At 44.2% G+C, this 72089-nt stretch overlaps 2 protein-coding genes across 9 annotated transcripts; one reads left to right on the top strand and one right to left on the bottom strand.

Annotated features, from left to right (window-relative positions):
- Positions 1-16176: 16176 nt before the first annotated feature.
- On the bottom strand, positions 16177-66245 carry setbp1 (SET binding protein 1). 5 transcript variants are annotated; one of them, XM_061768093.1, is made up of 7 exons: positions 66140-66245; positions 47815-48395; positions 27388-27809; positions 24992-26965; positions 24709-24913; positions 23530-24583; positions 16177-20515 (listed from the first exon to the last, which is right to left on the bottom strand). In XM_061768093.1, the coding sequence occupies exons 2-7, from the start codon at positions 48235-48237 to the stop codon at positions 20031-20033; spliced, it is 4563 nt and encodes a 1520-aa protein (XP_061624077.1). In that variant the 5' UTR covers positions 48238-48395; positions 66140-66245; the 3' UTR covers positions 16177-20030. The 5 variants fall into 5 exon arrangements, with proteins under 5 accessions (XP_061624077.1, XP_061624078.1, XP_061624074.1 ...); XM_061768094.1 differs by lacking the exon at positions 66140-66245 and adding an exon at positions 60756-60771; XM_061768090.1 differs by lacking the exon at positions 66140-66245 and adding an exon at positions 56276-56962.
- A 100-nt stretch (positions 66246-66345) lies between these two features.
- cdk7 (cyclin-dependent kinase 7) lies at positions 66346-71425 on the top strand. 4 transcript variants are annotated; one of them, XM_061768086.1, is made up of 12 exons: positions 66346-66484; positions 67091-67150; positions 67236-67269; positions 67357-67442; positions 67516-67584; positions 68335-68445; positions 68688-68806; positions 69471-69570; positions 69659-69745; positions 69824-69973; positions 70080-70218; positions 70814-71425. In XM_061768086.1, the coding sequence occupies exons 1-12, from the start codon at positions 66419-66421 to the stop codon at positions 70837-70839; spliced, it is 1047 nt and encodes a 348-aa protein (XP_061624070.1). In that variant the 5' UTR covers positions 66346-66418; the 3' UTR covers positions 70840-71425. The 4 variants fall into 4 exon arrangements, with proteins under 4 accessions (XP_061624070.1, XP_061624072.1, XP_061624071.1 ...); XM_061768087.1 differs by having other exon boundaries at positions 66368-66484; positions 67357-67424; XM_061768088.1 differs by lacking the exon at positions 68335-68445 and having other exon boundaries at positions 66367-66484.
- Positions 71426-72089: the final 664 nt, after the last annotated feature.

Raw genomic sequence — 72089 nt, 5'->3', positions numbered from 1 at the left:
AAAAAGTTCTATCTTGGTCTCATCAGACCAGAGAATCTTATTTCACACCATCTTAGAGTCCAATAAATGATGTATTAGCAAACTCTATGCGGGCTTTCATGTGTCTTGCACTGAGGAGAGGCTTCCTTCCGTCGGGCGACTCTGCCATAAAACCTCGACTGGTGGAGGGCTGCAGTGATGGTTGACTTTCTAGAACTTTCTCCCATCTCCCGACTGCATCTCTGGAGCTCAGCCACAGTGATCTTTACCTCTCTCGCCAAGGCTCTTCTCCCCCGATTGCTCAGTTTGGCCGGACGGCCAGCTCGAGGAAGGGTCCTGGTCGTCCCAAACGTCTTCCATGTAAGGATTATGGAGGCCACTGTGTTTTTTTTTTTTGTAACCTTGGCCAGATCTTTGCCTTGCCACATTTCTGTCTCTGAGCTCTTCAGGCAGTTCCTTTGACCTCACGATTCTCATTTGCTCTGACGTGCACTGTGAGCTGTAAGGCCTTCTGTAGACAGGGGTGTGGCTTTCCTAATCAAGTCCAATCAGTATCATCAAACACAGCTGGACTCCAATGGAGGTCTAGAACCATCTCAAGGATGATCCGAAGAAATGGACAGCACCCGAGTTAAATATATGACACATGTCACAGCAAAGGGTCTGAATACTTATGGCTGTGTGATATTTCAGTTTTTATTTTTGGAATAAATCAGCAGAAATGTAAACAATTCCGTTTATTTTCTGTCACTATTGGGTGCTGCGTGTACATTAATGAGGAAAAAAATGAACTGAAATGATTTTAACAAATGGCTGCAATATCAAAAATTGAAGGGGTTCTGAAAACTTTCCGTAGCCACTGTATCTGCGCCGCACACATTTTCTCACGCTGTTTTATGCAAATCACCTTTGGCTGTTCATACATACGAGACCCGTCTTACATTAGCGAGCGCCAATACACGACGACAAGGACATTATTGGAACGCACGCCAACCCGAATGCCGTTGCCGAGGCACATTCCGAGCGCTAGACCGACGTGGCCCCCCGGGTTCCGAAAGTAGCTCACCAGTCAGTGATGGGACATTGTGATTTCCTAGGAATGTTGTAAAAGTGAGCGTTTGAAAATGTCAATTCTTACAGAGATTTACAGAGATAAAGTGTTGTGTGTTGATATTTAAATGACTGTTGATAATGATTGTGAGACATGATCAGTCAGTCTTCACATAGCTAGATATTATTATTTTTTAATGACATATAATTAAAAGTAATTCGAGCAAATCTGAGACGTGTGTATCAAACTGGTAAAACCGTTTCCAAAGCAAAAAAACAAAACAAAAACCAGTTTGGTGGAATTGTGTTCTCTCGAAACCTAAATAAAAGCCAAATCATGATAATAGGAAAAGATCGGAACAGATCCAGATCCAGATCCAGATAGAAGGTGTCAATGAGAACACATTTCGAGGGGTAATTATTGATGATCAAATTAGCTGCAAAGCTCAGGTAAAACATTTCAGTCCTTGCCAAAGTCAAGTACTTCCTGAATCAGAAATCACTTTAGACACATTGATCATTGTATTTATAGCGATTTCTATCATATATCATATATTGACGCGACAGTATATATATTTATAAATGTATATAAAGCAATATCATTCGTTTTTTGTAGTATATATGCGGTGCCTTGTTTATAATACCTACTGTGCATACTGTGTAGTCATTTATATATCGTCAATTGCAGAGAATTCTAGTTTGGTTTTGTTTGGTTTGTTCTTGATTTATTTGTGTTTTTTGTTTTGTTTTCTCCTTCTTTTACATTGTTGTTAAAGACGATCAATGAAATTTCCAAAAGGTTGGTGACCCCTGGTCTCGACTTCACTCGGAAGAAAACCCCGTGTCCTGTATTGACCTTCACCTTCAAGTCACTGACTGAGCTAGCGGACCTCCCTGGAAAATGGTAGCACTTCCCGTAACATGGCAGCAATCTTCCCTCTTATGACGACCCCCGAGTCTGAGGTCCATCGGCGCCTGAGCTGCGCCAGTGGGGTAGCTACCAGACCCACACTTAACTCTTCACCCCCTTCTTTAAAATTTTTATAGTATTTTTAACTTGCCTTTCTTGAATTATTAGTTGGGTGAATCCAGTCTACTGCCTTCTAGGCAGTGGGTTATGCAAAGCTACTGCCCACAATGTTTTACCTTATCAAACACTGAAATCAATAACAAAACAGGAAGGTTAGTGTTTCCATAATCCCCGGCCTTTACATAACCAACGTGACATCATGGTCCCGAGAGGAATTTAGGACATTTCAGAACCAAAATCACCTGCAGCAAGAGTGCAAGCTGATGCTGACATCTGCTGAAAAAAAAAAAAAACCCCAGCAAGCGTCATGTTCATTATTCCACTCTCATCTCTTCACCTCCATTTACTCAACCAAACTAACACATTCCTATGGGTTCGCTCCTCACTCACGCAAATAAAACCAGTCTGACAAAGCCGTGCAAATACCAGACACTCCGAAAAAGATCTGACAAGATTAGTGGACTGGAGGCACTGGTGTTTTCCTGCAGGCAGCTAGCTCACTTTGAAGGGGCCACAAATATGTGTGCCCCTCCGTGTTCTTTTCAGTGGTTGTGTGTGTGTGTGTGTGTGTGTGTGTGCGTGTGTGTGCATGTGTGGTGGGGGGCTCCAGCTTCAGTCAGACTCTATGGAACCTGATACTGGATGACTCCCCATCCCAAGAATGTGAGTTTCCTTCTCTCAGAGCATCTGGCTAGACGCCCAGCCACAATTCCATCTGTGTGTGTTTGCGTGCAACTTGTTACTATTTGCCCCTTTTTCGGAGCCTCACTTCAGAACACTAAGACATTCTTTGTGCCTTTCTTTGTCTACTGGCTTTGTGGACCTTTGCTAACGTAACCTCAGTTTTGTTTCCAACCTTTATGCTTGTTTAACAGTCAACAGGGGCGGAGTAAGGGGTGACCAGGGGGTTGGCTGCCCCCCCCCCCCCCCCCCCCCCTCGTGCGTGGACAATTAGCCGTGAACAAATTCTGGTCAAATTCCCTTCAGCAACGCCACTCCCGTCAACCATCAGCTTTCAAGTTCGATCAGCAGATCAGCCCCCACGTAATAATATGAATATAGATTTGATTTCAAAGGATGTCTGGCCACTTAACAGTGCCCAGACATCTGTTTACGGCTAAACTTTCGATTTGTGGGGTTGGTGGTGGTTCATTTGAATCAAACTTTATATATTAAATACATTCCTGTATTCCATAAATGTATCCAGATCCTCGCCAAAATTGGCCTATGCAGCACTTTTTTTTTTTTTTTTTTAACTAATTGCATGTGTCCTACTGGTAAAATAATAAGTGGTCTAGAAAGTGGATGCATGAACTGCTATTCCTGCGCTGTATTTGTTAACAAATCTGTCACTATTCCTCTCTCTGAAAGTGATTTCCAAATGGTGTGGGGTGTGTTTCCAGGTGCGAGGGCACAGTCTGACCACAGAGGGCAGTAGTGCTCCACTTACCAGCCTGGTGAGCAGCTCGCTCCTGGAAGCAGAGAACAAAATCACTCTTTCAAGTAGCAAAACACAATATTGTAACTTCGATTGGAACACATTATAACCTCATTGACCCAAGGGTGTGTTTTTTTTTTCTGTAGTGAAAAGACATTTAGTTCACTTGAAGTTGTGGTTTAGATTACAAAGGAACAACATTCAGTCCTAAAGATGAGAGGCCTGTTTGAGGTTTTACGGTATTCCATTTTTTGTTTTGAATGAAGACTGAAGAGTCTGACAAACGTTTAGTTGTTTGGAATCAATATGAAATGAATGTTTTGTCTGTTTCAATGTGTCAGCTCGTTACTGACTGCTGCTCAGTTCAGCATCCTCAGTTGGGATGGAAAAACAAAATTCATACATGACATGATGGACAGCATAAATTACATCTGCACATGCGTCTTATTCATTCTTTTAGTCCATGTCCACACAAACACAGATGTGTTTAATTTCATTTATTTGATTTTTTTTTCCCCCTTTCACCTGCAAAGCTGTTCAATGAAAATCATTGCTCAGTCCCTTGAAAAGTTCCATTTTTGTTGTTTGTCTGTTATTTATATTATTCCTCCATCCATTTTCTATATCAAATGTCGTCATTGGGGTCACTGGGGAGCTGGAGCCTATCCCAGCGGACTTTGGGCGTGAGGCGGGGAACGCCCTGGAAAGCAAGGGCAAACAACCGTTCCCTTCGAGTAATATTGCACTGATATATCATTTTTATGAAATGTAGTGCAGAAGTGGTTGTTTTCAGGACTTTTGTCACTATTTTGGTAGATAGTGTATCTGCGGCGGGGAGCAAATGCTAGCGGATTCCGAGTTTCGTGCGAGCGCGAGGCTCGCTACGCGTGTTTGCCAATTTGGCGCCCAGCTAACCCAAAAAGTAGTTTCTTTCTTTAATATCGATGAAGTTATGACATTTATGGGCCATAGATTAAAATGTCGATGAACAGTTTCAATTGAGCTGTGCTTGTTTTTGTTTTGTTGAGCAAACGTTGTCGTGCGTTTGCATTGGGAGACTGGAGTGGTGGAATTGTGTGACCGTAATGTTAAACACATACTGTACATGACCGATGATCAGAATTATAATACATTTGCATTGAATCGCGTTCATCCTTTAGCGCCAGTTTGAGTGGTGAACTTCTCCTGGCATCATGATTGGTTTTCCTCATTAAAATGTAAACAATGCAAAGTACATCAATCAGATTTAGACTTACCCTTCTTCTGTTGTTCGTAAAATAAATGTCTCTACATTCTGTTCTGCTATTAGTTTTGCAAAGACATGGATTGGCAGAGAAAACTGAACTTTGGCAAGACCGGACATAAAAAAAAAAAAAAAACATCACGAGAAGTCTCGCTCTCCTTAAATTAACTGCTGTTTGTGTCTTTCTCCTCTTTAACTTCCAATAAACTTACACTGCTCCCACTTACCCAAACGCATTAGAGCAGATTATGTACGTGTGCGTGTGCGTGTGTGTGTGTGTGTGTGTGTACAAGGACAAAGGCTGAATTGTTCTCAGTCTCAGTTTCTTCCTCATTTGCACTTTTCACTCATTTATGTTGTTTAACTCTCACTTCCTCACCTCTCTCACTTTCTGGTGATATTTTCATTCAGTGCACAGTATGTAATCAATGTTTACACGCTTGCCATCCATCACTTATGACGTCCGCCGAGGCCCCAACAAGATGAGGAGAACTTCAGAGGCTAAGTAAACATATATTATAGCAGCATGCTGATTAGGGCGAAGCAGTCTGGATGAAAGACAAGACTGGATGATTGAGCTCCATCTTTGAACTGCAAAGAGCGAGAGAGACGACGTGAACGGCGGCGAAACAAAGAAGAGGCCGCTGAAGCCAACGCTTAGCTCCGGCGGAAAAGTGCAGGAGAATGAAAATCAGACAGAGAAATTGAGAGCAGACATTAGAGATTAAGAGAACGAGAAATGAGAAGGAGGGAGAGAAGAAGACAGAAAGTGGTTGGCTGATGGCTTCCAGCTGCATGGCGCGCCTCCAACGCCACGCACACACATACGCACACACGTACGCGCACGCTCACATATGCTTGAAGTCGGTCGAGGCGCATCAGATAATGGAAGTCTCTGACAGTCTATGTTAGCAACTGTAACATGGCTGGTTGCACAAGACGACAAACAACCTTTTTGGACCGTAAAATGTTGTTGTCTGTTCAAACTCGGCTTTGCTCGCTGGAGAGAAAGCGCTTGCTTTGCTCACGTAGACGTTGCTTCCCCAAAGAAATAATACAAATACAGTGTTCCCTCGCCATATCGCGGTTCACTTCATGCGGATTATCGCGGGATTTTGAGTGTGTGCTGTCGTTTTTTGGGAAAACATTCAAACTCCCCGAAAAAACATAAAGTTCATTAAAACATTCCAAGAATAAAATATACATAGTGTACAGTAGTACTGTAAGTTACCATGTTTAAGATGTTCAAAATGTGTTTAGAAAGGGTTTATAAGCGTAGTGTAGATGTTAAGAAGCGTGTGGGGGGGGATTAATAAAAGCCTGGGGAGGTTAATAGAGCATTAAAATGTGTATAAATAATAATTTAAAAAATGGGGTGGGACTTTAATGCATTCATTATGATTAGTTACGAACAAATGAATTAGTTAAAACAATCATGCATTTTGATGGCATTTTGTGTTCCAAACAATACAGAACCTTTGTCAGCGCACGATTTCCTGATACACCGACGCACACGTCGGTGGAAATGGATGAAACCGCATTGCGAGGACTGAAATGGGGGCAAATTGCAGATCACTTTTACAAGATAAAGGCTTAAAGATGTGCTACATATAGGCAGCGACGTGATCCGAATTGTTGAACTGTCTTGTAGAAGCCATTTGAAGCACTGGTGTCAAACTCAAGGCCTGGGGGCCAGATCCAGCCCGCCACATCATTTTATGTGGCCCGCGAAAGCAAATCAGGTGTAAACTTCCATGGTTCTTGGTCAAACCTGTATTAAAAGGGAACATTTTCATCAGGCCATCCATTCATTTTCTGTGGCGCTTTTCCTCACTGGGTCACGGTCGTGCTGGAGCCTATCCCAGCTATCGTCGGGCGAGAGGCGGGGTACACCCCTGAACTGGTCACCAGCCAATCGCAAGGCACATATAAACAAACAACAACGTTGGCATTCACATTCACACCTATGGGCAATTTAGAGTCTTCAATCAACCTACCACGCATGTTTTTGGGATGTGGGAGGAAACCGGAGTACCCGGAGAAAAGCCACGCAGGCACAGGGAGAACATGCAAAATCCACACAGGCAGGGTCGGGATTTGAACCCCGGTCCTCAGAACTGTGAGGCAGATGTGCTAACCAGTCCCTCCACCGTGCTGCCCTCAAATTTTTATTTATATACAACCTCAATTCCAATGAAGTTGGGACGTGTTAAACATAAGTAAAAACATCCATCCATCCATCCATCCATTTTCTGACTCACTAGGGTCACGGGCGTGTCATGGTCTGTGTTTTGGGTTTGGGTTGTGTTTAGTTTTGTTCCATGTTTTTCTGTGTTCCATGTTTGTCGTGTGCTCATTAGGTTGTTGTGTCCACCTGTTCTCGTCTATTTTGTGTCGACCAATCAGCTCTCTCCAGCCACTCGCGTCTTGTCCAGGTGTTCCTCGTTGTCTCGTCAATTTGTTTGTATTTAGTTCCCTGGGTTCTTTCAGTCTTTGTCGGTTCATTGTCGTTGTCACATGTCTTGCCATGTCATAGTCGCCAGTTGTTTTTGTCATAGTCGCCAGTTGTTTTATCATTGTGATTAAATATTATTATTTTGAGATTCCCGCACTCCTGCCTTGCCTCCCTGCTTCCCTGCAATTGGGTCCACCATGTTCTTGCCTTGCGTTCCTCGCCGTCGCCCTAACCATGTTCATGACAGGGCGTGCATGGATGCAACACGTTCCAAAAAAGCTGGGACAGGTGGCAAAAAAGACTGAGAAAGTTGAGGAATGCTCATCAAACACCTGTCTGGAACATCCCACAGGTGAACAGGCTAATTGGGAAGAAAGAAAACGATGGGGTGAGGTTCACCTCTTTGTGAACAAGTGCGTGAGAAAAGAGTTGACTAGTTTAAGGACAATGTTCCTCAACGTACAATTGCAAGGAATTTCTGGATTTCATCATCTACGGTCCGTAATATCATCAAAAGCTTCAGAGAATCTGGAGAAATCACCGCATGTAAGCATGCATGGCCGAAAAGCAACATTGAATGCCCGTGACCTTCGATCCCTCAGGCGGCGCTGCATCAAAAAGCGACATCGATGTGTAAAGGATATCACCGCATGGGCTCAGGAACACTTCAGAAAACCAATGTCAGCTACATACAGTAAATATAGCTACATCCGTAAGTGCAACTTAAAACTCTACTATGCAATGCAAAAGCCATTTATCAACAACACCCAATTAAGTATAGTTGAACATGCTTTGCAAATCATTGTATTCTGTTTTTATTTATGTTTAACACAACGTCCCAACTTCATTGGAATTGGGGTTGTGTATATATATATAAAATGATTTGATACCCAACCCTTATTTAATTAACTTCGACAAAAATGGGTTTGACACCCCTGATTTAAAGGCAATACCTATACTGTTCTGAAAACAAAAACTTCTAAATTGGCAATTGAACTGTTTAACTGTTTATTTTGGCCAGGTATTTTCTACAGCATTTTTCTACTGTTTTGTATTGAAATGTAATTAAATGCATTTTTCCAGAGTTAACAATATTCCTGTGTGTGACAATTATTTGACACATTCGTTTACTAAAATACATTTGAAACAAAGTGTCTTTTTAGGACAAATATTGCCATATGATTAAAATGTGATTAATTGGCATTAATTCATTGCAAAGCCTCTAATTAATAAAAACATTTTTTAACCAAGTACCACCCCTAAAGAAATATGATTATTTTCTATTAATGCTCAAAAGGTGTTTTTCATGCAAATATTGACTGCAATTCTGACTTTACTGCTGCGTTAGCGATAAGCTAAGGCACGTTCCGATTTATGTAAACATTTTTGTTATGTCGCCACTTGTTGCTTTTATATCCAAAAGCGCATTATTATCTTTGCAAAGGCCAAATATTGGCGACAGCTCTTGCATTGATATACATCGCCTTCCCTTTGATCCCAAACAGGATAAGCGGAATAGGAAATTTGCTGCACGGTTAAACCTCCCTTTTAAAAGATTCACACACAAAACAAATATATGGAATTTAAACAACTTCAGAAATGCAAACCGGCTGAGACTCATTGGCAAACTATTTGGGTCCGTACGATGTGGATCTGACATCTGTTTGAAAAGATAGTAAATTAGCAGGTTTCCCGAGCTGCGCTCGGAAATCAACTGCTCACCCACGCTGAAACATAACCACACAGCCATCGCGCAAGCTGACATGAACATTAAATAGTCCAACTCGGCGTAAATTACTCTGAGCCGAGTCCCGGCGTGTGTAGCACATGACAGATTAATGCCGGTGTTCGAATTTTTTACTGCATCCAAACACTAACAACAAATAAAACATGGAGACAAATGGTAGGAATACTATATCTGTCAGGGATATTTTTATCGCATAGATGAATGGATCACTTGTCACTGTCTTGTTTTCAAAAATGTCCTGACATCGTACATAGTAAAATGCAATCATTAGGAATGGTCCAAATTGAAAGAATCCACACAAAGCCAGTTTCGTGCGCCGACGTTAGATTCACTTCGAATTCAAGCGCTGAATCACATGAATGGATGATCACATTCACAGAGGGATTCATTGAACCGTATCTGTTTAGGACTGTAGTTGCACTGCTTCATACTTACAACTGTTGCTATACGTCACTATGATGCAACGCAGTTTCACAGCCACGATAAAACACTGTACCTCTCTTCAAGGGGGCTGCCCTTGCTTTTGGATCATTAATAACAATGTTATAAACTAGTTACGACTCACTGCTAACCAAATGTATTTTCCGCAGCGCTTATCCTCACTTGGCTTGCAAGTGAGTTCGAGGCAACGAGCCGACTGCGGGCGAGAGGCAGCGTGTACCCTAAACGGGTTGCCATGCGATCACAGGGCACATAAAGGTAGCTTAAGTTATCTTGGCACACTTAAAAAGAGTTTCTCTTCATTTTTTTTTTTTTTAAGCCCCCCTGGCGCACACCCCCCCCCCCTGGGAAGCCATTAGAAAAAAAGATATTCATGTCACATAACTCCCACTTTCGACTTTACCTACGCGGTTACATTTCTGGTTTTGCCGTAAGCCTGAACTGCTGCTATTAATTACTGGCAAAAGGGAGCCTTTTTGCAAAGTCTTAGCAAGATCATTTTAATTATGAGATGCTACCGTACATAAATAATACAGGAGCAAAGCGATGGAGTAAAATATAGGTTCATTACTTGGCAAGAAGTAGGTCCCGCTCACTTTTCATATTGAATTCATCATAGTAGTTTATTAAGATTTTATAAAGTCTTGGTAACCTAACCACGACAACATGATTTCTAACTGTAAAGTGCACGTGTGTAGTAGTGTGCGTGTTCCGAGATCTTTGGTCTCTTTTGTCATGAAACGATGATATTTGTAAAGGCATCATTTTGGATAGCGCTCTAATGTTCGATCTCATGAGATGCAGTTTGCTGGCAGTGTGCTTCCACATCTCAAAAGCCTTCCAACGCTTGCTGTCTCCTCCGCGCTCCCAAAAACATGCAACCGCCATGCAAAAAGTGGAAGTCATCGATCCTCTCCGGTTGTCGCATTTATCAGAAATGCGAAACTTGGACCCGTCAAAAGAATTGTGTCACTTTCACTTTCTACCGTCTGGCTAATTGATATGGCGCTAACACTTGGAGTTGCAGTGCAGGTCACTCCCCGGCAGTTGGGTAATTCCTCAACAGCTCCAACAAGGTCGGAGATGCTTAATCCCTGTCATGAGTCGGTAAAGCCGACTGATGTTTGACATTCTCACAGCGTCCTGCTCTCGCTCCCTCCAAGCCTCCTTCTCGCCTTGAGGCTTTGTCCACTAAGTCAAAACATTGGCAGCGCCCATGTTTTAATTCCTTTCTCAAAACTGTTGTTTTTTTTTTTTTTAAGGCTCTCGAGCTCATCTGTTTTCCTTGTGACCGTAACGAGAGAATAATGTTATTAGGAGCGGAGTAAAGTCAAAAAAAAAGAAAAAACATGGATTCAGATGAAGCTTGAGATTGTGGGACCAAGAGAAGCCCCCCGCCCCGCCCCGCCCCGGCCCGGCCCGCCCCGCTCATAGACAAGCAGCGTTTTGCTGTGAGGCAGGTGGCCCGTGGAGGCCTCTGCAGCGCCATCTTCACAAGTGAGCAAATGATTATCTGTGACATTTCAATACAGCCTTTAGTCCGAGCTTCCGCAAAAGCTTCCCGCTCCATTCAATCGAAAGGAGAGCCCCCTTCACAGGGCTTATTCTCTGCACTCATAAGACCCCCACCCCCACCCCCACCCCCTGGATCACCGCTCGTCAAAATCAACTCAAACAATGTACACTGTCGAAAAGACACCAGCGTGTAATGACATTTAAGCCCTCCGACGCGCACTTGAAGTGACTGCATCCTTTTTCCGAGTGTGCTTTGCTCACAGCGGGAGACGGGCCAAATCCCCCGAGCGCGGCGCACTAAATTAACATCGTACGAGTCGACTGTGACCGTCAGACTGAGTCTAGTCAGCCGGGATGGTTCGCTTAATTAATGAGTGATCTCTACCTTCACCTCCTGATGGCTCCTTATCGGGCCCAGACTGCGTGGGTGTGTCCTTGTGGAACGTACCATTTGATCAGTGAATTAATCAATCAGAGATGAGGCATGATACTTTAGTCCTCCCTCAATCTTCACTTACAAAACAACGCAACAATATTTACAGACCAATTGCGTGTGGTCTGGTGTGAGCGATGCCAAAGATGAGCTTGGCTAAGAAAATAAAACCTTTTCCCCCAATTGCAGTTCAAAGTCCACTTTAGAAAATGAATGCCGTAACTATCAGTACAGCACACGAATGAACAAAAACTGGCACCGCAAACACTCGCCCACCAGAAGTGTCCCATTTTCTCCCGTTATCGCTCCCCGTTGAGGCCGCGGCCGTGTGTCCCAATACTTGTGTCCACAGGAGCGGCGAAACGCCGATTAAGCTTTCGGATGGCGCTGCGGATTAGATGGGCCTCCTGCGGAGTTCTCGGGGCCCCGGTAGGTGAGCAGACTCCATTCCCTCTCAGTCCGGGCCTTCCCTGAGCTCAGCCATAACATGAGCGTCGACGAAACCAAAGCATGTTGAGCTCGCTCGCATTAGAGCAGACGCTCGACTGGCGACACTTGAGAGATTTTAGCCTCGACTCAAGAAACAAGCGGTGCGTTGTAAGATAAGGTGAGTGTTAAATAACGTTAGCGCCGGTAGATTTTGTATTTTGTTTTTCCTCATTCGCACACACACACACACAGACGCACACACGCACACGCACACTCAAGCATCTGCTACCACTTAAGAAGAAATAAATGAGATCCGATTCAAATTCCACTCAGCTCTGACGGGTTTTGCGATTCTAACGTCTCCACATGACAACAACCTGCATGTCCTGTTTAAAATAAATAACTTACCCGCTATAAAAAAAAAGCAAACAATGTATACATTTGACTTCACCGATTGGGTAATATGTAACGTTTTCTTATCCAGTGAGGCTACATGCAAATCTCGCTAGCGCTTTGAAAAGGGTATGCTTTAGCTTGAATTGAAGTTAATCTTGTGAGTTAGGGGGCAAAAATACTCGAGATCATCTTGAAGATAAAAAAACCCAAGGCCTACGATGTGTCACACTGGGTACTCCCCAAAGTAGAAAGCTATCCAAATTCGACCTTTTGAATGATCTTTTTCTCTTTTGGGACGGATTCAACCTGAAGTGACTATTTGCAGTTTGTAACTTGTCTCTGTGCTTCTTCTAATGGCAGTCTGGACTCACGAAGGAATATAGCTCCAATTATTACCACCGTGGCGGCACGGTGGCCGACTGGTTAGAGTGTCAGCCTCACAGTTCTGAGGTGCGGGGTTCAATCCCCGTCCCCGCCTGTGTGGAGTTTGCATGTTCTCCCCGTGCCTGCGTGGGTTTTCTCCGGGCACTCCGGTTTCCTCCCACATCCCAAAAACATGCATGAATTGGAGACTCTAAATTGCCCGTAGGCATGACTGTGAGTGCGAATGGTTGTTTGTTCCTATGTGCCCTGCGATTGGCTGGCAACCAGTTCAGGGTGTACCCCGCCTCCTGCCCGATGACAGCTGGGATAGGCTCCAGCACGCCCGCGACCCTAGTGAGGAGAAGCGGCTCAGAAAATGGATGGATGGATATTACCACCGTACCTGTGATTGATCTCAGCAAATCTGTTCTTGATTCACACGCACGCACGCACGCACACACATGCAGACAGCGCGTGTCGACGCAGTCCAGATGTTGGCAGCTACGTTCCGAACGAAAGAGAGGCGGTCGGCCAACGACCCGAACCGCTCTCGCCGTCGAATGATATGTTTACTCAGGAGACGCACGCGCTATTGCACGCGGTATGCACAGCGCGCGCACACACGTACGTACAGCATGCGCGTGGATGAACTGACACATGCAAGAGTCGTCTCAAAGCGGGAAAGGAAACGGACGTCGGGAAAGCCAGCGAACGACGACAAAGTTCTGTGAGAAGCGGAACGCGTGACAAATCGGTTGATCGAAAGAGACACGAAATGATTCTCGTGGCCTTGTTGGGCAGAAAGATGTGGAATAGAAAAATGAGATTGCAGTTCTGCCATGTCGCTTGCAGGGTTATGAAGGGTAACGTAATGCAAACAGACACATTCAAAGAAATTGTTCGCCGCAGAAGAGGAGCAGGGCCCATATAATCATGCGCGAGCCTTTTTGACCGAGCAACTCAAAACAATGGAACCCATTTCTGCCAAAGTAGCACAACCAAATATTAGACCACAAACAGATGCTCATTTATGATTTTACCTTCACAAGACAGCGTCAGCTAATGATCAGTGGGATGCAAATGTATTTCATCACGCCCCTCGTATGTTAGGCACTCGTCATAAAGATTTAAACACGATCAGAAATGTATCGACTTAAAAATGATATGCTATTTGCTATAACATACACAAATATATGTATAAATGTATGCATATCATTTTTGTATACTTGACGCATGACTGTATGTGAAGCACTTCGTGGCTCCTCTGTGTAAAACATGCTGCTACATGAATCAAATGCACTTACTTACTTAATGACTGACTTTTATTGTCATTCACACATTGCGCACATTTTACCACCTGTAAGAAACACATCAGTGAATCGGGACGCTTGAATGCAGTGCACAATTTTGTACTCGGTATTTTGGGGCAATTTAAATGTTTCAACCGATGCTCCGTGTCGTTTTTCATTTGCGCCTTGCGATGGAGGTGTCGTGAAGGGTGCAGCAGAGCCCTGCTTCATGTCGGAGACCGACTTGGGAACACAAGAGGGGCTCCCGGTGTGCCACATCGTCTCATCCACTAAGAGGTGCGCGTTCACTACAGGGGGCCATTAATAAAATATGAGTGCATCATATGCAAGTAATAGACTTGTCTGCTGAATTACAGGAGACGGAGAGACGGCTTATTTGGGATAATTGTAGGGGGATTGTTTATACTTTTGAATGGATAAAAGTACAGTATTCACAAAACTGCAACTGTTGCATTGTTGGATATAGTGTCCACAAATCTGTCTGCAAAGAGTCCCACCGTCACCATAGCAACAGAGGCCAGCATTTCTATTTTTCTTCACACGAAAATTTAAGAAGCAATCATCTCTCTCCACCAAATGAACGCGTGTCCATTCATGTTCACTGCTATTCTAACTATTCATAATGCATATTCTTACAGTTTACTCTGGTCAGAGATATGCTACATGAAATGATGCTGTCTATAATTTCAACAATATTGAAACCAATAATATGTTTGCCATACCTTTGGGATACTTTTGATACTCTTTTGATTACAGTAGTGTGTCATTTTCGACATACGTGATCGTCATCTCTGAGGTCGTGAAGATTATCTTCTACTGTACAGTCAGTAGGGACCGGGTTTGCAGGGTTTCGCCCCCCCCCCCCCAAAAAAAAAGAAAAAGGAAAAACTGAAAAAAATTGTAAAAAAGAACAAAATCTGACTCGGCGAAAACAAGATTGCAGGGCTCCACTGTAGAGCTATTTACAAGTTCTTAGTGCTTCTTATCTTCTCAATACAATATTGCAAATTGCATAACTATACATATTGCTTGCAAGCCCGCTGGCCTGATAGGACCGGAGCTGGACAGACACACTTGCCCACCAGGTGGTGTCTTCAATCACTGCTCGAGGTGTGCAGAGGGAAGAGAAGAGAAAGGGGGAAGCTAGGGGGGTAGGGGGTGAGAGCACTTTTGCCAGCTCTATCCATCTTTGCAACAGAGATGAATGGAGGCTCTGCGCAGTGACACGGCATCTTCTTCTTGCTTCGTTGGCCTGAACTGCAACATTACCATCTCGCTTCATCATTGTTAAGACCTGCTTGCACCTCTTGCATATTTATTTGGTGTCTGGTCTGAACATGCAAAATAGATAGATGATCCAATGTATTGGTCTCCTTAAAAAAAAAAAAAAGTACTCTTATGACAAGCGTCCAATTTTTTGGATGAAACTACCGGGACACCTGGACGTTCAATTTAATAGGAAAACAATAAACATGGCGTTTGCAGCTACTACAGCTTACATTCGTACGGGAAGATTTGTTTTTTTTTTACCCAAATCAATTCAATCAGACCAAAGCGGAGAGAGGGCTTGAGCGCTTTCACAGCAAACTCATCCATGTTTGCCTTTCTGGACCTTGCTTTGTCATGCGGGAAAACAAAATGGCCTTCCACAAAACGTCTCGGTAAAATGACGACTCAGAGGGGACCGGCGCCTGACTGATGGACGCCCTTCCAATAGAAGCAGAATCCTAACCCTTTTCCTTGATGGGAGATGGACTTCCTTTTTTTCCATGTCCAGCTGCGGTTCCCTGCTTCAGAACCAGCTTCCCTGCTGTTGGCCTAGCACGTCTCAAAGTGAGGTGAACGTCACCTTGTTTTGGAACAAATGAGACAGAAGGAAGACCCAGCAACATTGGGTTTGCTTGCTCACTTCATCCTTTCATGTGTTTGTTTGTGCGGGAGAGAGGAGAGGAATTTCATTGCAGCCCCTCATGACTTCCATCTTGATTTCATTTTTTTTTTACACCAGCGATGCCAATGGTTCCATCAGCACCACAGAAACACATTTGGGCAGCTCACCCTGCAACCATGGTAACAAGAAGAATTTTTACTAGTGGGCTTCAGCCAATAGTGACGCATTCCCCACTGCGCCGGGTCCAATCGGAGAGCAGCCTGCAGCCCGGCCCACTTACGAGTAACGGCGATGGGCTAGTGTTAGAGATGGAGGCTTGGCTGTAAGTAAGTGTGTGCGTACGTCTGGGAGAGACTGCGCCATAATCGGATGAGAGGATTCTCTCTGTCGTAAAGCTCCATCTGAGGTTTAGTGTCAAGTGTACACAAACGCATACAGAGGAAGAAAAAACCATGATAAGCTTTCAATAAAGTCATTTAATATTTCACACAATGGATAACATGAACAACTTCAACTGTAGTTCTTCTTAATAAGTGCTCAATGCAGCCAGCCAACAGAAGGACAGCAAAAGAATGAGCTTTTCTTTCTCAGGAAAAAGAAGTTAAACCAAACAAAAATACCTACAAGATCATGAAAGATAAACATGACCAAAAGCATGCCGACAGACATGGATATACATATATATTGCATGTATATATGTGCTTAAAGACATATATCTGTATGCTAGCAAATGCAAATACAAAATATATGTGTAGACTTACACATACATACGGTGAAGAATATATGCATATGCATGCGCATCTAGTATTTACTCTATAGGTCAAATATTTGCAGTTTTTTAATATTCATACAATGTACAAAAATGCTTCATGAATTAAAAAATTCATTACAAAAAGAAAAGAAAAAATATCAAACAATGTACAAGTGTTGCTCCAAATTCAACTTTCGGCTCATCTAAAATACTGATGCATACAATCAAGTGGAGCATGCCAAGAAAGGAAAGCCACTAGAAAAAGGTTCCAATTGACAAACTCAAATATGCCCTCGCTTTGTGCTCTAAAGAAGTACATTTCTTGGTTTCACTCAGTGATTCATCTGCACTTTATTTGTGATATTCGCTGACTTCCACCTGCGAGGATGACTACGTGAGGCTCCGTCTCCTCACGGAATGATCCAATTTTACCGGGCAGCTACCGCTTAGCCGCTAACGGGTTACTGGCACGAACGAGCTGAAGCGGAAAACTCAAGAGCCACCGGTCAACGTGCGACACCCTCAACCCTCATCGTAAGCACAATCCACGGCCAGTCTACGTCAAAGCTCGGCTTTAGGACAATACTTGTCAGTGTTAGAAGGCACCGGAGCGTCGGCTGGCTGGCAGATCACGGACAAGACGGCAAACATCCAGGATGTTCAACTGTAAAAGCAGCACGCAGCTGCCGTAGCGCAGTTGCACGATCCGCAACACACTGCAGACCACACAGAGCAAGGTCAAGCACACGGCGACCGGGAGGAGTGTATTTTGGAGGGTTGCGGGGGTGTTACCCAAACAAACAAAACTGCCCCGACTCGGCTGCGGGCAAAATAGTTATTATCCAGCAGGGGACTCCTATTTCTGGTCCAACACTCTGCGGTTTAGATCCTTCCTTCAACACTGTGATAAGACAAGTTTGGATTACAGTGGAGACCCCCCCCCGCCATAGTGACATTTTTTTTTTAACCCAACAAAAATCTTGAAAAAGTGATGATAAACTGGCAATAAGTGTTTTCAGGGTTGATTTGACCCCATAGTTCGAACATTTAGCCAAATGCCCCTCCCTACAACTTACAAAAAGAAGAAAACTGCAGTTTCGCACTTATAAGTTTCACTTGCCCTATACTTTGCTTTAAATGTCACTTCCTGCACAACTTGTTACAAACTATTACTGGGGTTTTTTTTTTTTTGCCACATGAGATCATTTTACTTCGTACACAGGGCCGCAAAGAAATTCTTTTTAAGGTCATTGCTAACAAGGATATGCAGACATGAGTGACAATTTCCTTTGCCAGTCGTAGACGTGTTTGTAACTTGCAAATATCAGCACAGATGTTCCACTTTAGAATATTCCTATATATGGTTTGTAAATTGTGTTTATAATGATAGAAAATATTCATAAACAGAACATTTTGTGTCAATTGGGCTTACTGTCTGGTAAACAATACTGCTGTAATTTATGTCGTCTTAGATTTCAGATGAATTGTTTTTTTTTGGTCACCGTGGAGCCGCTAACAAATGGTAGGCTTATTGTAAAGGGTCATACAAATAATTTTATAATGGGCGACTTATGTTTAGCAGATGGCCAAAGCAATAGAAGTAAATGTGGCAGGAACTATTTGGCAGGAAGTCAGTCGCTCTTGCTGTGTTGAATTAAGCAGTTGATAAAGGTTTCATAAAGCCTAATTCATAACCAGTTGAAAAAAAAAACCCATTTAAAGTGGTACTGCTACGTCGTAAGTGAGCGTTTACGCTAAGTTATCTCCAGTTTGAAAGTCATCTAATATGTCAAAACAGCGCATTGAACACACAATCTTTGCCGGTTGCCCCCTTCTGGTTCAGTTAGGACAATTTGAGTCACGTCACATTCAGATGTCCAAGATAAAGATGGGATAGTCTATGCACAATCATCAATATTTTGGGTTGAATGTTGCTATTTCTCAGGTCAAATGTCCTTTCCTTTCCTAGAAGAGAACGACAGAAATCATAAGGCACAAGTTGAGCTGCTGCAACTGAGAATCCCACCCTGTCCCAAAACAAAAAAAGAATCTCCTGAAAAGGAACACTGAATAATATTTCTTTATATACGGAATAAACACTAGTGAAGAGATTGCTAAAAGGACACAGTCAGTACACATTGACATGAAAACAATCCTGGCTACATTCTAGAGTGCACAAAGGGGTGATTTACATTGGTGCCAACACACAATGAAGACGCTGATTCAAATTCTGTTAAATAATACATCCTCACAATTAATACTGAGACTTTGGTTTCAAAATACTGGATTTTTGAGGTCCCCAAAAATATTTTTCAAATGAAAGTATAAAGAGTGGGTCAAGCTTTTCCGAACACTGTACAGCATCGGAGCGAGCCCTCTCCGTTCAATTCGTAGCCGGGCTTCGGTTTGACGCTTTTGGCTGCGCAGCCTGCATATACAAATTGATTAAAAGTAATGCATGCTCTCTGGAATGGATAGACACACCATCCAAGGCCAAAAACCATAAGGCTGGAACAAGCATTTAAGTGCTGCATTTGATTGATGCAAGTGTACAGTTTTTCATAGTGCATTAAACCAACTTTTCAGGTTTACAACAACAAAAAACACAAACACACCTGATATTCCCACTGTATACAACGCCCCCCCCCAAGATATAAACACAATTATGAGTGTATGACTGAATACGTGGTTTCTATCTGAAAACAAACGTGTCTCGAGTCGCATCCATGTCTGGTTTTGGTTATTGAAACAATATGCAACGTTCATTGTTCATAGTACAACAATTCAAGTGGATATACTGAATTCCAGTACTTGTCTGTGAGCCGGTTTCCTGTTGAACAAGGCAAGCGAGAGTGAAAGTTGTGTCTATGTACAGTCTAGGACGGTCTCATCGACCATATTACCTTTAAGTCAGCGTCCGGGATAAGTGTGAACCGGGGGTGGGGGGGGTTAGTCATAAACTTCTGGGTTGGGAGAAGGTGACGGGAGGAAAAGGGAAATGGGATTAAGATGCAGGGGTGGACCAAAAAAAAAAAGAAAAAAAGAAAACAAGAAAACCCAAAACAATCCCTACCAAGACGCTAAGATAACAGACGCGACGACGTACAGTAAGCGCAAACACTAGGAGAAGTACAAGAGCGAGGTGGCTAAATAACTGCTGTATTCTCTTTGACGGGCTCCCTCGGAAAGGCAGAAAAGAAGCTGAGCTGCACAGTTTTAGTTTTCTATGAATCTTAAGCCCCATCCCTCCCTCCCTTCCCCTTGCTGGTAAAATATATGGCTCACGCCACATTCTGATACAGTATCATCAAGTACCATACACATGACTGTATCAGATACATAAAGAATCACATAATATCCTACGCTATCATTAGTACCACACAATTATATAGCATCAGATTCAGTATCAAACGAAAGCAGATAGTGCCATATGAAATGCAGGTCCGAGGAATCCTTCAAAGGCTTGGCACTGGAAGTGTTCTGAGCTGTGTCATTCTCCGAAATCAAAGTGCACCGAGAAGTCACATCGCTGGCTCCTTTCAACGCTCCTGTCGCAGGTCTATTGATTGGAGGGGGCCCACAAGTTATCCTTGCTGTTGCCCCTGCCCCTGCGTTTGCCCCCTTTGGCCGGCAGAGGCACAGAGCGGGCTTTGTGAACCACCTTCTCGATGGTGGCCGAGATGGAATCGTGGTCGGAAAACTCCAGAGGTTCTGGGGTCAAAGCGGGCCTGAGGCTCTGTCTACCCGGTGGTTCGTCACACCTCTCCAGAACAGGCATCCCCTGAGTCCTTCCGTCGGCTCTTTCACTGGCCAACACGTTCCCCGCCCTCCCGCCGGCCGGAACCGATTCATCATCCAGGGGTTGCTTTCGGGGCCGTCCGGGTCGTCTCTTGATGATGTTGTTTCCTGTTTTGGCTTGTCGCTGGAGGCGCTTGGCACGGAGGATCTTCTGCACATGTTCGAAGTTCAAGGAATGCATCCTTCTCACCTCCTTCTGGATCTGTTCCACCTCTCTGCGCTTATACCGACGCTTACCGGGAGCACCTGCAACAGTCAAAACGAGTCAGGTGAATAAATAGAAGGGCACGATTCCTAAAGACTTCTACTTCTACTAATTAAAAGGAACATCCTCTGCAAGGCCAAGAAAGACATGATGCCAATTTCACTCACTCCATTTTTTTCTTTGACTTGAAGAGCTTCCTGCTCATTTTGACATATTCATACAAGCCTTTGAAAGCCCAGCTGAGCCAGGAGAGCGTATCCTTTCCTGTAATTGTCTGCTTAGGAGCAGAGAGGAGGAAACCCACACAAATGGGTTCCTTCAACCATTTCATATGTTTCCACACAATAACAACCTTGTGCATCTGGAGCAAAGGCTGCCAAAAGCCATCGAAACACACACGTACAGTATAATTAACGCTCCAATTTCTCATTTCCTTCTTGATTTCAGAAAAGCTCTTTTTCCGAGCTTGGTCCGTCTCTGTCTTTCTTTTTCTTTTCCATCTCTGAGGACCGCCTCCGTCTGGGCATTGATTGATTCCAGGATTCAAAATGAACCAACACCAAACAAAATGCTTATTGTTTTGCCAGAGTATCACCAAGTCTACAGTGAGCGCTAAATAAAAGTGTGGCAAATTTGATGGACAGCAGTAATCATATATTGAGGATGTTTCAGTACTGTCCAATGTTGCACATTTGCTGGAAAAAGTACATAATTGTAACTTTAAAAGGCAACAAAGCTAGCAGCGGTTCAAAACTCCGCGGTCCCAGTTGCATAAGTAGCCCATACTGTAAAGTTGCACTAGCTAACAATTGAAAAGAACCAAAAAGAAACACAAGGGAGCAAGCGAAGACACTGAGAGTCCTGAGTTCCGTTTCGAGGGATTCACTAATGAAGCGAGTTGGAGGAGAGATCAAGTGAGACCATTTACAACTCACAGGAACATCACATTCTATTGTTACTTGAGAATTCAGGGCAGACAATGAAATTAGTCTAATGCAGAAAGCAATAAGTATCAAAGAGTTTATGAGCTGTGCTCGTTATCAGCTCAACTGAGCTCTGTGTCTCTCGCACAAAGTCGATGAAATTTATGAGCTGCATACACGGAACATAAAATGGGTGACCTTCAGCAGCACGAGGGTCCATATAGCACTGACGACCTGTTTCCCTGCGCAATAGGAAGCCCCCGCTACACACACATTGCAGGTTTGATCTTTGACGACTGTTATTTTATAAGATCCTTCTTGGCATCGTCAATGGGTGGGAGCACGTGACTTGAAGGAAATGGTCCTCATTCATTCAGAACAGGAACGACGTTAGCGCGAGTACGTATATGGCGATTATCAGCTGAATAAATAGTATCCCCAGCTACTGTGTTTAATGTGAGGTACTATGCTTGCATATGGCTGCATACATGCGTGCGTGCGTGCGTGCGTGCGTGCGTTCATGTACGGACGCGCACACGCGCCTGTATTTTAATTGGACTAAAGCTGCGAAGTGAAGCAGTAAGTCATGCTAGACGAGGGGCAGAGGGAATAGGAAAAGGAGAGGGTAATGGGGGAACAAGGGGGAGGGGAGACCTGGAAAAAAAAGAGGGAAGTGAAGGGGGAGGAAGAAGTCTGCATATGGATGTGTGGATTCCAAACCATGTAAAAGGAGCGTAAAGGGGAGGATAAGAAGACATTCAACTGGAAGGGGCGCATGCACAAGGAGATGTGCTGGTTCGGGGGGGGACTAGCGTAGTCCCCCGCATGAGTCATGCGTACTGGATACCCTGGGGGTGGTGGTGGTCGGGGGATGTATTTGAACTGAGCCCTCGCCTTCTCCTCCCCGCCGCTGGACTAGGCCCCAGTCATTAAACCCCTGGCTGCCAGCCAGCTCTTTTAACACAGGCAAGGGCTTTTTACGGCGTGTCTGTAGAAAATAAATCACACTGTGTGAATAATATATCTCTGGCAAAGGCATTGGCAGGAGTGGAGGAAGGGAGGGGGAAGGAGAGATTGGTGAATTATAGTTGTCTCCATCCATGCATTACGTTCTCTCGATCCCAAGCCAGATGTGCTCAAAAGCAGCAGGATTCGGGCTGTGCAAAACAAATGCGTATTAGTTCGGTCGTGCTAATTCTGGACTAAACGGCCTCTTGAAATGCCTTAAAAGTCAGGCCATATTTGTACATTTTAGCCTTGCATATTCATTTCAAATTAGGCAAGAAATTATTGTTCTATGAATTTGCTGCCCCAGCAGGGAATCAAAGTGTTCTAACCACTGAGGAGCACAACAAATATATCATATTGGCAAACATGCTCCTCAATGACTAAATCGAAGAGGTTCAGAACATGAACCAACTGGTTTGGTGTTGCCCAAAAGACTAAAACTAGTCCAATCTCACCAACAGAAAATAAATCCACCAATGTCATCATCCCTCATGTCACTCAGTTGCAGACTGATTCATAGAAGAGCCATTAACTGGAGTACAATTAAACCCCAAATAAATCATACCCTGTCTAAACATTAAGTGAGTTTGCATTTGTTGAATGAGTGAATGATGTTGTGCGAGGAAAATCCCACGGACGTTGTAAGTTATTGATATACTCACTAGGTTTTAAAAAAATATATATTCCTGACCATTTTGAGGCAATGCAATCTTATGCACTATTTTAATGGATCTTGGTAACTTCTAGCATTCGAATCAACTAACAACTAAAATTGTATGGAAAAAAAGTTTCTTTATATTTTTGTCAAAATAGAAAAACAAAACTCTCTCTCTCTCTCTCTAATATTAGATTTAAAAAAAACAAAAACATTTTTGAACTCTTACAACATGGTGTGACTTTGTTGTGTCATTTCCAGCTAAATCCCCCCGAACAAATAACAATTCTCTTTTCACTCAGAATTTGGCCAGTATACGAGTAAATTTGGCACATTGGCACACGAAAGCAAGCGTTGGAAGCTGACTACACATTTGGCTGTGAAGTATGAAGTGATAAAGCGCACAGCGTGTCGTGTAATGTAAGTGCTCAAGTTGCCATTATCTTAATGCACGGTAAGTGGTTCTTACCAGAGAGAGGGGGACTGGAGCGCTCGTTCATTTGGACCGGCTCCTGCCTGGCGCTTTGCAGTGACATCAGGCCTGGATCTCCAAACACGGTCGGCCTCATCTTCCTGCTCCTCGACCCGCACTCATTCTCCCGTGACCCCAAGAAGAGGAAGGAAGCTGATTCCTGTTGCTGTGATCGGTTACTGTAGCTGCTCGTGAAGCTGTTCGTCGGCTGTCCAGTCTGACGCAAGCGGAAGCGGCCGTCGGAAAGAGTGGGTGAGGACAGCTTTTCCGCCTCGAACATCCCTAAAGTGGATCCCAGGCTTGAGCCTCTGCCGTTGGGCCTCTTCTCCTGATGCTTTGAAGGGCCTTGACTGGATATGTCGCTAAGCGTGTTGCGATGTGAATTGGCCTTGGCTCCACTGAAGAGACCGCCCAACTCTTGCCGGTCTCGTGGAGAAAGTAGGGGTTCATCTTTGTGCTTATGTTTGTGCTTGTGCTTTCTCTTATGGAGGCGAACACCTCCGAGACCACCTGCACCACTACTGCCGATGGATCCTAATCCCTCCCCTCTTGCAGACGGCCCCTGAAGTGGGCCACTGCTGCTGCGATGCTTGACCCCTGGCTGGAGCTTTGAGTGTCCAGTGGAGTGAAAGGCCTTGGGCGGGGGGACAGCAGGTCTCATAAAGGGTGATGGGGGAACATGACCAAGGGAGTGGTGAGGCAGGTAGAACGGAGGCGCTGGGGGAAAATAGCCTAGGCTTAGATGGGGTGTGTAAGGCAGAGCATACGGTGCTGCATAGTAATTCCCCCCCGCCAGTGGATAGCCATATCCTTGAACGAAAGGTATTTTCGAAGTGATCGGCTCACTGGCTTTGGCCGGACGACCCCGTCTCCTCTTGGCCTTCAGATCAGCACTCCTTCGGATATACGGACCGGAGTCGCAAGGGTAGGTGTCGTAGGTGACCGGGTAATAATGATGGAAGTTGAGGCGGAAAATAGAGGGATAGGGATTCTGAGGGTAACGGGTATATCTTCTGTGAGACACTCGTAGCTGCTGGAGCTTGGACACAACCTAGAAGCGGGGAGTTGGACAGGATTAGGAAAATTCGGTACATATTTGACTGCATTTGAAATTGATCGTTATGACTCACTGAAATTGTAAAAGTAATGCAAAAAAGAATGAAACACGTGGCCAACCTCCTCGAGTTCAGAAAGAAAGTGAAGATGATCCCGGCTCTGAAGACACTTCCTCTTACGTCGATTATGTTTTTGCTTCTTCTCCTGCTGAGAAAGGAAGTTGTCCACAGTAGCCTGTCGTTCACTTCGAGCTCTGTTGCCTCTGGCGGATGCTTCCAGAGCAGCAGCCTCCGCAGCCTCGAATCCGCACAGATCAAAAGAATACCTGCAACAATACAACACATTTACTAACATCACAACTTTGAGTTCGATATCTACGTATGTATAGAAAAAAGCATTGCACCTGCGCCGAGACGCAGGGCCTTTCTCGGTTTGATCCGAAGTGCTGTTGTTGTCGGTCCCGATCCCGCTGTCGCTGGGAATCGTCTCCTCGCTGTGGGACTCACTGATGGGAGACAAGGTGACCTCCTTCACTGATGCGCCTTCTGAAAGCTGGGAGGGGGAATTAGCTAGAAGACGTGGAGGTGACAGTTTCCATCCCCCAGAGAGGAATCCTCTAGCTAGAGGTTTGGGAGGCAGGGCTGAGATGGGTTGCAGACTAGGCATAGTGGCATCAGAGTGGCTGACTCTCATTTGTGGAGCACTGGAGTTGGGAGAAGAAGTGGTGGCGGTCATGACAGAGCTCTCGTAGAGACTGGACGTAGAGATAGTCACGGAGGGCTTGTCCTTTACACTTTTGGGAAGGTTAGCGCCTTGCGTTTCAGCTCGGGGTTTACGGCCTCTCTTTTTACCAATGTAGATAGTTCCTCTCTTGCTGACATTTATCTGTTTTCCCAGCCGAGCCTCAATGGTGGATGCCATGGCATTCATAGCGGAGGTAACAGGTGCGGAAGGAGACTTCATAGTGCTGTTCTTACTCGAGGTGGACAGGATTTCATTCAGGATGCTTTGCATCCTCCCGAGCTTTACCTTATTTACTGGCTTTGAATTGCTTCTGCCACGTTTGACTTTCAGACCATTGGAATTGGAATTGGAACTGGTATTTGTTGACACCATTTGGACTAATGTTGTATTCATTGTTGCGTTTAGTGGATTAGCCTTCCTCCTGCGGTTTAGCCCGGCAGAGGTTTCTTGCGCTAGGGGGCTCGGTGGTGAGGTGGATGTCCCCTCATGGATGGTTTCTACAGTGAGAAGGGGCTGTTTCTTGGGGCGTCCTCGTTTTCTTTTGACGGGCATGTGGACGGTCAGGCTGTCTGTGTTTGTATAGAGTGGACTTGAAGGAGTTATAGGGAAGGCTGACGGTGGATCAACTACCATTGATGGACTACTGCAGATATCTCTCTGGGGGGAGGTGATGCTGGTGTGACTTTTTGCTTTCAGGTATGACCATCTGTCCTTAGCCTTACTTGATCTGGAGCTGACTGTAGAGATGGCGCCGTGGCTCGGACTCGGACTCAGGGTTGCCCTCGGTCTGGGGCTGGGGCTAAAGTTCGGCCTGGCTTTAGGGCTTAGGCTAGGACTGATACTTCCCTTGGGGCTGGGGCTGGGGCTGGGGCTGGGGCCGGGGCTGGGGTTTGGAATAGGGAGTCTGGGACTTGTGGAGAAGTTTGGTTTGCTGATGTTTAGGGCAAGATCTCTGTGTTTATGTGCATCGATGCTGTTCTTGGGACGGCCCACTGGGTTCTTTTTCATTCTGTTCATGCTAAAGGTTGATTCTGGATCAGTGCAACTCCTGACTGATTCATCTTTTTCTGCCCTGTCTACCCTCTCTACCTTCTCTCTTTTGTCACTTTTATCCGATCTTTCACTTTTCTCTGACTTCTCTCCACTGATATCACTCTGACTTGTGAGCCTGGAATCATTTTTGTGACTCTCCATCTTATGAGCTACTTTGGGATCTGCAGGCTTATGCTGGTACTTCTCTGTTGTGTTCGAGTCCTGTCGTTGGAGGGATTGTTCCACGACAGAAAAGGATTCATGCAAAGAAGGCTTTCTCCGCCTTTTTCTTCCTTTTCCTTCCTCTGTCAGCATGGGCATCCCTCTGTCCTCTTCTTCCCCTTTCCTTCCGGTAATTATTCGCTCTCTTTCATCCTTCCTTCTTCCCTCTCTTTCTTCTTGAAATTGCTCAGTCGTCTCTTGTCTGTACCGCTGCCTGTCCTCTGAATTTGATGGGCTTCCTATTTCTATTTCAGGCTGTCTTCCCCACAGCGTGTCAGCACTGTGAGGATTAGAGAGTATCTTCTGGGATTCCTTCCTGCCATACTTTCTCTTGATGTTCCCAAAAAGCTGCTCATTAACTTCCTGCAAACCTTTCCCCCTGAATAAAGAACACAGAACAATACAGATGAGGCAAATGTATCGTAGAAATATCGTTTCATTTATCACAAAAACGCTCTCATGAATCGGATTGTAGCAGCAAATGGGATTACCATGACATCAACCACAGTCATGCAAACAAAATGACATTGCATTTACCACGCTCTCATTATGTGAAGACTGTGAGGCAAACATTTAGAGTAAAGCTAGAATGGGTCCACTTGGTTTTATCACGCTTAGTAGAGCTCAATCCAAATATAAATAAGTCGAATGTGGGGCTCTTACGGAACCCACGCCAAGAATATAGCACATAAAAAGGCAATAATGTGTAAATGATGCCTAATCAAATCATCCTAATCAGATTGGTCTGCTGCTTACTAACATTCTCGAGCGTGTGATGAGATCCGCTATAGAGGCAAATACCTGCTCAGAGAGGTAAGGTTGAGAATACTGGCATCTGTAACAACTGGCAACTGAAGGTCTGGTGTCAAAGATCTCTGAGGTGAGTGGCTTTGAGTCACAGTTGGTGGCAAAGCTGCATTAGAATCCGTTCGACCATTTGCACTCCTGCTGGCTCCCACTAATTCTACAGCCGGCTCGGAATCTGTCGGATTGGCTGGAGAAACCGACGGTGCTCTGAACGCGATCCAGTCTGGGCTGACTTGGTGCTGCTGAACGTGTTGGAATTGTTGCGTGGGGGTGTGCTGCATTGGTTGTACAGGGGAGGGAGCGGCTGCAGGAAGAAGAGTGTTGCGAAGCTGGTGTTTGGGTGGAGAGGGATCCCCCAATAGTTGCAACAGGCCTCCTTCTCTCTGCTCGGGCATTCTGAACTGCCGCTCGTATGTCTGTGGAAGACACAACAGAAACAATGAGTGGGGTTTTTGCTGCATTCATCACGATAACGCCACGAAGCGGAGAGGAGACGGGAAAAGAAAGGATATGATAACGATAAGGGATGAGATTTGACAACAAAAATGTCCTGTCTTCATAAGACTAGGCTTCACAGAAAGATAAGGACTTCCAGTTCACATATTGTACATATATGTTGTCAGCATATATTGTGTCATTGACTCGTGCTCTGAGAATCTTGTTGTTTTTTCACTGCAGGGCTGAACTGAGGCTTTTAATACAGCTCGTCTGTATGAGCAGACCAAACAAAAGGCTTGTTTACAGAGCAATTACATTCCTGTGGCAAGGATGTTGCATGCTGCGCGAGCTGGGGGAGAAAGGTTGCTCAAGTCTGACAGCGTTTTACACAGTGTGTAAAACACAGTTGTGGAACTCAGCTGTGTCCTTGACTGCCCTTTCACTTGAACTACGCACAGCCGTAGCACCTAGTGTTATTTGATTCTCATCATTCCTGTCCTGTTTTCATCGCTGTTGGTTGAACGTTCCTTAATCAAGAAAGATAGGACATTCGTGTCATTGTGCATTTGTGTGTGTGTTTGAAACCACGTTTTCGTCATTGTGCTAATGTGCTCTACATACCAAACTTCATGGAAGGAGAAACCATGCATTTTCGTTCATGATTTGATGGCGACTTTATTCTAGAGCTCTTACTTTTGAGCTGATACAACCCTAACTTTGAAATTTATTTTTGACCCTGAAAATGACCTCACTTAAGATTCTGTTGTCAGCCAGTGCCACACGATGGTAATAATAATTGAAGTAAAAAGACAAATTTACAACGTTAAAGATAGATATCCATTTTTGGGCGTCACCAAAATGACCTTGATTGTTTTCTTAATAACATTTGAGTTTCCTATCGACAGATGAGTATCTCTATTTCCGGGTATTTACATCGGTTACACTGCTTAAGATGGTTTGTAATGAAACACCACATTTGTGTTTTTGTGTTGGGTGGGTCATTATCTTGCCGCACCATGAAGGATCTCACAATCAGTTTGGCATCTTTCTTAAACTTGGCAGACAAAATGTTTCTGTAGACTTCGGAGTTCATTTTGCTGCTTAACATAACGTCTTAAATCTTTTCTTTTTAGGAAAGTAACAAATCAAGTCTTTTCCGGGTCACAGTGTGTGTGTTTAGTTAACTTTTATGGGGTTTCCGTCCAAATACGTCTTGACATGAAACCAGTCCGTGGTGCCAAAAAACTCGGGGGCCGCTCTACTGTGCTAAAACAAATATCCGCGACGTCATCGATTAATCGACTTCAATTCAACTTCCATCCCATTATAGTTAACTACAAACAAATATTTAGTCGTTAGTCGTTCAACCCCTAGCGCTGTTACAACCCCAAGTTACAGTTGAGTGTTTTTATGAGAGCTGAAACGGTACGAAAATGTCACTTCATGGTTATTATGACGAAAAGGATCACTCATCGGTATTATCACAATATTACTAAAACAAACAAATCACTTACAGTCTGGACACAAGGGCTTGAAAGTCTCCTGCCCTGGAGGCAATCGCTGAGCGTTCAAGTCACTAAAACACCATAAATGATGCTCGATTTCTTACGGGGTGCTTTTTGGGAAAACAAAAATAGTCCCGCAAAGGGTTGGAAAATGAACGCTTTCCTCTCTCTCTGCACGCTCCACAGGTGTCAAACTGGTGGCCCACATCATTTTATGTGGCCCGCGAAAGCTTGTGAAAATACCAAAATTGGTGCCTTTACTTGTATAATGAGATATTGCAAGCATTTTATGTTACAATCACCTTTTTGGAATAAATGATTTGAAAACTAGGTATCCATCAATTTGTTGTGTATATGTCATTATATGAGACAATATTTCCTATGGGTTCACAGTCATAACGGCCCTGCGAGGGAAGCCAAAATTACAATTACAAAAATGAGTTTGACACCCCTGCCTTAAAGGGTCGCATGGCAAGGCAGTCGTAACAATAATTCCAATTTCAAACAGTAAAACTAAGCGTTTGAAATTCTATCACAGTTTAAACCATGACCCGTTTTATCTCATCATCTTATCTGGAGTCTTAATGTTAACACTTTCACTGCCACTGACGGCTTTAGAAGTCAAATATGCGTGTTAACTGGGCACGCTGGCAGTGATTGAGAGTAGTGAACTTGTTTACTGTACAAGCCCACATTGCTTTTCATGATGGCGAAAGTTGACCCTGTAGCAGGTTATTTCCAATGCGAAAAATGTTTGGAAAGCAGAACAAATCAGAGGCCGACTCGCCTTTTGGAAGAGACGGTGCTCGAGCTTAGAAGTTTCTAGTTTGCTTTCAACCACTTAAAACTGTGAATGAGAAGGCTTGACATGCTGCGTTATACAACAATACACTGCTTAACGTGTCACGGCCGCATAATCAGTGTCTGCTGGAAGATGAGAAATGGAGCAGCGGACGGCCTTTGTGGTTTAGTCTGTTATTAACAGGCTCAGTATGACGCAACAAAACGCTGCTCCGCCGCGCTGCAGGGAGATGTAACCTAACCACAGCCGAGCCTCTCAGCATGTCCACATTGGCACGCAAGTGCACACGCACGATAGAGGCACACACTGTCAACGCTTTGACCCTTTCCTCTCCTCTATCAGTTACAAACACATCAATGTGCACAGCCAGGGCACCAATTTTAATCAAGACGGTTCAGCATCTTGCCAGATAATTAGCTTCTTGCAGACAGATACGCACAGCCAGCTCGGAATATATAATACAGTCATCACAAAGTACTTACTGGAAGAGAAAGTGCTTATTTTCTATATTTGAGATTGCCAATGTCTGGTTATACCCTCATTTCCCTCTCTCGCAGTCAGGCGGCGACACTTGGGTTGTCCTTGCACGTTTGCTGCAGAGGTTGTTTATTATGGCGCGTTCTCATGAGCAAGAGAAACCTGATTAACACAACACGCAAGCTTGAGAACACACTCACGCAAACACTGAGCAGCATGAATGATGAATAATGCGAGAGTGTTGGCGTGCACATACACACACACTGTGCTTATGCTGCAACCGTATGTATGTGCGCGAGTGTAAACTAACACAGGAGCAGACACTGCCCTCCAAATCCAAATATTGGAACAGTGAGGCCAATTCCTGAATTTTTGCTTTAAACGGAAAACATTTTGGTTTGACATCAAAAGTTAATAGTTCCTTTTTGCTCCTGTCATCATGTGTTAAATCTTCAATGAAGATCAGAAGGAGCGACGCAAGCCCAACCGTGACATTCCCTCCACTGCGTTTTACAGATGAACATGAGCTGATACTTTCAGATTATTTCCATCGCTTTTGATCATTTAAAGATCACTGTTTCACGCACAACAAAAAGTCGACATCATTGCGGTTTGTCGATTGTATGCAATAGCCAATGAAATGCTGAAAGCGGGAAAATGAGCCAATCAGAATCAGGCATCGCTGTGAGGTAGTTACGCGACACATTATTCGAGTACCGCAAAACTTTACGTGACGCGACACACACACACACACACGCACACACACGCACACAACAACAACGTCCCGGAGTTGAACAGAACAATGGAGAATCAAATTATCGCCGCTGTCGGTGAGCACCCGGAACTTTTTCGCCGATACCGGGACCGTACGAAAAAAGAGCAGGCCCGGAGAAATGTGAGCGAGGAAATTGGCGGACCTGGAAAGTACTTGTTTACAGCTCTCATTCGCACTTTACTGTGAGTGCTACTGTATGTAGCAATAGCATTAGCCACACATTATACACACACTCTTTATCAAGAAATATAATCGATGATAGATGGTGAGATTTCGCCTACTGCCAATCAGGGCAAAGCTGTTTTCCATATTCAAATTAAGGTAAAAAGAAGACCAATCAGAGCAAAGCTTATTTACATGTCAAACATGAATGAGAAATCCAGCCATACAAACTAAAATAGCTTGAAAAAGGGCATCCTGGGCATTTGCCACCCAAACCCATTTCTCGCAAACCCGATAAGTGAGGTCTCAAAGACTACCAAAAAGAAATCAATCAATAAATATCCATTCATCCATTTTCTGTAGCGCTTTATCCTCACGAGGGTCGCGGGCTGCTGGAGGCTATCCCAGCTATCTTTGGGCGAGAGGCGGGGTTCACCCTGAACTGGTTGCCAGCCAATCGCAGGGCACAACCATGAGCACGCCCATTCACAACTACGGGCAATTTAGAGTCTTCAATCAACCGAGCACGCATGTTTTTGGGATGTGGGAGGAAACCCACACGGGAGGCACGGGAGAACATGCAAACTCCACACAGGCGGGGCAAGGATTTGAACCCCGGTCCTCAGAACTGTGAGGCAGATGTGCTAACCAGTCGTCCATGGTGCCGCCGCTTTATTGATATTCACATTATTTATATAATCAATTATAATAGATCTAGGTTTTTCTTTATATTTTGTACACAATGAATAAGTCATATTACACAGAATACTCTTATCTTTCACACTTAGTTGATGTTTTTTTTGCAAACCCCCCCTCTTTTCCATCCATGGATTTGTAACTCAGTTTCTCCACAACTCGGTGACGCTTTGCCTCGGATTAGTGCAATTTACGAAGCGATCGGGGTCGAACCTTGGCCGTCTAAAAGCACGACAACGCGTCGGCGCCCGCCTTCTTGCGTATACACGCCACCTTACCCTCTCAGCGAGCGTCGTCGTGATTACTTCGTCCTAATAACTGTGTGAGGGTCGCTTCCCTCGCAGACCACGCTCACACTCATTCTGCTACATTGCACCCTGGCCAGGTTGGAGCCAATTATTAACGAAAGACTATGGGCTATTATGGGCTATGGTACTCACAGGGTGACACTATATATATATATATATATAATAGGTGTGGCATAGGACCTTTCATCTTTGTTTCATCATTCCATATATATTTTGGGGGAGATCATTTATTTATTTATTTTTTAAAAAGCCTCTGTTCTTCTGTTCAAGTCTTCTGCAAAGATTGGATTTTGATACTTTCCCTCTTGCTCTCTGGAGGTTGCTCGCGATGACACTAATAGCTATTTTTGGACTTCTTCACAATGTTTCTGTCATCAACTGCTGCTTTTTCCCGTGATCTCCCAATTTGACATCTGTTACTTAGGACGACAGAGGTTTCTTTATTCTTCAGGACATTCCAAACGGTTGTATTGGCTTTGGGCAACGTTTATCCAGTGGCTCTAATTGATTTTCCATCCTGTCTTTCACACGCTTGATTTTCACCAAGACAGCTTCATGTTATTTACACATCTACATTCAACTTGTATAGCTGTAGTTTTCACATGTCGTCTCATTCATCTTTTGATGTCGAACCCAAATGTGTTAAGTCCACAGCAACAATAAAAGAAATCGCCTGAGTGTTTGAACACTTCTGGACAAGAGTGTAGATGAACTATTAGATGACAAGCAACTGATACACAGCCACTTTCTCATTTTACTTACTGCTGCAGGTTAATGTAGGCCAAGGGGACAGTAAGATGGCCTCGTTCAGAAAGATACTAGCACGCACACACACAAACATGCTCCAAAAATGTATTCCCCACGAACCGCAAAGTGGCCACAGACAACACGCATAGATCTTGTTCTTACCGGGGAGAGGAGAGAGAAATACAAGAAGAAGTAAAGAACCACCCACTTTCCATTTGAGGTTGATATATTGGCACCAGTTCAGTGTTTTGTTCGTAGCTTCCTCGCCTCTACACCTTCCTCTTCGCCACAAAAGATTCCATGATTTAGTTCAAGGGCAACCACACTCTCATAGGCACAAAAATAATTCAATAATCTAATCTAAAATGATGAAATAAATTGAAATGTCAGACAAATGTGTCACGTTATTGTATTGCAGGCCAAGTTGCAATGTCACAGTGTTGATTTGTTCAGAAGGTTCCGCAGATCTAATGCAGCGTAACTTCTGCTGAACGACAGTGACCCCCCCCCATGTATTCATGGTTTGGAATTCAGATATTCACATATTTTGGGCGGTTTGTCGAGTCTGTTCTCTGTTATTGCTGTTTTTGTGCTCAGACAAAAGCAATACAATTTGATTTTGATGCCATCTGGTGACAGCTCGGTGTCAACGAACTATGTTGAAGTGAGTTCAGGAGTTTCATTTGGACAAAAATAGCGCTTGTGCTGCGATCTTGTGGCACTTTGGTGTCAAGGAACTATGTTGAAGTTTGATTTAGATTTGCATTGCTGCCATTTCGTGACATCTACAAGCAGTCATGAATCTTTTTGGCGGTGGGCGTCAATTACTCGTGGATTTTTCGCTATTCGCGGCGGCAGGGCTCGCTTGCGAAGAGCGGGGGCCCACTGTAGTTATGTGATGTTACTTTGCACAGCTGACTCCATTCTTCCATGTTCAGATGATGTTTCAGAAAAATGGGCCAAATTTCAAATAACTTACTTGCACCCTCCTCACCTACACTATAGGGGGCACACAAGCTGAAGGAAAAAATAAATGGGAAAAACATTTTGCGCATAACGGCTTTTTTTCTGGGTGGTTAGTTTTCCACTTCCAAACAGAAACACTGGAAACTGTGCACACTACACCGCATTGAATGGATCAATCAGAGCGAGAAACTAACAACAATGGAGGCCAACAAGGGTCCCTGTATTTACGTCTTGGCATGTGGCTGCTGCCTATGGGAAACTGATTGTGTTTTTTTGTTTTGTTTTTTTAAAGGGTACTAAGGGAACAAGAACATTTTGCAGTGGAGCAACGTGAACACTGTGGAGTATAATGCAGCAATCAGCACGAAGGCACAGCTACTGGTTAAGCTAATGTTGCTATGTGTGTGTGTATTTTCTTAAATGCCATAATAACAGCGATGGCAAATTTGCTCTAGCAATCAGCAGCTAACAGTGGTTTTACATCACTTCAGTGAACAAGGTGCTGGTTAGAAACAGTAACCTGTAGTACCTGTCTTTGAAGATGGAAAAGTCTCCTAGAGCAAGTAGAGCGGCGTCAAGCCGAGAAGGCATCTATTTATATAATGCTTGCGTAGGATCTTTGTGCTTTTTGTTCCTTTGAATCCCTTCACCTCCTTTTATCTTCTAAGGTCCTAAATCATTGTCATTGGCTTATTGTGTTTAAGCCTCGGCAGAGGTCTGCGCTCTCTGCATGCTCTTTTTTGGGAAATGTGCCTTGTGAGGTAAGTGCAATCCCACCGGCCTGCAGCAGGGGGCAGCGGTTTCAACATCAGCACAGCAAAAGAGCTTTTCAACCACTTCCACACTGCTCATTCTCTGCCAGGTTGACCTAATATGTATTTACTACACTGCTAAGACCAAACCTAAAACAAGCCTATTTGATGTGATCTTGCATTACACGGCACTCTCCCTTGAGGCTTTAAGCCCTGTGTTGAGGGGTCAAGGGTCATACTCCTCCGCTAGGTCAACAACCTTTTCCCTCACGTCTTCCTCTGGGTCAGCTCTGCAATAACACACATTGCTCTCGCAAAGGCTCTTTACCACCCAAAAGGCAGATATGGAAGTGTGCAAATTCCCTCCCACTGCTGATGTAACCATCAGAGCGCAGTGGAGGAGGTCACGGATAATAAGTGACTAAGAGCTGCAATCACCCAAGTGAGAGGCGATGAGTCGCTCGAGTCAGCATACGGTCTCTTGACAAATGAGTGAAGGGAACACAGCAGGTAAACAGAACGACCAATGTTCAAAATAAAGGGGCTCCACTCCCCTCTCCTCCATTTTTGCTTTCCTGCAGCTATGCTCTCCCGCGGCCTCTTGTTTTCCACTCGCAAGTGGAACTTTTCCCTCACACGGAGCAACCCTGGCCGCACTAGTGCATACTGGGAAAGAACACCCTCGTGCACGGACGGGCACACCCAAATCTCACGACTAGGCACAGCCACACACACACACACACACACACACAAACACGCTGCCCTTCAAATAGTTTTTCACAGCCCTTTATTTGGCAGCATGCCCAGTGGTTAGAGTGTTTCATTTTTCCCTGTGTATGGAACTGGGCAGCTGTCCAGACAGACACACAAAGAGGAGGAGAGAGGGAGAGAGAGAAGGGGGGCACAGAAAAAGAGAGAGGGGTAGAATAGGGGAGGTGTGCGTGGGGGGTGGTGGGGGTGAGTGGAAGAATGAGAGTCGCGGCAAGGGAGGGAGGAAGAGGACCAGCAGAAAAACAAGGAGTGTGAGGTTGCCTGAACATTTGCGACTTGTTCCCTCTGACACCTTATCATGATATTATTCAACCCCCCCCCCCCCCCCCACGATATACACACAAAACACGTACTGTAGTTGTCTCCCATTGCCCCAGTCGCCCCCATCTCCTTCGTCTCATCCTTTCTTCTCTGACCCACTCTTCCCCTTTCTGGACCTGACCACTCTTCCCCTGTGGGAACTACCACCACTCCTCTTCTACCCCCCCAACACAGCCCCCACCTCTCTCAAGCTCCATTCAGAGTGCCGTTTCCCTGTGATCTGTGTTTCTGACAGCTCCACACACACACACACACACACACGCACGCACGCACATCCCCTCTGCAAACAAACCATGAATTCTAACACAGCTTTGTATCTGCAGCACTTAAAAACTGCCTAAAAGAGGGGGAGGGAAGGAGGGGTGCATGAAAAGTGACAGATAGATAGATAGATAGATAGATAGATAGATAGATAGATAGATAGATAGATAGATAGATAGATAGATAGATAGATAGATAGATAGATAGATAGCTGTAGCGCCATGTTGATTTTGTGGTCACTCTCATAGAATCCCCCCTCACTCTCAACCACTCCTCCCCTTCCTCATCCCTGTTTCCCGTTCTCTCGTTCTTCCCACCAGTTCTCCCGGGAATAAAGACTTCCATTCATGCGCCTGAGGAGACCCACAGCAGGGGAGAGAAAAGAGGGAGGAGAAGGAAAAGAGGGCTTTTTGAGGGGGGGAGGGATTGCTGGTGTCAAGGTGGGACACTGTGGATCACTGGGATCAGGGCGCAGTGCCATAAAATGCTGTGTATGCGCGTGCACGTGTGCTTGCGAGACAAAGCTTCACTATCTCCGATCTGGTGACATGTGCGCCAGCCAAAGCATCTTCTGGGAAAGTTGGCTGGGAAAACTTCCAACGCTGCTATGTCCACCCGGCAGCAATCAAAACGTGTTTCCTGCATATATATATATATATATATATATATATATATATATATTTTTTTTAATATAAATATGGTATCACACACTCCCACCTTTTCTTTTGTGCTTATTCCAACATTGAGTCCCGAGTAAATGTGTCCCTTCGCTCGCTGCAAAGCAGAAGCCGGATTGAATGCACAGCAGTGGGTCTGCAATAAAAGGTTCCCTCCCACATTTACAGCAGTAATACTGCACACTGAAGTGCTCCTAAAGATAGAAACAAAACACCCGAGTCTTCTTGTCACCCCGGAAGAAAAGCCTGTGATTGGCCGAACTGAAGCATGCCATTAGGGCCCAATCGGAGGTTGTCTCGTGCGCATTTACATGCTACACAAAGTACACATCTGATCCCTGCTATTAGCGTTAATGGTGTGCGTGCGCTGTGCATGTGTGATTTGTGAATAGCACAACAATAGATAGCGATTTACTTGTTTCGGAGTCAATGCTGACATTCAGTATGGAGAATTATTCACGCACTATCCCAAAGGATAAGTGGACACGCACAAGCGCTACCGTCTACGTTGAAGCAGAAATCAATGCGCGTGTTTGGGGAAGTGAACTCAAAGAATTTCACACTCACGAACACGACGGTACACCCAATCAAACGACTTTCGTACAAACGGAAACAATTAACAGCCAATGAGCTGCCCTAAATCCTAAGGGATGACTTCCTGTGTGGAATGATGGGTAATTCAAGACAGAAGCTGTGGCGAGATTAAATACTTCCTCTCTGACAAGCAGGGGTCTCCAAGGCGAAGCCGACCTGACTGATTACTTATTCACATGCGATGCATCACTGTCTTGTTAGAATGCTTCTTTCTGAGCATGCCATTTGAAAATAACTTCAACTATCATTTTAAACTTAGATGCTATGTTGCCAGCGTATCATTTGAACTGCAGAAGATGCAATTTGTGAGTGCTTTTTTTTGGTTGTTGCTATTTTCTATAAACATGTATTGAGTAGCTATGAGATTAGGTCCGCACAAACCTATAACGTTAAAAATCTCTATAATCGCTATCGTTAAGCGCATGCCAAAGCAACAGGTGGCTGTATGACCACGAACATTAATGTCATTGTAGTAAATCCGAAGCCTGACGAGATCAATTGGCCAATCTGAGAGAGCAGGTTTCAACTTGGCCAAACTGTTAATAAAAGTGGAAAAAAATGTGAGGTGGTTGTGTGTGAGTGATATATTTCTTTGAAATCACTTTAATTTGCACCAAACTCGGTGGCGGTGGGCACTTTCGGAACACGAGCGCACAAATATCCATCAATTGGGAAGATTCGAACATGCCAAAAATCCCTCTCGCCACCTGAATTCAAGGTAAGGTTTTAAGGCCCTATGAAATTTGGAATATAAGCTGTCAGATGTCCAAATGACGAACAACTCAATAATGATGTATTTGTTTCAGGACTGAGCAGTGCCATGGAAAGAAAAGACAATTTGTTCATATGAATTTTTATTCTGGCTGAAAAGTTTGTTTTCAGTGAGCTAAGACGTTTTACAAGATTCTTGTTTTTCTTCTTCTTCTTTTTCAAGTAGCCGCGTGAATGTGGAGCTGACATGGCCCGAGCAACACTGGCTGAGCTCGACATGTGCTGTGCTAAATAAAGAAGAGCTATAATTGATTATGTCAAGGATAATTCCTCCCTGAAAAGTCCTTAGATGATCCCCGGCTTGTCAGTAGGAATGGCGGCGGCTTAGAGCGCCGATGTAATGACATCCTCTGTGACGGGGCGAATGGGCAAAGTGAGACACAATAGTCTTAACCAATCACGCTGCCTGCCTCCCCTCAGGCCCCCCTCACACAAACAATAAACCGCTTTGTGTGGGGCTGCACTCCACTTGCTTCTCCCCACACACACGGAGCGAGATCACAGCATCATCTAGCACATTTTCACTCCCATCGCAAGCAACATCTGTGCATTTAAACACATTTAAATGTGCACACAAATGTGCTAACAACGTGGCCCTGTGTGAAGTGTGTGTGTGTGTGCGTGCGTGCGTGTGTGCGTGCCTTTCCCTCCAGGGCCGGGCACATGACTGCAGCTGCCCCCTCGTTCCCTCCTTTAAAAACGGCTCCCCTCCTTGTTGTAGGTGAGAGGTCACATGGAGTGACATTCCTCTCAGTCTGAGAGCAAGCGAGGATTGCAAAAAAAAGAGCGAGAGCGAGATGACGAGGGCAAAAACACAAGGGGCCAAAAAACCCAATAGAGCAAAGCAGGTAAAAGATGAGGAGCGCAGGGGATTTGGGAACGTGTGTGTGTTTTGAAATGGACCACCAAACTGAAGACTCTAGTGGCTCTTTCCTGCCTCATAGAAACAGCTGTTTGTTTAGTCTGAGCACCCTCAAGGGACGAACATGCAGACAGAAGGACAGACAGACACAATTAGAATCATTTATTCATGTCCAAATTCATCCTGAGGAGACAACTAGCATAAATAAACATTGGACTACAGAGGGATTACTTTACAAAGTCTTGTCGTAAAGCAGCCGGAAACGGGGAGGACTGACTCACGCAAATGCCCATTCTATTTGTTCGCTCATATACTGTCAGATACCTAGTGCTTCGATGGTTTTGTTTAGCAAGAAACCTGCTGAATGGATTTCCACAAAACTTGTAGGTACGCTTCAAGATATTTGTTGATAATGTGCAAATACTGAGAACTATGTACTAGTATTCAGTTGTGGCCATATTCTTTTCACCTTTTCAGTTTTCCTGATTATTTGGATGTGGCTAAAACGATGCCGAGTGACGCACTTTGGAGTCTAGCATGAGTCGGCACTCCGACACGATATAAGAACTTGAGCGCCTTCATGCACACAAAAACGCACGTGCCTTCATTCACATCAGCAGTTGCCCAGCCTCCGCGCTGAGATAAAAAAAAAAGCTTCTTCGCTTCAGATGACCGCTTTAGAGTGCCTCGTTGTCGCTGTGAGTGCACGCACATCTTGCAGAAAAAGGCCAAAGAGGAAGTGGTGGGGTTGTGTGGGTGGGGGGACTTTATAGCCAACGTGTGGACTGGGGCTTCTGGTTGGCGTGGTCGCTTTAGAGTGCCTCGTTGTTGGCCGTGAGTGCACGCGCATCATGGGAAGAAGGTGGAAGAATGAGGATTTTTTTGAAAGTCTTTTGAAGCCTCATTTATTATTATTATTTTTTTAATGATTCAAATTAGACAGGGTTGGTAACAATACTTCTCTGTAGTGTGTCAAAGTTAGTTTCACTTTACAGGGACTTTAATTGAAAAATATTATTGGCAGTTTGAAGACTCTCTGTGGGACCATTTATATGGATATTTTTACATAAAAATGGATTAAAACTGTGATTACAGCTGCTTGTTTACAGGAAGACATCCTTTTGGAGAGCAAAAATACAACTAATCTATTTGGGCTGCACAATTATGGCCAAAATAATAATCGCAATTATTTTGATCAATATTGTGATCATGATTATTAATCACGATTATTCATCATGTTAGGGATGACTTTTTTCTTTCTACTGCACTACTTTTTAACAAATAATATGTAACAGTGATCAGTTCAAAATGAATCTTTAAATATGAATAAATGATAATAATAAAAAAAAATAATGAATCCCAAAAAAATGACTTTAGCACGGGCTAACTGATTAAATGTGCTATCACAAAGTGCGATAACATTAGGCTGCAAGAACCGACATTTCATTTGAAAATCCCCGTCGTCAACATCGTGAATTGTCAAGGACGGTACGTCGCCGTTGTTCTGCTTGATGCATGGTCACAAACTGCAAAGAACTCGAAAGTTGTGCTTTCCTTCTCTCTTTAAGTCAAGGCAGCCGCAATTAGCAACGATTGCAATTAGTGTCTTAGCGTGACATGCTCCAACTTCAAAATAAAAAACTGCATATATTACTGCATTGGACATCAATCAGTTATTTTGAAGTTGGCACCAGAACGCAGTGCCGCAACTTAATCAAGCCTTAACCACGCGCTCGCCCCCTGGTGGCTGGCTGACTAAGTTGCGGGCACTATTGCAAATGAAGCACTTTCAAGCATTTTAAATGCACAAACGAATCGCCGACGATCAGCCTCATTTAATCTTGGCAGCCAAAATCGTTATTACCATGAATATTCAATTAATTGTGCAGCCCTACTATCTATCATCAGAGTTGATATAACCACTTACAACTACATGCAGACCTTTAGAGGGAAAGGAACCATATTTGGCAACTTGAACTTACGTGAATTGGGCTTTTGATTTAGCATCATCTAATGTATTGACCACAGATGGACTGTATATATATATATATATATATATATTATATTGTTACCAAGATTGGTTTAGACGACACATTGCCACTGTCCTCTCATGGTTTAACATTTACCCCCCCACACACACACACACCTTGTGACAGGCACGTCCCAGGCAGCTGATGGGGCCATCAGATTTCACTGACAAACACACTTGTGTTTCAAGTGAGACATAGTGAAAGTCAATACTGCACCTGACTCTCCATCAACCCTAACCCACACCAGTCTAAATCCTTAATGGACCGTCTCTCCAAACCACTAAATACACTCGGACACTGTATGCAAAGGCGCAAACACACACACACACACGCGCACGCGCGCAGGGCGGTTGCGTAATACTACCGTTAGAAAAACATGACGCTTTAACCAAGCAACATTGTTGACATTACATTGTTGAAACTTTCCATTTTTATTTCAAAATATCAGAGGTTGTTGTCATTTATTTTTGTGTGTTTAGCGAGGACAGTCTTCTTTTTTTTAGTATTAGAATGTACCTTGAGCTAGATAGCATATTAGGGTTTGCCTACATCTGCCTGACGACCCAAAACAACCTGCTGGGACTGGCCACAATGGTGAATGAATGGGGCTTGACCTCTAGGATATATAGAGAAGACCGTTTGTGTGTGTGTCTGATTGAGAAATTAGCTACAGTGCAAACCAAATGGTCGGGGTGCACCCACACACACACAAACACACACACGCACACACACACATGCACACAAAAACGCACGTGCAAAAGCAAATCCAGCCCCGAGGGAAAGAAAGCAAAGGCCAGACTCCAGTTGTCTCAACCCTGACCCACTCACACAAACAAACAATTCAGAGCATACACACACACACACACACACACACACACACACACACACACACAACACAAACACAAATGTGGAATTCAGCCATCACCTCAACTTTTGAATGTCCATCAGGGTCACAGTTCATCTCTCCTTCAGCATTCCTTTGTCTCCCAATATGTGTGTGTGTGCGTGTGTGGGTGTGTGTGCGTGTGCGCACTCACTGGGAGTGACCTTGCAGAGTCAGTCATGTAGACCCACAGCAGCAGAAGCAGCAACACCACAACAGAGCTGATTAGTGTGCAATCTTGCTTAGCTTCATGAAGACTGTGTGTGTGCGCATGTGTGTGTGTTTGTGTGTGTGTGCGGTACGTGTATGTGCATGTATCTGCGTGTGCGTGTCCACTTGGTGGGAGAGACTGGTGAACAGAATGTGTTTTGTCTGGACAGTTCTTCAGGTTTGAGAGTCGGCCAAAAGCCGATCAGAGGTTAGACGTGAAGTGTGTGCGTGCGCGCGTGCGTGCGTGCGCATGTGTGTCCGTGTGTGTGTGTACGTGTGTTTGTCAGTTCGGGTGTCGGTGTGTGTTTCAAGTGTGTACAGGGTGTGTATGGGGGTCAGGCACAGATGGACAGCTGGTGTTTCAGCAGTGCTAAATCACTTACCCCTCCCCATCTTGTGTGCACACGCACGCACGCACACACACACACACACACGTACGCACACATGATACATACATCCCATCCCCCTTCAACCATAGGGAAACGCCCCTTAAAACATTCCCAGCTCTTGCTTTCTCAAAGAGTCCAAACTGACGACACAATAAAAAAAGGCTGGCCATTTTCCCCATGATGACACCAGACACCAAAAATGTGAGCGTTTGGTCAGGCCGTAGGTGATCTTTTCATGAGCATAAACATTCATAAATCGCTCAAGAGTTGCTGCTCTCTGCGAGCAAAACGATTCACATGAAAGCACAAAATTGACACACACACACACACACACACACAAGGCTATTTTATGAGCTCATCAAGTCCCTCAGGTCACCAACCGCCATCTCAGCCAGGAATAAAGAGCTGACATCAAAAGGCTAACTATTTTACACACACACACACACACACACACACTAGCCACAGCCACTGTGTGCAGCATTCATTTCCTCCTGAATGCACTTGACTAACACATAATAATCCTAAACACTGCCAGGAGACCACCAAGCCGCAACACACACACACACACACAGCCAGGGGGACCACCTAGCAGAGGGGGCTGTCAAGACAAGATAAGTGTATGTCTATCATCACATACACTATGGGTACACACGCGCGCACACACACAAGTGTACATCAACAACAATAATAATAACAACACACTGACTGGGCAGCACTCCTGGAAAAAAAAACCTGCGGCTTATCTCTCTCCCCAGATAGTGAAATGGATTAAGAGCCAGATTTGGTGCGTCCTGAGAACTGGACAGATAAGCAGGAAAACACTCACTCGAACTGCAATCTGGCCTCAACATGATGTGTGCGCGAGGCGTGCGTTCGTCTGTGCGTGCGCGCTCGAGCGACGGATGTGTGCGCGCGTGTGTCTAGAAGACTGATGCGGTGGTTGACCCAGGACCCAATCCGTTAGAACGCACGCATTCATCTTGAAAACACACACAGCATGCCCAGACAAAGAGCTGAGTGTGAGAGGACGTCCAGCATGTGTGTGATGTCAGCTGGAGACAGAGAAGGGAAGAGCATCATATCCCATTTATGCGTGTGTGTGGGTTTGTCCCCTGACACGAGGCGTCTGCACATCGTTATAAATGTCTCCGGTGAAATATCATGCACTTCCTAAGACGGCGGCCTCTCTTTACGGAAGGCCAGATTTGCTTTCCGATACTTCCTAAAGCTACCTTTAGGCCTTGCAGTTGTCTGCTGCCGAATGGATCTGTTTGCAAACACTAACGAACATTTATGAAAGCTGCCTTTTAATTCATTACTTTCCACAGGACACTGTCAAAGGGCTTTGCCGGACACATTTGTTTTCTTTACTGTTTGTTTTATTTCAAAACATATGCAATTTTGGGAAGCTTTAATAGGCTACAGCACAGTCAAAAATCGGGTGTCCAGGATCAAAGGTGAAGAACAAGAGCCTAGCGCTGAAGATGGTCTGCTGCTCACACAAAACAGGCTCTTGATCTTCACTTTGATCCTGGACACCCGCTTGTTGACTGTGCTGTAGCCTACTGCAGCGTCCCCATACATATTTGGAAAAATAGCAATTATTAGTAGGTTCAATCAAATTGGGCCCATTACTTTTTGACTCTTCCTTGTAATTTGCGTACACTTGACGCAAAAAAAAAAATATATCGTTGGAGGCTTGGCTTTTTCTTTTTTTTTTTTTTGAGAAGCATTTTTTGGGTTGACTGTTTTGTTAACTTTAAATTGAAGTGTGATCAGCATCATCCTTTCCAAAACGTTAAGGTCACCTGTTGCTTTGGCATGGGAGGCTGCAAATAGATTTTTTTGAAACACCAAAGGCTTCAAAACGATTCATGAAACGTTGCTTTTTAAAAAAAATACTTACGCACATTTGGACATAAAGAGATGCCGAGAGGGCCTGTCAGCATTCTTGACAGTTCAAAATATTTCTTTTTTTTTCTGTCACTCTGCCACTCTCCATGTGTATCCTCCTACCTCTCCCTTTCCCTGTCTATTGGAGTCAAAGCTCTATATTAATGTGCATCTATTATATCTCGCCTCTCCCCCTCTTGTATTCACCGCGCTACCACATGCACATGCACACTCCCTGTGAGAGGGGCCCCTTAACCAGACTCTCCATATGCCTGACCCCCTCCTCCTCTTTCCAAAGCCCCCTTCTTCTCTCTCCATCCCTTGCTCACACTCTGGCTTCTGCTCTGTTGTTGCTGCCCCATGTTGCCATCTGCTACAAGACAACAGTGAGTGAGAGGGGGAAGAAGAGGAAAGGGAGAACGGTGGAAAAAGAGGAGACACCAAGGGAGATAAAGTGGAGAAAGAAGGGACAGAGAGAGAGAGAGAGCGGGAGAATCAACGTGGACACGATACAATAGAAGGCAGAGAGGGTGTCCATCTGCTCCCCCTCCTCACAACCCCCCCCCCCCCCCCGGCCCCCCATCCCTCCTGACACACAGCCACACACACCACAAAGAGAGTATTTAACCTCAACACACACACATGGAAGATGGAAGCGTGTGTATGAGGGTGGGGGGTGGGATTGGGGTTCTCTCCTTAACCCGTTCCTCTCCAATGAGCCTGCCTGTAATATACCCTTGGGCTGGCAGGTGATGAGTGGATGGAGGGAAAGCATGTGTGAGGAGCAGGGGGAGGTGGCATGGGGGGGCGGGGGGGGGGGGGGGGGGGTGTCAGGATGTAGGGACAGAGTGCGAGGGATGAAGTCTTGAAACTGATCTGAATCAACACCATCACATCCTACAAGCCCCTCCCATCCCTTAATCTCAAACCTCAATTGGGACCAGCTTGAAGCCCGTCTCCCCCGCGCGCCTCGCCCACCCCGACACCCTGTCACTATGACAACCTCTGTCAATCATACAGTAGCAGTCCAAGTGGGGGCCGGCGGTGCCAGATTAGGCTTGGCAGCCCAGACGTCTGGGTGCAGGGTTCACGTCCCTCAACTTACTCATTGATACAAAAATTGAAACAAACACTAAAGTGAATTTTAAGTCTGGCTCTAACGGCATCAGACATTGTGTAGACCCTCATAACCCACTGAAGATCTCTTTGGAGTAACAATAATCATCGGCATTGTGAAGAGACGACACCGGAATCCACTGAACAGAACAAAAAAGCCCTCATTGTCGTTGTATGGCGCAGACGCAACAAAATTGCGCTGCAAATCTAAGTTTATTGTGTCAAGAATAATCATTTTAAAAAAAATACAATCGAAAAATAAATCATAAAATAGTTATTACACAAGACTCAATTACGCTATGCAAATAGCAGAATAATGTTATACCGTATGTACAGGTAGCAGCGATAGCCACATGCATTCTTTCTGGCCTGATACCATTTGTTATAACCGCACCGTCAAGAATAGCATCCTCACCTTATTTTATTGTCAAGGAACCATATTTGGGAACTTGCACTTATAGGGGGAGTTTGAAATTTTCAAACAAAAATCACTTTTTGTCATCTTTTCTAAAACTGTCAGTGTGGCCTGACAGTAGGACATTCGTCAAATGAGCTGTGGGGGAAGATGTCCCTCTCTCGCCCCATTTTGCTCCTCGAACTTTATGTTTAAGAAAACCACCACACCTGAGGAAAATCAACCAATCTCAGACAGAAGGCGTGACTGATGAGTTGTTAATCATTCACGTGCATTCGCAGGTGCACCCACAGCTTTGCGGTGACCTGTTACATTGGGCTTAACATTTGGTGTTATAGTGACACGCCACTGCAAATGAGTCACGCTGCGAACGACAGCTTGTTTACAGTGCACGTTACGTACGGTGCACGTTATTGAGGGGTGTGGCTTTTGTCAGAAATTCAAGGGGGGAGGGATTAGTGAAGTGAGGCTCCATTCAAATCTTGTTTCAAATCAGTTTCAACACTGCACCCGCTCACTTTAAATGGGCCATGTTATGGAAAATGACTACAAATAGTCTCTGGAGCACCTGCCCACCCATCGTGTGTGAGATTAAAGAAGCAAGTAAACCTTTCATCGGTCGCCTGGGGGGGCTGAGGGTTGGGCGGTGGGGGTGGGGTGTCACAGTTGTAGTTCATCCCAAATGTGTTTGATGTGGTCTAGTTCAGGGCTCTCATGTTCTTGCCCATCAAACTCATCCAAACCTGTCTTTATGGACCTCACTTTGTCGTGCTACAACGGAAACTGTTTCCACAAAGTTGGAAGCATAGAATTGTACAAAACGTCTTGGCAAGATTCATTGCTATTGAAGGGGTCTAGACCAACCCCCCGATTAAATAATTTGGAGTTGTATCCCAAGACATTTATCTTCATAATGTTTCTGCCAGCGCAACTGTAAGCTGCTTGTAAGAACCTCAAGTCGTGAAACACCGCAATCACAAAGTCGGGAAATTTAACTTAAGGGTCCACTAGACGGAAGCATAGGAGAACATCGTGTCGACTACACGACACCTTCGCTCCTGCTGAGCCTGTCGAGCTGAGAGCCGCTGTTGTCAGGTTTGGACACACGCAATCACACGCACACACACACTCACTCACTCCGCAGCGCAGGTCAACACACTCTGCAAACACTCGATTCCCCCAAGGACCTGTACGTACACAGTGTCACACGCAGCAAACACCAGTGCATGTGTAACGGCTGTGATGGAGAAGGGGTGAGGAGGGGAGCGGAGAGGAGACAGGAGGGGTCCGCATATGACCACAAATGGAAAGAGCAGACACCAGCTGTCACTTGCTTATGTCAGCCCTATTCTCAGCTCCTGTGCGTTTGTGTGTGCGTGTGTCATTGTGATCTCAGCTAGCCATGACTGGTTTCAATTACACAGCAAACTTTGACCCCCGTGCAACTAAGCAGGGAGATGAACTACTTCGAGGGCGCTCGGAGCGTGCGAGGCAGGGAGTGGTTGGTTCATGTACAGAGGCGGTCACGGAGGCCCAAAAAACCTGAGCTGCGTTCTCCTCTGACATGCATGAAGCTAATCACGGCGGCAGGAAGACTTACCCTTTTTCTGGGCGGTCCTCTTTCCTCATCCTTTTGACCCCGCCCTGATATGGCCCCGCCTCCAGTTCGGCCCTGACGCCCCCCTTTGCCTCCCCCAGCGGGAGGTCTGATGGTCATCCTGATCTCCGGTGGACAAATATAGTTCTCAAGGCTCTTGGGGGGCTTCTTGGTACGCTTGGTGGTCTGGATCTTCAGCTTTAGACTTCCTTCCTGGAAACTCGCTTCCTTGATGGAGAACTCCTGCTCTTCCAGAAGCCCCTCCCCCTGTTCTTCAAGCCCCTCCCCTTCACTGACGCCACCGTGAATCACATCGTCACTACGTGCCGAGCCGATACCTCCCGCTCCTTCATTTCGCGGCGCCCCGCCTCCCTGTAACTCCGCCTCTTTGGGTCGGGCCGAGCCAACCGGATCGCTTGGCTCCATCCACTCTCCCGCCAGAGCCAGTCAGGATGGGGGAAGTTGTGGCAGCCAGCCAATCGGATTAAAGAAAATTGAAGTCTGTCGGCCTTCTGGGTGGTTGTCAGTCAGCTACTGGCGTCGGTTTGGTGGGCCCACTGACACGCTGGGAAGCCAGGGACAATCTGAAGAGAGAGCAGGTGAAAGATATGATCAGTAAAACAATGACAACTCCCTAAGGCCGCCGTCCCATTGCAGACGCTTATTAGCGTTAGCAGCCTGTTGTATGATGTGTTGAGAAAAACACACAAACTCACCACAGAGCTGTACAGGCATGCTGAAATGCTCTAATTTACATTTTCTCCCTTGGAAAAACTAACTTTTTGCCTCACTTGACATCCTCTCCCCCTGCTTTCGTCTTTCATCGCTTCTTGCTAATCTTCCCTCCCTCGCTCCTTCCCTCATTTGAGCCTTCCCGCATATGTGAAGCAAAGCTATGCAGACACTAGTGATCAGTGCAAAATAAGACATTCCTCTTCTCTGCTCCAAAACCAGGCTGAAGTTACCCTGAGGACACAAAGGAGGAAAAATGAAAGAAGCTGACTTCTGTTTTTTTCTTCCTTTCACCAGAGCAGGCGAGGAGGGAGGGGAATTACACAGGGGGACTGGGAAGGCAACACAGAAAGACGGAGGGAAGGAATCTAAATTCTTTCCCCAGATGTGGTTTACGAGCTGGTCTGGAAAAAAAACACAGCCTGAACTTTTTTACCCATGCAGTGGCATATCTACACACAAATCCCTGCACACTTCTACAAAAAAAAAAAATACACAAGCAAATGACAGAATGAACTGAATAGAGAAAGGTTGTGGAAGCCATTTTGCTGAGGTAACAGGGCTTACTTCCTCTAGCTTCGTGTGCATGTGTGCAATTTTTTGTTTTTCTTTTAAGAGCGGAACCCAAATAAACACTGGACTACATTTCTCTTGCTTTGGGGAATCCCATAGAGTGATGTGTTACACATTGACTATGAACATTTTGACAGATTGAATGAATTAAGACAGTTTTTCCAAATGTTGGCCCCCCTTTTCAAGCACAACAGCAGCACCCACTTGCTCGTCTAGGATGACTTTCTTCTTGATATTGCTGTCTGGACGATTTGTAACCATTCGTCCATTAATAACGTTTATGAGAGGTCACTGATGTTGGATCATTTGGGCATAGCTCCAAATCTTCATTGTAAATCATCTCATAGTTGTTCTTCCACACCAAACGCATCCTACCATTCACTTATGAACCTTTCTTTGTTCACTACAACATATGGACGGACTGCTACCGCAAACAAAATGTAAGCATGATGCTCAAAATGTAAAGAGTAAAGAGACTCAGGAGGAACTTAATCGATGAAGAAATTGAGGGAAAGGTGCGTCCAAAAACGTTTGTCCGTATAGCATAGACACATTTTCAATGAGCTTAGAGCAAAAATGTTCGATGGCATGATTAGCAGCTCCTTCCGGGTCTGTTCTCTCTGTACCAGCGCAAGCTACTGTAGTAACAGCTGATCTCCATTGTAATACTTTACAGGCCTCACATCACATGCTTACAGTGGGATTGACTACTCATAATCCACTGCAGTACTCCAAGAAGACCACACACAAACTGCGTGTCATGCACAGGCAAGAGTATTTAGTGGATATTTTGTACTACATCTGGAAAAAAAAAAAAGGCATTATGTTTTGTGATGTATAAAACATTATTTGCAAAGGTTGAGAACACCCCTGTGTGGTGTTAAGAAGCTGTAAAGAACCCTTGCGGCAGTTTTGCATGTTTAACCTTCTGAACTCGAACACGACTGACATCCATTGACTTTACACATGGAATAATACATTTCATGATTGATTTCCTGTCTTCCCGGTAGCTAGCTAGTTTGTGGTTGATATTGAGCGCAATGCAGCGTCACAGCCGAACGTATTTTGTTTGTCGTTGCAGTTGGATTTGTGCTGCTTTTTTGGACCTTCTGTCATCTCAGATGTCAACACCTCCTCCACATGGGAGAGGAGCCCTGCTGTGTGTATGGCCCTACCATGACCAGCGTTATATCCATCAGTTAAATACACTAGGTTAAACGTCAACTTTAAAACATGACCAGTCAGTGATTGGGACCTGGCCACTACACCTACAGGAAAAGATGGAGTTGCTAGAAGCTATAATGCTTGCATTCTTCTTTTGGAGTGTGTTCAGCCACCCAGCAAAAAAACACGTGTGAGGTCAGAGGTCACTGAAGTTGGCCCTGAGAGAAGGCCTGTCACGCTTTCTGTTTTAGTTCATCTCAAAGGCGTTTTGAGGGTTGAGGTCAGGGCTCTAGGCTCTCAGGTTTCTCTATATTAAACCTTAAATGTTTCCTTTATGGACCTTGCTTGCAAAGGGCCTTGCCCAAACTTTTCCACGTACTGTGTCAAGGCGCCGCAATAACATTTTGATACCCTGTTATGATATAAAAAACTTGCTATAAAACTCAACACATTCTCTGAAATGGAGTGAGTAAAACAGGCAAGAGGTGACACTCGGAAAAAACGGTTGTTAACAAATCATGCACAAAAGAGTTATAGGAGATATATTATGCCTTTTTTTCCCCAAGTTACAAGAGTTGTCCGGATAATGTCCGTGTCATGGTTTTGTTAAAATAGCCCATGGACGAAGAATTAGAGATGTAATTTGACAGTTTTTCTTGCTATGGTGAAATTGGCAGCTCTGTCTCATGCATATGCATATAAATTTGGCCTACGGTATAGATTTAGACTCTGTCGACCAGTTGTTGATGACGTCATTGTATCGGCCTGAGTGTAAAAATGCCTTCAAGTACATGTGACAACGGAGCCGGAGGAGCTGCCAGCCGTAAAAGTGCGTCCGACAGTCACCCTTCCTCCCTGCTACTACTCGGGGAATGCTAGGAGGCGCTAAGCTAACTTGCTCTGCACCAGCTACAAGGGGCGGCTGGCTAAACAGTTTCCTTCGACCGTGCAAAGCCACTCATCTAAGTCACTAATCCTCACCTCAATGGCGGCGAATAAACTACACTTCTGACAAGTATTGTTATCACTAAAGAAGGACGAGAAATAAACTCATCACGTGACACACTGAGCAAGAAGACGGGCACGCCATGCTAACTGCTACGCTAATGTGTATAATGTTGAGTAGCCAAACACCAGAAAAAGTGGTGTAGTGCACTTTTAACAGAAGTCTGGTTTGAACCGTGTGATAGCAGAGCGTAATCAACTACGAACAGCAAATTAGCAGGTAAATTCATTAATTAAGTGTCTAGAGAGAAAACAACACAACAGCTACACATCAAGCACACACGTCCAAAACCTGGAAATGAATCAGTACGTTACCACATACATCAGCCAGGAGCAGCCTATATTAATGTATTGTATTTTACAAATGTATCGTACATTGTAACAGTCTATATAACCTATTTAGAAATGTTACACTTCCTGTATGTTTACATTGCTGTTTCCGTGAAGGGATTCATTTGATGTGGGATGACTTTTAGGCCGTATCGTTCGGCTCAACACATCGCCGAACACAAACACCCCGCTGCCCCTTTTCTAGCCAACAAGTTCAAGTAAATGTTGATTAACGTGTCGTGAAGCCCAGCAAACTCAATGCTACTCATCCACTCCAGAGACCCAACTATTTGCATGGAATCATCAAAGGGCCAATTTGCCATAATATGAATTGGCCTAAGACCATTCGCAACCATGTTTGGTCCATGCGAAGTCTCCAAAAGTCAACACGTAGTGGACTAAAACCCGCATGACCCTGTTTGTGCCTCAAGAGCCTCCGTGTCCCTTATGTCTGTTGGGTGACTCGCCCTCATGGCATGAGTGAAAGGCACCCTGCCCGTCATGTGACTGAGCACAATGACAGGAAAAAGAGACAGCTGCCAACCACCACATCCCACACAGACACACATCCATCCGCAGGCATCAAAGACGAATCGACCCATTACTGCTGCTGCGGTGTGACAACAAAATGTCGACATGAATGATGACAATCTTTATTCTGGGTCATAACTGCGTAAACGACTCAGCTGGGTCATGTCTGTCCCTCCTCCCCCATGCGGCGGCCCTAAACTGTGTTAGTTCTCTGTTACTGGCGGGCATGCACAGTTTATGTAAGACTGACCCCACCACGGGCCTCCCTCACCTACTCCAAGCCACGCTGTCTCCTCTCTGTTGCGCTCTCTCCTACACACAAACACTCACTTCCACATATGCATTTGCACCTCGGCTTGCCTCAGACAGCAGAGGGATTGTGAGCGGCCAGACTCGCTGCATAAATAGCTTTATTATGTTCTCCAAACTGCCAGCACTCCACCAGCTTCTCTCTCGGAAAGCAGAAGGTCACTCAGCGAGCTGGATGTGAAAGGCTGCGAATGGGACACATCATTTAGCTCTCCTTCTCGCTCTGGAGACCATTGTGATAAAACAGCGATGATGAAATGCAGATGGGCAGAGCTGAGGCGGTGAACGTGCGTGTGCGTGTGTGTGTGTGTGTGCGTGCGTGTGTGTGCGGGAGAAAACTGCGAGAGAGAGAGCGAGAGAGATGGCGAGCAAGCGATGGCAACAGAAACACAACCTTTTAAGGCTGCATACCCAGCAGCCCGCCGCTTGAGGTGGACTCGCAAATAGCTCACTCACTCTCTCACAACCACACGCACAAACACACACACACACACACACACCTGTGCATGGTTGTACTGGGTGATTGTCTTTTTTTCTTTTTTCTTTTCCTTTGATGAGCAGCGCTTCGACCATTTCAGAGGGATCATGAACAGTGCAAGTCTGCCATTTTCATTTTTCATTGAGCTCCAACGCTTTCATTCCAATCCAATCACGTAAAGCAATGTTTCTAGATCTTTCGGGGAACAATCAAAATAGGATGGCACCATCTTTCCATATCATTTTCTATACTGGAAAAATGTGATCTCAGAGAAGAGCTAGATGCTCACCTTGCGTGCATCAAAGTCATCCCTTTTTTTATCCTCATATGAACTTCAAATAATTGGGAAATCACAAATAAAAACATTTTATCCTCAGCACCAATGCATGGAAGGATCATTATGAATGATGTATAATTAAGACGTGCCCTGCGATTGGCCGGCGACCAGTGCAGGGCATATACCCCGCCTCCCATTCCAAGTCAGCCGGGATATGGATAGAGAAAATGGATGGATTATTGTGAAAGGCTTTAATTGCTTTCTGTCTTTTCAGTGGGCCTCATAATTCATTCATGAAAGCAAACAACAAAACGGGTCCACATACGTACTTTTCAAAGAGAACGTGACACTTGGACTACTTGACAACCTTTAACAACAACCAGGAAGCATTGAAGGAAATGCTTTCCAACCCATTGGTGAATCACGCACCATAGTTGTCAACGAAAGAGACTGAAATGAGCATGACATACAAGGATGCCATTATAGCTTCATATAATACAAGTAACCGAAAATATCGATTACTCAAGGCATCGCAATACTCCCCTCCCCAATTCAATATCGATTGAATTGATTCGCCTCCTGGCCAGCGGCGGGGGCTTTGCATGAGTCAAAGCCGATTTAAAAACAAAGAAAAAACATGCTTAAAAAACAAAACGAAAGCAGGCAGCGGAATGAAGCCAGCGCCTTCAACTTTGAAATTCGACATTCGGGGTGATTTTGAATTGCCCTGTAAATATGGAACACAGGAAATAGACTAAAGATGGTCTTCTGGAGGCTTTGCCAGGCATCATTTTTTACTTTCATCACAATTTCCAGGAGGAAAGAATTATTATTGAAGTTTACATGCACTTTACTTTTTCATTGTTTCGGCAGAATGTCATGTTTTTACATTTGTGCTCTATATGCTCAAATCAATTCTTAATTGCGCATTGTTTATTTTCAGATTTGCTCTTAAAGTTAACAGTCACAATACAATACAATACAAGACAAGGACTTTAAGAATGCAGGCTGTGACGAAGGGGTTGCCAGTGTGATTCCCCGGACTGGGTATCAGAAAGTCATTTAGGCAGAGAGTCCTTCACTCATACGCACGCTAACCCTCCACCTCTTTAAAAACCAAGCACTTGCAGCAGATCAGGACCCTTCATTGCACCCCTGGGTGCCGGAAAAGTGAACACTGCTTCACAGTGTGTACTTGCTGGGTTCACTACCGTGATTAAATGTCGAAGGAAATCAATGTAATGCATGTATATGACAGTAAAAAGCGTCTTCGTGTTAGCTGTCTGGGGTTCGCAATAAGGACGGGCATAATACATCAACTCATTGATTAGCTGGGAATTGATTGTCGATGAATTGCATCGATTGAGTCTCAACTAGTTTGCGGTCCGAAGAGGAAAAGCTGGAACGTGACACATCAGCTGAGGCCTACATTCCGGCAGAACATTTTACAGCAGCCGACGCCACAAAATGGCTGTCAGCAAAAACACCTCTCGATGCTCCCCAACTGTCTCCTCTTCCTCCTCCTCCTCACCTCACTCCCACCGGTTTGTGTTCGTTGGCTTCATCTCAGCGCTACCTCGCCCCTTCTGCGTCTTCCCTCCCGCCCTCAGCCAAAAGGTGATCCAGCGCTGATATTCCACTAAGAGAGCCTGCCAACACTTAGATTTGTCCTTGGATGCTGTTCATATTCCCTCCCCCTTTTTCCTGTGATCCTATTTCCAGCTCAGATGGGGATGCACCCTATTGATTCCTCATGCTTTAATTTCAAGATTGCACGGGCCTTCCATTACCTAATAAGTGAATTATTATCGCGCGTTCTGTCACACTGCAAAAAAAAAGCTGCGCTAGTTTTACCTGAATTCCAGGAGTTCCACCTCTTTGCAAGCACCTCCCTTGAGATGCCTGTCATCTTTATTTTTCTAGATACATACACAACAGACCTGACCAATTTCCCACACTTCCCCCAGATAATTCATGCGCGTCTATTTCTCCTCCATGGCTGACGTCTGCTGACAGCCACTGCTCACTTGCCTTTCCCTGTCAGCCCTCACCTGCGGACGTACGGCAGAATAACACCGAGCTGCATTGTGTCACACGCCGGAAACCACATGAAACCGTTTGGAAAGTGCTGATGAAAGACATTTCGAGAGGAAAACAAAACACCCATGATATACTGTACCTTATCGAGGCCGACCATTAGGGCTACATTACAAAGTACCTTGTGGCCTTGTGGGATGGAAATGGGCTCCCCGCTGCTAAGACGTTCCAAAGTGTCGTTCTCGCATCCACTCAGGTGGCAGCGACACATTGGAAGTAACAAGGTAAACATCAGAGGCTGAACTTACAAGTGTATAAATCAGTTCGGCACATTCATACTGAGCGTCGTTAAGATGCACAGATGCACCTCGCGCACCTGACTTTTTTCAACAGTTTTCGTCACGAACCTCTGGAAATCGCAATATAACTTTTGACAACAATCGACCACACTGGCGGCGATGCTGCAGTCAGTCATGCCGCTCCCAATCGAAGTCGGATTGTTTCATGTACTTTTCAGCACATGTTCTTCTCACAATTATGCTTAAGATCCCATATTAAGGCTGGCCCTTCTGTTTGAATTAGCGTCACTAAAAAGCAAACCCATCCTTTGATACTCACTGATCTTGCACAATATGCTAAGATCAAGCATTACGACTGTTCTGCCAAGTTGGCGCAACTTTAGAATTCGGAATTGTTTTTAATCAGGGGTAATCGGACTTTAGAGGTATTCCTTGCAGCTTAAAATCAGTTCATCATTAGTACTTACTTAACTGTGAGTCCAAGTGTGAATTACAATGAACACTAATATACTGCATAGGTTCAAATACTGGCATACGGGAAACTGCACCTTTTCCAGTGGGAAACACTCGCACTGCTATGTGGCAGGCACAAAATCCCGACTTTTAAGCTTGCAATATCCAATAAGTGTCAATTTACAATCAAAGGTATCATCACGAACACCCAATGCAGGTGATAACGTTGAACATTTACAGAAGAGGTGTATTCATGTGCAGGAGGAGGCCACTTACCCATGTCTAATGTTGTCACACACTCAGCTCTGACGTGTAAATTATTGATCAAGATCATTTACAATCCATTTAGACACATTTTACACAAGCGACGGATGGAATGGCAGCCTCCCGGGGAGCTGTCACACGCTACTGGAATATACTTGGATGCTTTTTGACACAAAACCCCGAGGAAAATGGCGTCAATGTTGCTTTGAAAATGGGGGGGGGGGGGGGGGGGGGGAGAAATATATAGAGCAAAATGGGCTATGCAGCCGATGTGATGCCGCCAAGGGAGGTGGAATCCAATTAGAGACGTTTATGTCCAACTCCAAGCTGGAAGAAGCGCTCTCCTTTGCGCCTCGCCAGCGAGCGTCCCCGGGGCGCCTTCCAGGAGCGCCGGCCACTGGCGGAGCTTCGTCGAGTTAAGATCCCTCACAAATCCGTTGCAAAGCAGAGGTGCGAAGCCTATTGCCGCCGCAGTCGAAACGAGCCCGCATCCGTCTTCGAGCTTCGAGGAGCCGGCTCCGAGCGGGCAAATGCCAGCGACGACACGGAGCTTTCAAGCCCAAGCGATAGCGCAGAGGAGCCGCTGTGGTCTGAGGTGGCTTCCCCTCCTCCTCCCCCCTCCTCCCCCCCGCCGCCCCCCCCGCGCCCGCCGCTTGCATGGGATCGAGGCTACGAGTGGACTCTCTGCGCTCTCGCTCTGCTGCTGTTCCCGATCGGCGAATGTCAGAACCTGGAGCCTGGCGGCTGGTAATGAGCTCACCCAGCCGCCGGAGCTGTGGAGGAGCGACATCGCCTCCACCTGGCGGCAGCTCGCCCTGCGCCCGCCCGCCCGCCCGACCTCATCCTGCCGGCGGATTCGAGCTTTGATTTATTATTATTATTATGATGATGATTATTATTGACGTACCGGTGAGGACAAATTCGTTTCAAAATGAGCCCCCCATTGAATATTTGGAGACCTCACTTCCTAGCGACAATGAGACCCAAGTCTACAGTGGGACCTTGACTTACGAGTTACATTTGTTCCATAACAAAGCTCTTTATGTCAAATCAATATTCCCCATTGAAATGAATTGGAATGTCCTCTAAAAACACTACAGTTTGTGTTTTTAAAGCACTGCATTATTTATATACCCCTGCATATTTGCAATTTGGCATTTGCAAATTCACCTATTCGCTGATTTATGTGAGAACCCATCCTACTCATGGCAAAAAAAAAAAGATTTTCTGTAACATGGCAAAAAAATATTTTGTGTGTGCGCGTGTGTGTGTGTGTGTTAATTTTGTCAATGAAAAATGGACATTCTGAAGGCAATTATTTACCAATCGCTCCAAAATGGACTGATGTCATTGGAAATGACTTCCAGTTTCATTTTCTTGAACAAAAAAAAAAAAAAAAAAAACATAATAAATGAACTTGATGGTAAAATATGGACCATTAAGACCCTATACTACAACAAATCAAAAAAACAGCAAACTTGTTGTCCATCCAACCAAACTTGCACTGCGGAAGTTAGGTTGTTGTGTGGGTTCCCCACGCACACACACACACTCACTCATCCACTAACAATCAGCGGGAGAAGATCGAGACATGGCAGCGCCCATGTCTGTTTTGGCCCAAATAGGACTAAAGACGACATCGAAAAAAGTGGATTCCATAACGACAGCTCAGTGGAACATCGCTAAACCTGTCTGAGGTTGCAAGTTCATGTTGTCACTGCGGAGATCCAGCGGTTTCGTCACGGTATCGTAAATGATAATGATGAGGTCACACACCAAAAAAAAACAAAAAACACAACTCACCAGATCAGATGGAGGATTTTAGCTGTTAGCATTGTGGCTTCTTTTCTTTCTGTTCTCAACAACTTTGCAATGTGCATCGCTGTCACTCACAGGACTGGAAGAGAACGTCCCGGATTTCTTGATCGCACTTCTGCATTACGGGGGACATCTCATTCGAATCTAGGGGTGCACAGATTGTTTGGCCAGACTAGTTTATATTTGACAACTTGATGAGCAGCATATATATGGATAGATGGATGCAAACAGATATATTAGAATTACACCTTCAAAATAATCATAATAATAATAATAATAATAACTTAGACGTACTGTATAGTGCCTTTCATTGGATTTAGGATCGTCATAATATCTCCAGATCTGAATTATCCCTCACAAAAAGAGAGACCTCCATTTAACTGTATAGTTACTGTCGGTCCTAACTAAACGTATAAATCTCATCATATGCTGTTTTATTGTTTTGTTTTTTTTGTTTGTTTTTTTTATATGGGAAACACAATGCAAACCCTTGGGTGAACCAATAAACATGTTTTATTGTCTTTGTTCGGCTCATTAACCACGACTAAAATGACTATAGATGATGCTGGCAAGAACAAAGTAATTGAACATATGTGTTCAGGGAGGCTATTCAACAAGGTGTTCCAATTGCAATGTTTTGACGTTATTATGTGGAGCTACAGCCCTCTGGAAAAACCCATCAAGCCATAGACGCTTCGATCGCTTCATCATTGTCAGAAGTTACGTCCGTTTTCTCTTCTAATGCAAAAGTCGACCTTCATTGTTTGGTGAACGTCCCTTTAACATCAACAAATAATGCAAATTATATCAGACGACCTTTTGTGTTTGTCTGTGTGCGTGTATATATATATAGAAGTAGAATAATGTCTGTGAGGTATTTCATCAGCCTGGGTGGTGTTTGTAATTGTGTGCTCAATTGCTATCCATCTATCCATCTAGCCATCTATCTATCTATCTATCTATCTATCTATCCATCTATCTATCTATCCATCTATCTATCCATCTATCGATCTATCTATCAATCTATCTATCTATCAATGCACAAATTGCAAGTTGAAAATGGGCATTGGCATTATTGGTGAAGTTGCCATATTGAATCTTCTTACCCTGTGCGTGCGTGCATGTGCACGCGTGTGTGTGTGTGTGTGTGTGCTCGTGCGTGCGCAGCACTTGGCATTAGCTTTTTTTGGGCCAGCAGCCACTGTTTCCCAGAGTTCCTAGCCACTCAGCATTGTAACCAGCCATGGCGGCGAAAACCCATTTGGTGGGTTGGCGAGTGTTAATTTCAAGCCCCACGTGCGTGTGCATGTGTGTGTGTGCGCGTGTGTCGGCATTTTGCCTACTTTCTCGTGTCTACATTTGGTGTTGATGTTGCAAGTCACACTGCCTTCCATACGTCCTATCTGTGATGGCCATTGTATATTAGCCACATTTTTCATACTCATCAACAATTCTGGGCTCCCTCAGGTCAAGACACATTTGGCAATTGTAATGTTTCTCCAGCCATCTATTATGAATATAACCATTTGTGAACATGCATTTCATTTACATTCCGACGCTGGCTTTTTATAAAGCTATTTTATGTATTTCTATATAATTTACATCTGTTTATTCGCACCTAACGGACAGCAAAAAAAAAACAACCTTGCAATTAATATTTTGCCAAGGCAGGAATCATTTTGGCCTCAATACTAAAGGAGTGTATTTGCACTTCGACGTGCTGACTGCTGTAATTCACAACATTAATCAGCCTCGCCAAACCGTCCCTCTGGCCAAAGCACATCTGCATTTGTAATGTTTCTCCAGCCATTAATTATTAATTTGTCACTCGTCTGTCAGCGTGTGTGTGTGTGAGTGTTCACACGTATGTGTGTGTGTGTATTGATTTGGGATATGCGCAAGAATACAAAGAGACCCCCGAGACTGGCGAGGTCAACAGCTGCTCCTCAACAGCCAATCAATTGCAGTGTATCAGAAAACACTACACACAGATACGCGGACACATACAGATGGCAGTCTTCCTCCTCAAATGTGTTGCCATGGAAACCAGATACAGGCAGCCAAGAGGGAGCAGTTTTCCAGCTTAAAACTGTAAATATTGAATTATGATGGGCTAGAAAGAGACAGGCCAACATTCGTGCCTGAACGATCAAGATAATCCTTTCATCGCTATTCACAGTTACAAGAAATCACTCACGCCTGTTAAGTTTCACACATAAAGATGAACGTGTCATTTATTTGACTCCACACGACACACTGTCCCAATTCCTACCTCGCTCTCTGCCTTTTCCACAGGAAGATCTTTATTGCCTCAAGTGGGACTCCAAGTAAATAATTCCCCTTGCCTGATTTGCAACGCATCAAAGTGAATAACCTCGCAGCAATCGTGCAGTGTAATGTGCCAATAGTTTCCTTGTTGGACTTACAGCTTGGAATAGCGAAGGAGGCGGGGAAATGATTTAACGATCAATTAACACATTGGCAAATATTTGAAATGAGAACAATCAAGAGATAAATCCAATTGATGTGGGTGTCAATAGCTGGCGTCCTTATGAATAATACAGCTAGGAGAGCTCATAATGAAAATAATAACACCACCTGCGTGTTCATCTCAGAAGAAGAAGCAGTGCATGAGTGTGTCTGGAAAGAGAGCAGTGAGAGTCATTATGCTAACCTTGAGATGACATTGTGAGAGGGGAAGAGGATCCCATCAATGGAGGGCTTTTCTCAGGGAGTCCACTAATCTGAAAGGGCAGCAGAGGGTTCATCAGAGCTGAGAAACCCATGGGACCGAGCAAGCTAATGGGGTCGGCCCAGACAGAGGCATGACTATAGACGCATGGAAAAAAAAACCACCAAAAAAAAAAAGATGATAATGCTGTGCGCTTGTGCTTGTGAGAGTAACAACAACGCAATGTGTGCTTGTGTGTGCGCGCGCGAGTCAAAGGGAGCGAGGGCCACGCTGATAGAGTGATGAGTTAATGGGACGTGTGACGAGGTTGATTAGCAAGGCTTCAGCGATCTAGCTGGGTTAATGAAGTAAATGACTCCTTGGTAACACACTCGCTCGCTCGCTCCTGATACGCTGACATAAACCACTGTGAAACCACCTTCTACATAAAGACAATTGACAAGAATACGCTGGTACCTTTTATTCACATTGGGCACATCATCCTACTCGTTGTGGACTTTTATACTCGATCTCCTTTCAGTCTCCACTTAATCTTGCGCACTCACTGGCAACAACATTGGGTACGCCTACACAGTCTAAATAAGGTGACAACAGTGTCAATTACAAATTTGTACTGTTATCTTTGTAAAGCTTCTTTTTTCCCCTCTCTCTCTCTACTGCTCTTATTCTGGATCTGAGTACCGAATCATTAAATTGGGCAGTTGTGCCAAATGAAATGTTATGATATGATCGCAGATACAGTTCATCATTAAAAGCCCTGGTGTTTATCACAAACTATCATATTACAAAAACAAAACCAAAAAAAGAGTAGATCCTGAATCCAATGTTTTTTCGTTTATTTTTCCCCATAAGAAGAAAAAAAGCTTTCGTGGTATTTCTTTCAATAAAACCCAAATGCCCCAGAATTTAATTGACATCATGTATGTGGAATGTGCGTTTCAAACTTTATTGTTCTTTATCAGCGTGCGTAGATGTACCTAATAAGGTGGCCCATGTAAGTACACTTTATTTCTATTGTCAACTCTGAAAAAGGACAAACGATGATCACAGACGGAGCAGTTCATCATTAGCATGCTGATTGCAGTAGGGATGGGCACAATAATAATACAATTGTGTATGAATTACATGCAAGCAACAGAGGCTGTGTTGATTAGTCTCAACCGGTTTGCCATCGAGGGACAACATGATTTCTCCTGTTAAGCACATTTGTTTAATTTTTGCAAAAAAAATGATTATTCTTCATTCTTTAATGCAAACAAACACACTGTGCCATCCAAAATGATCAGAAAAAGATACATTTTTTTCAAGAGATTCGTAAAGTAATTTCCCACATTTGAAGAAAACGATATATTTAAATGCATAGAGTACATACATCTACATATATAAGGAAAGAGTGGGACGCTGCAAGGCTTTGTTTTCCATTTGGCTGGAAGGTAGAAATCCCCCTAATGAGAGTGATAACCATGTCTGACAGGAGCTACAGACCAGAACCAAAAAAAAGCAATGCAGGTGGTAACCAAGACAACAGTAAACACCGCCTCAAATACTTCTAACTGTGGGCTCCATGCCGTCTCTGTCAATCTGAGGAGACGGCACTGCCCCCCCGCCCCCCTCTCCCCCTCTCCCCATGCCACCACTCGAGAGAACATTATCATAATTTTGTTGTCTCGCAATGAGCCAAGCAATCAAATGGGCTCATCATGAAGTCCTGCACAAGTGTGTGTGCTGATGCTCAGATACTGGCCAGAGAAAGTGGCAAACAAAAGCCGTCTTAATACTTACTCAAACTGACAGCTGGCATCTAACAATGTTGTGAAGTCCCCATTTGGTTGCGTACAAATAACAACACGTCACCGAGCGGCTTTCCCAAAGCTCATCCATATATAACAGTGGCTCAAGATGCATTGAGCCACTAATCATTGATTAGCCACCAATCCATGCATTTTTTTTCAACCACTTGTCCTCAATAGAGTCGCGCTAATTGAATGAATTGCAAATAATTGACACAGTGTGATAGTATGTGGTGGCCACTCATCTCTATAGCATCGTTTATTGCGGTTCTAATAGGCACCGTGTCTCAACAAGTCAGTGTATGTCGCCCACTTGGACAAATGAGCGCTTCTCCTGAAATTGACTTCTCCTTCAAATCGAAGGCTGGTACGCCTGAAGTTCAGTAAATCAATAAACACCCTCGACCACCAATTAAGGAAATAGTTGCTGCAGTGGGAGCTTTACTGACGACACTCCATACATCTCTGTACAAGTAATCATGACCGTGCACTTTGTTTACACCTGAATTACACTCGGGCCACCACAGGCTCAGTCCACTACAAAGCAATACAAAAGATGGGTTAACAAATTTGCATTTACAAGTACACAGGTAATCATGCTCTTTTGATTGACACTGCCATCGAGGTGTAAATTTCACAAAATGTCGATTATTATGGCAATAAGCTGCCAAGCATCCACACAATGGCTTTTCCCATTCACATTTGTTTTGATAAATTAATGTCGGCTGTGCTCTTAAACATGAGTTTACGTTCAATATGTGCACTTTTATTAACTATTTTAGGCCTCTGACTTCAGCCTTGGGGAGGAACCAATTGTTTCAACCATCCATAGCATGAAATGGCGAAAATGCTTCGGCTGTATAATAATCATATTTAGTTCTCAGAAACCAGATTTGGTTTGTCCTAGCATGTGCGAACTTTCACACCTCCGGCATCCAACTTTGAACATCCTGTTGCATTTGAAGTGTGCATGTGGCCTGAAGCAGCTGCATTAACTTTGAGAAACACATTGAGCAGGTGTTTGACGAACACGCTGCTAACCGGGATTGGGCTGCCTGACTCACTCATCGTCGTTGACACATTTGGTCCGAGCTTGAAAGCTCTTTTGAGAACGACTCAGTCGACGGGGCAACCTAATGTGGCGGCACGTACACCGTGGATTGTGACAAGCCAATAAAAAGAGAAGGAAGACATTCCCTTTTGAGCGTCCATCCAGCCAGCCATTTTTGATAACATTTATCCTCATTAGGGTCACAGAAAAACTGGAGACTATCCCAGCTGATTTTGGGTGAGACCTGGACTGGTTGCTAGCCAATTGCAAGGCGCATATAAATAAACGAGCATCCACACTCACATTCACAACCTATGGTCAATTTAGTGTTGTGAATTAACCTAACACAGGTTTTTGGAATGTGGGGGGACCGCGAACCTCAGAACTGTGAGGTGGATGTGCCAACAATGTGCCCAGTTTGAAGCAAATATGTTTCTTTATTGTGTGTCAGTGGTGGGCAAACTACGGCCTGTGGACTACATGCGGCCCACTCCGTTCCTCAATCCGGAGGACCGAGCGTTTTCATGATCAAGACTCCTCTAAAAAACGCTTTCCTCAAATTGGTTAATTAAAATGTATTGATTCTGTTTTATTTATTTCTTGGCAATTTATCTCATTTATTGATTACGACAAATAAGGACTCTTTGTTCATCTATCTATGCCAGCGACAGGCAAAACAACTAAATGCTCTTTAGCAGGATAGAAGAAGGTGCATGATTAACCTGCATATCCACTTTTGGTGACAATTGTGTTTGGTGGTGTGCCATGGGATTTTTTTCTTCTGTAAAAAAAAAAAAAATAATAAATTTGGCCTTGGCTATTTAAAGGTTGGGAAACACTATCTTAGATACAACTATGCAGAGATCTAAGCAATCTTTTTTGTGTGCATGTGTCTCTGTGTTGTGGCCACATTATACACATTGTCAACAGTACCTCATGTGAACATTCTCAGCCTCCCTGAAACAGGATGTGGTGGTGCGACGGCAAGTACTCGCTCAACAACACCCACTTCCTACGAGTTTGATAAACAGCCTTGTGGTTTCACCCCCCGCCCCTCTGCTCGGTGTGCTTGTACACACAAACACAGCAGCTCAACTGCATCGCCATCTGCTAATGTGACACATAACCAGAGTGAGTTAGTGTGCATAACGCTATCATGAGATTTACTGTGACAAACTATATAAACGCCAGCAGAAGCACTTACGCCTCTATAACTCAGCCGCCTCTCCTCTCATGAGCAGCAGCACTCGCAGAGAAAGACATGAGTCCAATGAGCGTAAGAACGCGCCCAAATCATAGCTGAATTAGACAAGGGTATCAACATGTCACATTTATTTTAAGACTCACTGATCTAAGCGGTTTTGAGTTATGTCCGCCACTGGACAGTTGTGTTCCACATTACGGCCCACCTAAGTGTCTCGAGAGGTTGATAATAGGATGCCAGGAAAAGGTTGCTGCAGAAGTCTGAAGAAGAAACAGTCGCATGAGGACATACGGTGCCGTCAGTCACGACTGTGAGCTGTCAGCGTACGTGCAGAATCTGCACATGCATCTGAGGGGAGAGTGAGGGGTGTGTGTTAGGCCCGCTTATCCTTCACACTTCTCTTGTCAAATGTAACATGAAAATGAAAGCTGTGTGTGTGGGTGTTTGGCGCGGTGCGGGGGGGGGGCAGCCGGGTCATGAGAGAGGAACCGTGCCTAATCCTGTGGGATGTGAGGGCATCTACTGTGTATGGAGATGGGATGTAGAGATGTGTTCGGCGGTGCATGGATCACAAAAGCTCCCTCACTGACAGAAGATACTCCCGGGAGAGCAATGTCAAGCTGCTAAAGGAAAATACATTGAAGAAAAATTCTACATTTTTTGCCAAACTGTGAGGAACATTATAGCATTTAATACTAGCCATGTAACTGATACATTCACTATATTTACAAACACTTTCAATTCTGCCTTTTATTAACATACTTTTTCCATTTTAGTTCAGTTTTGATTGACAGGGAGGTATTCATTTATTGTGGTTTTACTTTGCAGTAAAGTCACTGCAATGCATCGTGCACAGATCTGTTGTAATATTTTGAAATACAGTAGCTCCATAAGAGGAGACGAATATTAGGGTTGTTGTCCAAGTGATATATATCAATTTGTATTTTACAGACTGTACTGCTGATAGACAAGATTCCAAAAGACTGTACTCAAAATGAAACTGAAATACAGTTTGGAAGAAGTCTTACTGCTGCTACTACAACTAACAACAACAACAAGAATAATAATAATATGTTATTACGTGCGTGCGTGTGTGTGTGTGTAGCATACGCTAGTAGCTTAAGTGTGTGCTGCACAGGGTTGTTAATAAAATACATATATTATGCCGAGCCAAGCAAAATATTCATAAACAGCAACAAAGAAGAGAGCACACATACAGGAGATGTTGCAACAAATATCTCAAAGCTGGGAAATGAATGAGTACAGTGGTCCAATGTACATATCCAATACAATAGAACAGTTGCTTCAAACCCATAGTTACCGGAATGTTGAGGTGAGAAGAAAACCAGGAAGCAAAACAACAGTCAAAGAAACATTAAGTTGTTGTTTTTTTCTCGGCTAAATCAGCAGCTGTAGTTTAACACAGCCGTGACCTTACGTCACCTTCACGTGCTGACATGGCAAACCAGTAGATGGCGGTGCTGCACCAAATAAGACTCTTTCTTTCTTTTCGTTTCCTTTTTACCCGGAAACACTACTTATAGACCTTTAATAAAGCGGAAGTTGACACTCATGGCAATATACGCGTAATATTACCGCGATGGCGCTTGATGTAAAGTCCAGAGCCAAGCGATACGAAAAGTTGGATTTCCTCGGAGAGGGCCAGGTGAGCGCTATCTGTGGCTGTGTGTGTGTTTTTTTACACGTTTAAAGCCTCTTTCAGGTCTTTTCCGGGCTCTGTTTTCTGCTTGCATGGAAGAACGCTAGTAGCGTGCTAGCAACCGGTTGTTAATGTCAACAAAGGCTCTGCTGTGCAAATTTGGAACAAGGGAAGAAATGTTGATCATCAATATGTCCGATCGAAATGGTGAATTATTGCTATGAAATGCCGTACAGTGATATGATACAGCCATAGCTGTCAAATGATTTTCTTTTTTTTTTTTTCAATCTTTTTATCTTTTCATTAAGTTGTTGACGCTGTAATGTATTAATTGGGGCGGCTGGAACTCAGCCGCAGGTCAAATCTAATATGGCCAGCTAGTTTTTTGAAGAGATGCTAGTTTGCTTCTTGGCTAATGTCGTGTTGCCCTTGAGCAAGACACCGTCTGGCATCTCTCGTTCCATGTCTGTGTTCTGACTCACTCTGTGGTGTACAACACTAAATACACAGCAGAGAGCGAGTAGAATTTTCCCCTTGAGCGATTATAATGAGTATAATAAATTTCCCTCAGTATTAATAAATTAACCCATGTATCAATCTCTGCTCTTTTAGTTTGCCACAGTGTACAAAGCCAGAGACAAAACAACTGACACTATAGTCGCCATAAAAAAGGTAAAAGCATGCATTTGCACAATGTCAACAACTTTGGGCTATTCTGGTGTATGTACATTAAATGTTGTCCCTCCCCCCAACCTAGATTAAAGTTGGCCACAGAACTGAAGCTAAAGATGGTAAATTCAGACTCATTTGGTAGACTCTGTACAATATGTATGAAATATCGACTCTCTAAAGGCATAAATGCTCATTTATCGTTGTAGGTATCAATAGGACTGCCCTACGAGAGATCAAACTACTGCAGGAGCTCCATCACCCAAATATTATTGGAGTAGATACATTTTTATTTGTAATTACTCTTGTGTTTCCACAGACACACAGAGCTCTTTTTTTATTCTAACCCGATCAACTCTTTGTTTTAGCTGCTGGATGCATTTGGACACAAATCGAACATAAGTCTGGTTTTTGATTTCATGGAAACTGATCTGGAGGTAAAACATTTTAATACATCATGTCTGTGTCTTGTAGCTCATCAATCAATTTTAAATCTATGTCTAAAATTATCATTATGATGCTGCTTGTTTTGTATCATTTATCAAATCCAAAGATTCGCAATTCACCTCCCTAAATTAAACATTCATCGTGGGATTCATGTTTGTTTACTTTTTGACACATTGACAACCATCCGCAAGTCACATAAGGTGAGAGAGATTTTTAGATGTACAGTCACATGATTAACACACAAGACACTGATATAATAAACAAAGTAGTACAACTATGAAAGCAACCAACGTGTTTTTTTTCACTATATATTGTAGTTTTAGCATACACTGCCCTTGATGAATGTGCACCACTTATGAATCATGAACAAGATTCAAGTGCTTTAAAAGAAAAATCAATAACTTTTCACTCCTGGCTCTAACAGCCAATTGGTGCCATTAGCAGCTATTATGAAATATGATTCTGTACTCAAGACCAGTGCTAAAAGCTTCTTTGTAGGCATTTAAAAGATGGAGGATTGTATTCATTGCATGTAGGTAGCAGGATACCACACTGTAGGTGGAACAAACAGCACTTTAAAGTGAGGGCTGGTATCTGAGTTTAGCCGCACAGCTTCATTGACTTCATCTTCAATTATTGGTTGTAAATCATCTCAGCTAGCATCTGGCTGCATTTACTGTTTAGCCCCTTGTTCCCCTCGCTCTTCTTTTTTTCTTTGTTTTTTTTGTTTTGTTTTAAAGGTGATCATCAAGGACACCAGCCTTGTCCTAACTCCAGCCCACATCAAAGCCTACATCCTCATGACGCTTCAGGGATTAGAGTACATGCATCAACACTGGGTTTTACACAGGGTAAAAACAAAATATACCACGGAAGCACACATACAGAGTTATGGTTCTAATTTTGCTGTAATGGAAAATGACAGATACCATTAAATGTTGTAGTGGAGACAGAATTCTGCCCGGTTGTCGTCACAATTGAATGAGAGTTACTCATTGAAAGCCAAAGTATGTCAGGGAGGAACATGAACATGGTCGTAATTCCACACAACATGTGCGGACTGTAGTTGATATTTGCTGCTTTGAATTTCCAGGATTTGAAGCCCAATAATCTTCTGCTGGACGGTGATGGAGTGTTGAAGTTGGCGGATTTCGGTTTGGCCAAAGCCTTCGGCAGCCCCAACAGGGTCTACACTCATCAAGTTGTTACCAGGTCTGTGCTGGTGCATGCAAAGCATTCAGGGCCGGGGGAGAAACACATGGCATTTATAAAGACCCATGATTGACGGGGGCTCTAGAAAAAGGTATTTTCACTTGGCAGCAGTGGGGGCCAAATTTATTTATTTGTAGTTTATTTAATTTTTTATGTATTTTGTGGTGCAGTATATCATTGGGAACTATATATTATTAAGCAATTGTGACAGAATGAATACTTGGATAAAACAATTGACCAGAATCTTGTTTCCTCTTTCCCCCATTTGTTGATATAATCAAATCTTATTTTTGGTTTGGAATGAATTATCCCTCTCACTTCAAGAGCACTTTCCATTACTGGTCACTTTATTAGGTATGCCTGCATAATTGAATGAGATCCAGTAGAAGAGCCACAATGCTTTGGGAATCGTATCTACTCGTTTACGTGATAGGGTAAATTACTATTGTGATTCATAGTTCAATCAAACGAAGAAAAACTACAGTCAGCAAAAAAAATCCATGTATAGATGAAATGTTTCCTTTTAATCCCCCTGCTCTCTAAAACATTGATGGATGGATATATCAAATTAGGTTGTTGAGGTGCACCTTATGAAGTGACAAGTGGTGTTGCACTTTTTTCGAGCTGTCAAATGCGTTGGTCAACAGTTTGATATTTTCCCTAGGTGGTACCGTTCTCCTGAGCTTCTGTTTGGTGCACGAATGTACGGAGTAGGTGTTGACATGTGGGCGGTGGGATGCATCCTGGCAGAGTTACTCCTTCGGGTACCCAAATATTTTATGAAAAAGCATGGAAAACATTGTTGCTGTGCTTATATTTTGATGTGTTGTTTTTAATATATACTGTATATAGATACCATTTCTTGGTGGAGACTCTGATCTTGACCAGCTGACCAAGATCTTTGAGGCTCTTGGGACTCCTACGGAAGAGACATGGCCTGTACGCATTCGTTTTACCCATTTTGTCTTTTCTTCTAAAAATATCAGGATCTTTGTTCATATTTGTTTTACCTTACAGGGAGTAAGCAGTCTACCAGACTATGTGCCATTCAAAATACTTCCTGGCACACCTCTTGAGCACATATTTAGTGCAGCTACCGATGACTTACTAGAGTTGCTCCATGGCCTCTTCACATTTAACCCTTCAACTAGGACCACAGCCACGCAGGTGAACTTTTGTCCAAAAAATAAATCAAGTGCACATCTTTAGTTTTCAAAGTGTGGTGCAAGATTGTTGCTTTGATCAGTGAAAGTGTCATGTTTATACATACCAGGCTCTGAAGATGAAGTACTTCAGCAATCGGCCTGGTCCCACTCCTGGCCCCCAACTTCCCCGACCCAACTGCTCAGCTGAAGCTCTGCGAGAGAAAGAAACAGTCGGGCTCAAGAGGAAATTAGTAGGCCTGGAAACAAGTAATAAAAAGACAGACTCTTATGTGATAGTTCTAGCTATAACCCAACCACTATCACGATGATTTGACTTGAATAAATTGGCACTTTCATTTCTGGACAACCAAGACATTTCAGATGACATGGATTTCAGAACATCACATCTAGGTCTCGTATAACCTATAACTTGGAGGACCCTTCCTGCGATGGCTATTTATACACGACGTATAAATCGCTTCATTCAAAGTAGCAATTCCGAAGGGTGTTGGCTGCGCGATTCCTTATACACGGGAGGCGAACGCACACATTTCTGCTGCTTAAGTGGCTTGTGGGAGGGTATGTGATGTTTTGCTTTGGTGTTCGTGGGAAGTTCAAAGCTTTTCCATTTCCTGTGGTTTGGAAAATATCTGGGTTGGCTATTCTGTATGGTTGACGCTTCCGTATATTACAGAGAGAGAATTTTAGGATGCAGATGGACTTTCTGGGCGTGTCAAATGTACGTGACAAGTTTGTAGTGTGCTTATATGTATTGTTGTTGTTTTTTTAACGCTGAAATCACTTCTTTAATTATTATTCATTAATACACTTATTCTATGAATGTTCTGTCTTTAATTTTCAGCTACCATGAAGAAGTTGATATTCTAACCAGATGGGAACAGCCCAGGACTGATGTTGTCTGTAATGTCAACGGTACTACTGACATCCTGCAGTCCAGCGGGGGATGAACAGTACGACCTGTGGTCAACAAGCACTTCTGTGATGCCTGAACTCCAGCCAACAACCCGCTTGACTGGGGCTATTCAATGTGGCAGAAAAATAGAACGACCACACTAGCAAGCCTAGTATGCTTTGACGATATGGACAAAAGTATTGGGACCTCACCAATACACCCACAAGAACCGACGACGCATCCAAAAGAACGTCTGTGAGGTCACTGATGTTGGGTGACAGGGCCTGGCTCACAGTCTCTGCTCGTGGTTCATCCCAAAAGTGTTTGGGGCCACCCCAAACTCCTCTGACTGGAAGGGCCGTCCCCAAACTGTCCTCATACTGTGGGAAGCACAATGTCATTTATTTTTTTAAATGAGGAATTCATATTCAGGGTGAACTAAGAAGTCTGGCCCAAGCTGTGATTGGTTAAATGATCAAGAAGTATGTCTCAATACTTTTGTCCATACTTAACCATGTATTATTTGTTTTGTAAATAAAACCAATAAATGGTGCAAATACACCAACTGATTTCTCCAGAGTTATTTTGCATGAAATGAATGGTAAAAGTAAGATTATTACCTCAGGACATGTGGTTCATTACTGTTTATTGTACTTGGTGGGAGTAAGGCCTTCACTTTCATGTACGATAACATGTAGATAGATGAGACATGAGCTGGGAGAGTTCCAGACCTTTTTTGGTTTTTTTTGTTTTGTATCTGTATGCTGCAGAGAAATATGCCCTGCGATGGACTGGCAACCAGTTCAAAGTGTACCCTGCCTTTGCCTGGTGTCTCTTTTTAGGTTTGAATCCATAAACGTGTGTCTGCACCAGTATTATGAAGTTCTAACCTCCTGCCCTCTTAAAAAAAAAAAAGATCTTGGGAATTTCTGATTTCAATAGACAGGCTAAATAGCTGCATGGGTTTAGCATAAGAGCATTATAATGCAGAACCAATCACACTGGCTAAAATTTTGACAGCATTATAAAATTTTACACTCAAAGAAAACTCAAGAAAAGAGGACGTGCTAAGGGGGCAGGCAACCATGTTTGCCCAAAATAATCAGGTCTTGCAGCTGGAATTGCTAACGTTTTGTCTCTTTGTGAGAATAAAACTCTCATCAAATTTGCCGGACTTTTGTGTTTGTATCAAATGTTGAGATTCAACTGACAGTTTTTCTAACAG

Source organism: Phyllopteryx taeniolatus, chromosome 3, assembly GCF_024500385.1.
Source record: "Phyllopteryx taeniolatus isolate TA_2022b chromosome 3, UOR_Ptae_1.2, whole genome shotgun sequence".
In the NCBI taxonomy this organism is placed as follows: Eukaryota; Metazoa; Chordata; class Actinopteri; order Syngnathiformes; family Syngnathidae; genus Phyllopteryx; species Phyllopteryx taeniolatus.
Note: the sequence above shows the minus strand (reverse complement) of the source record. Positions and strands in the feature narration are given on the sequence as shown.

Excerpts from the sequence above, each read along its gene's own strand:
- setbp1 (XM_061768093.1), bottom strand. The coding sequence starts at position 48,237 with ATGGAGCCAAGCGATCCGGTTGGCTCGGCCCGACCCAAAGAGGCGGAG. Across the intron at positions 27,810-47,814 it reads GAGGACCGCCCAGAAAAAGG|ACATACGAGCGGCAGTTCAG; the intron begins GTAAGTCTTCCT and ends TGTCTTCCACAG. Across the intron at positions 24,914-24,991 it reads GGCCCTGCGTCTCGGCGCAG|GTATTCTTTTGATCTGTGCG; the intron begins GTGCAATGCTTT and ends GTATTGTTGCAG.
- cdk7 (XM_061768086.1), top strand. The coding sequence starts at position 66,419 with ATGGCGCTTGATGTAAAGTCCAGAGCCAAGCGATACGAAAAGTTGGAT. Across the intron at positions 68,446-68,687 it reads AACACTGGGTTTTACACAGG|GATTTGAAGCCCAATAATCT; the intron begins GTAAAAACAAAA and ends TTGAATTTCCAG. Across the intron at positions 70,219-70,813 it reads ATTAGTAGGCCTGGAAACAA|CTACCATGAAGAAGTTGATA; the intron begins GTAATAAAAAGA and ends TTTAATTTTCAG.